Source organism: Anguilla rostrata, chromosome 1 (assembly GCF_018555375.3).
Source record: "Anguilla rostrata isolate EN2019 chromosome 1, ASM1855537v3, whole genome shotgun sequence".
Lineage (NCBI taxonomy): Eukaryota > Metazoa > Chordata > Actinopteri > Anguilliformes > Anguillidae > Anguilla > Anguilla rostrata.
The window spans coordinates 57,191,144-57,244,966 of NC_057933.1; the positions used below are offsets into that span (position 1 = coordinate 57,191,144).

General features: G+C 40.6%; 1 protein-coding gene across 1 annotated transcript; it reads right to left on the reverse strand.

Moving 5' to 3' along the window:
• Positions 1–3,373: 3,373 nt before the first annotated feature.
• On the reverse strand, positions 3,374–51,171 carry LOC135260667 (uncharacterized). Its single transcript, XM_064346501.1, is given in 40 exon segments — positions 3,374–4,331; positions 5,642–5,671; positions 6,134–6,305; positions 6,791–6,956; positions 10,371–10,498; positions 10,774–10,907; positions 11,993–12,001; positions 13,022–13,058; positions 14,837–14,872; positions 15,037–15,102; positions 15,908–15,970; positions 16,964–16,999; positions 17,916–17,966; positions 18,700–18,720; positions 18,723–18,762; positions 19,455–19,507; positions 19,822–19,929; positions 20,600–20,725; positions 22,805–22,858; positions 23,727–24,026; positions 24,784–24,846; positions 25,579–25,632; positions 27,286–27,330; positions 27,433–27,459; positions 27,735–27,779; positions 28,155–28,208; positions 29,993–30,037; positions 30,707–30,727; positions 30,920–30,940; positions 31,239–31,352; positions 31,803–31,962; positions 39,325–39,514; positions 40,271–41,059; positions 41,702–42,491; positions 43,978–44,108; positions 44,413–44,818; positions 45,012–45,200; positions 47,048–47,084; positions 49,894–50,023; positions 51,093–51,171. Coding segments are annotated over 40 exon segments (5,625 nt in total). The 3' UTR covers positions 3,374–3,726.
• Between the last annotated feature and the right edge of the window lie 2,652 nt (positions 51,172–53,823).

Genomic DNA, 53,823 nt, shown 5'->3' on the forward strand with positions numbered 1-53,823 from the left:
CTTAAATCTTGTTTTTTGTTTTGTTTTTTTTTCATTGAATGTGGGACGATATAAATACAATACATATTAAATGATGCAATTAAAACATTTGCTGAAAGATTGTCACATAAATATAAAAAATCTGATAATGTAGGCTGTCCAATTTCTACTACCACATTCAAGTCAGGAGCGGCTGTTGTAAGAGAACACAATGAATGCATTTTACATTTAATGTATGAGTATTAGAATGTGTACGGCTGTACTTGTCATTTTGACTCATGGTTACTTTTGGCAGTGCTTCAAAGCTTCTGAAACAAGTTCCAGTAATGTTTTTAATCAAAATTTCATTCAAAACAGATGCACTGTATTCACACACAGATGTGCTTGTTTATTTGCCAGAAGTTATGTGGGGACTCCAGTGGTTAAAGTTACAATCTCGAAGATTTCCGTTTGGTAATTGCAGGTGTGTTTTTGGACCTCACTTCCCATAGATCCAACCGGATCCTACCAGTGTCGCCTGTGTGACGTCAGTCAGTTGGCACCTGGGACACGCCAACTATAACACTTAGCCTACTATTTACTGAATAAAAAATGGTTGTTATAAAAGTAACGTTATGTACATACTCATTCATTGTCTAACATTAGGCTAACTTAAGCTGCCTTTACACTGCTGAGCCGGGTTAAAATGCTGTAGCAGACCTGGGGTAGAATTAGTGATGATCAATTTCCACAAACGTTCTTTATCCACCTTTTGCCCGGTATGAACGTCTTTACACTGCAGAGAAGAATTCGCGGGATTCGCTGCGGTTCGTGCAATGAATTATCTCGTGCACAATAAACAGTCTTTTTCGTGAATGATTGTTGCGTGATATTTTTGAAACAACCGCCTTGCAAAATGTTACCCCTGGTGTTTCTGGTTTTGCTAGCTAAACTGTTCGAGGATAAAGCTGAGCTGGGTGTTAAAATAGCAATCAGAACAAGAAGAATGAAACAAAAACAAGGAGATTTCATCAAAAAAAGGGCATCAAGGCTGAAGGAACATATGAGGAAGCGTAATAAAATAATAATGCTAATCCCTACTGCCGTATTCTTTTATTTAGTTTTCTCCGGCTTGACATCTTTACACATTACATTACATTACATTACAGGCATTTAGCAGACGCTCTTATCCAGAGCGACTTACACAACTTTTTTACATAGCACTTTACATTGTATCCATTTATACAGCTGGATAGATACTGAAGCAATGCAGGTTAAGTACCTTGCTCAAGGGTACAACGGCAGTGTCCTTACCCGGGATTCGAGCCTACAACCTTTCGGTTACAAGCGCAGTTCCTTACCCACTGTGCCACACTCCGTCCTCCCTACACAGAAATCAGACCAGGATTTATTCCGATCATTATGAACTTGATGGCAATGTAAATAACAGTAACGTTAAGGCCAGTTCAGATCAATGATTCGCAACGAGACGAAACGGTTTCAGAATGTTGCAGAGAAAATTGCAGCGGTGTGAACTGGTTAGTTGCAGAGCGTCTGAAGCCATTGCCTGGGGTCTCAAAAGACCCACCTTGTCAAATCGCCAAGTGCAGTTTTAGAACGTTTACAATCAGACGTCTTGGAATTTTGCAAGTTGCATTCAATCTCGTTGCGAATCATTGATCTGAACTGGCCTTTAGTTAGCTACACTGCAACGTTGCAACAAAGTAGCATTGCATTCGAGAGACGGTTTGAGAGGTCGGTACCGGTCGGTAGCGTTAGCTAACGTTTTTTTAATAATTGTTAGCTGACATTAGATTGTGTTACATTAGCTAGCTAGCTAACGCAACGTTACCTGATATGAGAGTTGGATACTGTGCGCAACGTTGTCTAAACTAATGTTGCCTTTCTTGACATGGTCCGGTAGCTAGCGTTAGCTGTGCAAATAGCTATGTAATTTAGTAACGTTACATCATCATCAAATGTAATACGAAATCTACATCAACAAATAATATGACCTCTCATGTTACACAAAAACTTTTTAGGGTTCCATAACCTCCCCCCCCCCCTTTTCTGTTATTGTAACGCTGGCAGACACCGGAAAAAACAGTACGCCGCTCACACACAAGTGAGTTGAAGAGCGAGCCTGTTGCGTTAGCTCCGCCTACCCTCTCTGGCGGACCAACCACTGATGGGTGATGGAAAACGCGTCACTAATTATGCGCCGCTTGTGATTTTTTCCCGGGAATGTCGCCACAGACACCCAGTTCTTTAATCATAAATTATAATGATAATATTAATATAAATTAATATAATAATACGCTTAATCACCATTGTTTTACCTAATCTGGCGATAGATAGTGACTTAACAGACATTTATTTAAATGAAAATCTTCGAGATTATTACTTTAAAGTTCGCAACGAGACTGGATGCAACCTGCAAAATTCAAAGACCTCTGATTGTAAACGTTCTAAAACTGCACTTAGCGATTTGACAAGGTGGGTCTTTTGAGACCCCAGGCAACGGCTTCAGACGCTCTGCAACTAACCAGTTCACACCGCTGCAATTTTCTCTGCAACATTCTGAAACCGTTTTGTCTCGTTGCGAATCATTGATCTGAACTGGCCTTAACGTTATCGTTATTTACATTGTAATCAAGTTCATCAATATATTGATCGGAATAAAGCCGGGGTATAGGTGGAGCAGAGCCGGGTCTGATTTCTGTGTAAAGATGTCAAGACTGAGAAAACTAAATAAAAGAATATGGCAGTATGGATTACCGTTGTTATTATTTTATCACGCTTACTCATGTTCCTTAAGCCTTGATGCCCTTTTTTGATGAAATCTCCTTTGTTTTTGTTTTATTCTTCTTGTTCTGATTGCCAATTTAACATCCAGCTCAGCTTTATTCTCGAACAGTTTAGCTAGCAAAACCAGGAACAACAAGGCAGTTATTTCAAAAATATCACACAACAATCATTCACAAAAGACAGTTTATTGTGCACGATACATAATTGCACGAACCACAGCGAATCCCGCGAATTCTTCTCTGCAGTGTAAAGATGTTCATACCGAGCAAAAGGTGGATAAAGAACGTGTGTGGAAATTGATCATCACTAATTTTACCCCAGGTCTGCTACAGCATTTTAACCCGGCTCAGCAGTGTAAAGGCAGCTTAAGTTAGCCTAATGTTAGACAATGAATGAGTATGTACATAACGTTACTTGTATAACAACCATTTTGTAATTCAGTAAATAATAAATGAAATAGTTGGTGTGGCCCAGGTGCCAACTGACTGACGTCACACAGGCGACACTGGTAGGATCCGGTTGGATCTATGGGAAGTGAGGTCCAAAAACACACCTGCAATTACCGCTTCTCGCCATTGGTACCGCCAAAGAGAACGAAACGAAAATCTTCGAGATTGTAACTTTAAATGAATATTACATTGATAACTGCTAAAGAAACAACCATGTGCTTCATTGTACACAAATGGATCCTGATGCTAAGATAAAGTCCTCATGTTACAAAACTCCAGAACACATAGGAAATCATGCTTTTCCATGTGTCATGTTTAGTACAGGTAGAACAACAAACAGAAAAGAAAAATACATAAACCATTAGTATACACAAGATTGCTAAAGGATGAAAGCAAAAACAAATATTTTTCTTAGGAAAGGCCTCCTGAAGAAATGCCTTTCTTTTATAAGAAAAATCCTTGCTTATATTGTAGATGCAAGTCTGTTACACGTGGGGGTATGGGAAATACCCTAGGCCTTAGACAGTTTTCTTATTAAGCTCCGCATAGCCACTGTCTGGGCCAGGTCAGTATAATGTATCACCCGGTGAACAAGGCTGTCCACAATGCTATAGTCAAAGTTGTCTGCTTGTCCAGTCAACAGCTCGCAAACTCCCATCTCATCAAAACTGTCCCCCACAGTTAAGGCCAGCAGGACCATCTCCTGGCTTAGTGCAGTGGCTGCTGCTCTAGAGAGCTGGGCACGGGCAGAGGGCTTGGACCGTCCATCTGTGAAGACAACCACCTTCCTACGGACATTGGGCTGTCCATCCCACTGCATATCACTGTTCAGGAAGGCCAGGGCAGCTGGTAGGTCGGTGGCCTTGTCCATGTAGCTTATGGCTGGAAGGCGGGCTAGCACATCCCTCACTTGGCTGGTGAAGGGGACCTCCACTCTCTGCTGTCTGGTGTCACTGTACTGCACAATGGACAGGCGCAGGTCCCCTTCTGGGTTTGAGGAGAGCAGCATGCCAGCCACATTAGCCGTATAGTCTCTGGTCCTCTCAACATTCTTCCTGCCCACACTGGAAGACCCATCAAGCATGAAGACGATATCTGTGCGCCCCTGGAATGTAGCTGGAAGAAATGGACACTCAGTGAAGACACTCTGAGGGCAGTGCTATTTTTATCCCCAATATTCTTCAAAGGTCCATTTTATTTTCAGGCCTATGCCATTATTGCCACCTCCTCCATCTATTTCAGACTTAAGATTAGCACACATCCTAAATAACATGTTCCTTCCTATTCCCACTCCTAGCACCCTGTTCTTTTGTAATTACTTTAAGATTATTATAGTATACTGTATGGTTTAATATGGATGTCAGCTGTATGAATCTATGATTTGTACAAAGGTTTAAGGTTGGCTTAAAGGAGTACCATGGTGGTTGAACGTGACACTTCCCAGTTGTCTTCAGGCAACAACAAAACAAATGTGCATAATTTTTTTATTCTTCAGTCATTTCAATGTACTTTAAAACGTATTTTTCTAAGCCTAAATTTCCCACTATAAAAATTCACCCGAACCGTCTGGGCGTGGTAATGAGAACTGTCAGTTAGCTATGATTGACAGACCGTGCCCCGTTACCATAGCTACCCCCATGATACGCGCTCTCTTTGGGAGACTGAATTTTCACAAGCTAGCTAGCTTAGTAGTATATCAAGTATCGATAGATAGCTAAGGTAAGGACGTTGACTTATATCCAATTATAATTTTTGCTATCTAGCTAGCCAAGTTAAGATAAAAGCACAACTATAACGTCCTCATAAAAGCAAACTAGCAAGCTAACGTTATCGATAACATTGCCTTATGAAAGCAAACCTCCTAGCTAGCTAACGTTAGCTAGCTAGCTAAATGAATATAACCAGAAATAATCTAAAGGCACTCTAATTTAAGTGAACCTAACGTTAGTCAAATATTTGCATTGTCTGAACAGCAGGACGGTGTGTCCTGTCAGATTTCTTTACGGGGCATGGAAATGGGAGGGGTTACTGTATTCGTGATGTAGCAAAATGACAACTTTCTCAACCGGTTGAAAATAGGACGATGAATTTAAAACGCATATTTCTCCAAAAATACAGAACGGACACATTTAATACTTTGCTCATTGTGTTTCTTCAATGCCTCTTGTGCAAATAGCACATAAAACCGTGCGAAAATCACCATGGTACTCCTTTAAGAATGTTGTAAGCCAGGTCTTGCACTGTTGCTTACGTAACTCAGGTGTATGCATGTACAGTATGTTCTCTTTTTTGTAAGTAGCTCTGGATAAGAGCATCTGCTCCATTAAATTAATGTAATCACTTAATGTAGCAGAAATGAGGTGCTTTGTTCTGGAATGCATTGAGAGAAAAACTGCTGTTGGTATGAAAATGAAGAAAAGACTCACCAGGACAGGAATAATCAGGACACTTCTTATCTGAAAACAGAAGGCAGGAGAATCAGGTGGGAGGAAAAGAGGAGCTCTACAGACACTGGCTTTGCATTTAGGCCAGTCTTTTTCTTTTATGTGGAAAGTTTGAAAAACCTCTGGGACTTTAAACTACACCTTTCATATCCATTTGCTTGCTCATCTAAACAATTAAAATTACATCTGAAATGTTAAATAAATTAATCTGTCATTTAAAATGTCCATCCACAGTATTCACCTTTCAGTGGTTTTTTAAATAGGGAAAGGGATAATGATTAATTGGAGTACTATTTTTTCCCTTTACTTATATTGCTTTGCTCACAGTGTTAGACAGGGTGACTTTCTTTTTTATAAGATTTTGACCGAAGCAATCAGATTAGGTGCCTTATTTAAGTGTATAATGATAGTGTCCCATCTGGTATTCAAACCCCCAAGCTTCTAGTTACAGCCCTATTCTGTAACCAGTGGTACCTTGGCATATGTAACCAGTGACGTTGTTGAGGAAGGCCTCTTCCAGAAGCTGGGAATGGTCAGTGATCTTCCGGTAGAGGCCAGGCCGGGCCATCCCCAGGCAAGTGATTTCCTGCAGCATGGTGGCATACGGGGCTCTGCGGAAGATATCCCCAATGCCAATGCCAACAACCTGGATGGGCAAAGGTGGATGGGCATGCTTGTGTTGTATGGGTTTGTATTTCTAAAAATATGTTTATGATCACTTAAGTTAGCTGTGGAATTAAATAATGCCCAAGCCTGTGGCAGACCTTGTTCTGATTTCTATGCCCAGATTCAAGGAAAGATTTATCATCTACTCACAGCTAATTTCCAAAATATGAACATGCTGTTCTGTGGATAGACAGCAGATAGCTTACTGAAAAAGAGCTGCCACGGTTTTTGTCAGGTCTTGCTCAAACATTCACTAAAGAGTTAAGATAATTGAATAGGAAAGCATACTTGGATCAAATAGATCAAAAGAAAAATGGGTGGCTTTCACGGGTGGTATGATACATAAAACCACTTGAAACAACAAATCAGACTGTGGCTCCATGCTTTGTCTCATGAACAAATAAGTCATCTGCTCCCCCACCCTCACCTGTCTTTTTTCTTCCCTCAGCCACACCCCTTGCTTACCCTGATACTGGGCACACTGCAGAGAGAGGACAGGGGCTTGGAGTCCCGGGTGTCTGACCTGCCGTCTGTCAGCACAATGGCCGCCTTACTGGACAGCTGGGAGGTGCCGAAGGCCCGTAGTGCAAAGTCTAGGGCTTCCCCTGTGTATGTGCCTCCTGCAATCCAACTAATTGGTATAGAATCATGTGCTGCAGTCTATTTATACTTTGTAACTTTAACCTCTTAAGGCACAAGCCAAATTTTGCCAATCCTTGCCAATTTAGGGGGTACCCTATTTAAAGCTTTATAACTCCAGACGTGAACACCACAGAGACTTGAAACATGGCGTAAATGAAGCAAGACATTTGTACAATTTACAATACTAACAGATTAGTTTATATTCATAATTTTGGAAGAAATAAAGTGCCACAAATGCAATTGTTTTGACAAAAAATCCAAAATAAATTTGCACTTTTTAAGTTTGCAATGAAATACTGAGAGATTGCATATATGCAGGAGGTTAAACTATACATTACATTCATTTAGCAGACGCTTTTATCCAAAGCGACGTACAAAAAGTGCATTTTCATGATCGTAGACAACTGCTGAACACGGGTTATATACATACATACATGTGCTAGGTCAAAAACTTATTGACCACAAATTCATAAAATCTAAGGGTGGATATGTAGAACTACTACAGATGTATGAAGCAAAAACTAAGCAGTGTACCCAGCATCTCCAAATCTATCCAAAATGTCTAAATTATGCATTGCTGTAAATCATAACATATCCACGTATTTCACTACAAATCAACTGTTTTGACTCATGAAAATCACTGTTGCATAATTTTCAAATGGGAATTACAAGCTTTCAGTCTTTTGGTCTAAAATAGCTAGGTGTCCAGAAACATATCCAGAATCTCTCCAAAATTGAAAAAAATGCTTTTTGTCTATTATAAAGCATATAAATGAGCCCCTTATGAGGGTTTAAGATGAAACATTGCTATCAGATTAAAAAAATAATGCAAAAATATTGTCACACAATGCGGTACAGTACCTAAATGTGTAATAATGAACTCGTGTGTATTTCTATACTCTGTACTCTCGTATGTTTTCTTGTATGGGGATGAGACAACATGAAAACAATTTTCACCCGTCCACCACGTTTTGGCAATGTTCCAGCTCTGACGTCATCACTGTTGCATGCTTCACAAAAACTATTACACTTCCATCTACCGCTTACATTACAGTGTGAAATATTTACATTATATAACACCAATAACCTATTTAAAGATACTCAATTTCAAAAATAACGTATATAACCGAAATATTTTGAACGGTAATACTTACATAGCAATGATGAAATCTCCTCTATGTTCAGTAGATGGAGACAGAGACAGTATCAATTATATTGTTCTATTCGCTTCTGTTTTGCTCCAGAAAACGATGTCAGCTAGGTCTATCAGCAAACATATGGCTTAGCTATGTTCAGAATTCCTCAATAATAATAGTATTTTCCAAGAAATTACGAAATATCCTTGAACACGTTTCGTTAGGTGCATCGTATTTGTCTGCTAACAGAGCGATTGCGTAAGTGAATGCTATGCTAAGAATATTTTCTGTTACGCTGACCTATAAAACGCTATTCCAAAAGCAGATGTGGGAAATAAATTTAGATGTACTAAAAAAACACAAGCCCATTGTATGAGGAAAGATATGTAGTTAGAGAGCACAGGCCCAGTGTATATGGGAAAGGAGTGTATCAATGAGCACCAGCTGTCTCCCCCCTAACGTATCATCCGGCTAGCAAAGGAAGAAAGATACAGGTGGACCAAGGTCGACCTAGGCAACCAAAATGTGGGAAATAAATACAAATGTACTCAAAAAACACAAGCCCATTGTATGGGGAACCGGCAGCAGGGGAACGCTTCATACTAAATAGATACAATAAGAACAAACACGTAATACACACATAATTTCTGCCCTGCTGACTAAGCTGTATAAAGGCGCCTTTGTGAAACTAACGGAAGCTTCTGCCTTTTTTGGAAAATGTGTTATATGATAGAAGGGGGAGGGTGAGACAGGCGGGAGACGAGCACTAGGGAGGGGCTGATAAACAATGGTGTCCGAGAATTGGGTGTCAGATAAAAATAATGATGTCAACAACATTACGTAATTAACAAAATTAAATGGGAAGTACTAGATTTAAGCTACACAACAGGAGGAGTTAGAAAAATGGATATAAGAGGCAGTTGGCCCGAGAGGGTGTGTGTGTGTGCGCGCACATGGTGTGTGTTTTGGGAATGCTTGGAGAATGATCTGATGTATTGTCTTTACTTATGAGTGATTGATAATTGTACTGAACTGCGCAGATCAGCCCGGGTTATTTTATGTAATCTTTGATTTACTAACAATAAACCCAGTTGCATCAGACTCTGAGAAGTGTGCATCTTTTGAAGAAGCATTCAACAGTGTGGAGGAGAGCGACCTCGGCGTTTCTGGCCCAGGCCGGGGCCCGCTTTCTCCCTCCCACACAGAATTAGACATGTTATACATCGTTAGAAAGCTTATACTCTCGCCTACCGAATAAATGAATTGTAAATCAAGTCAGACTGTACTAAAAAGGGCGACGACGCCGTAAACAACAGGTGTGGTGTTACGCACAGCTATTTTGGAAGATACCCAGGCGTCACAGATGCGCCTATATTTCCCAAACGGATTGTCCAAGACAATATATGACCACGCAGTCTCAAAAGGGACATCTCTACACGTAAAACCAACAGTAAGGTTTTATATTTATTCAATATTTAGTCCCAGATATTGACAGTAGAATGACATGGTATCATTTTTAAAAACGTTTTCTTGTTTATTTCGTTATTCAGTGAGCAGCGTTTTCACTGCTGTACAGGCATATCTTAGGGCTATTGTCGTGTTTATCTTGTTGCTATGACGGAATACGATTTTTTAGTGGTGAAAGAATATTTTTATGAATGCCAAGATAGACAATATTGTCCATTATGTCAAGGGTGGGGGGTGTTTTTTTAGATGAGACTGCAGGGAGGGGGTGTGTGTTAAATGAACGACGGAAGCGACAATGGTGGGGCTGCGAAACTCCGTTTTCGGCATAGTTGTCATGTATCGTCTACTAATGAAACTGAAACAACGCGTTTCTGTTTTCATCTCACACTTTGGTTGCAGTAGTACCGAATGTTTGAGTTTAGTAATTTAGGCACGCCGGCGTGCCCACCACTAGGGGTTGTGCGCTAAGAGGTTTTAACCCAATTACATTACATTACATTACATTACAGGCGACTTACACAACTTTTTTTTTTTTTTTTACATAGCATTTTTACATTGTATCCATTTATACAGCTGGATATATACTGAAGCAATGCAGGTTAAGTACCTTGCTCAAGGGTACAACGGCAGTGTTCTTACCCGGGAATCGAACCTGCGACCTTTCGGTTACAAGCGCAGTTCCTTACCCACTGTGCCACACTCCGTCCTCCAATTGCAGTGGGCACACTAGTGGCTTGTTTTGGTTATGTGAAAAATGTTCATCTCCAGATGCAAATTATAAGCAGTTTAACAATAAACACGTCAGCAGTGACAGACCTGACCTTTTAAGATGAGACAGTGAGGTGATTTTGGGGTCATCCATGGATACCAGCTCCTGGGTTCCCTCATGGCTATACTGCACCACACCCACTCGAGACCCAGGCTCATTCTGAACACACAAGTTCACTTTCAGTTTAGTTTATTGTACTAGTGATTTGTTTTGTTCCTTATAGTACATCAACACAGGCAAACATAAACTTGCTTTGATAACCCTGCCATCTAATGGCACTAAGTATGAATACACAGATTTTTGAAAATTAGCTACTGATTGGCTGTCCCGATAGGACTGCTGCCAAGACAAGGCAGGATTTAAAGGGCAGAATATCCCACAAATGCCCAACATAAATCCTGCTGAGGTATGTAATCTTTTATTGGGAGACCCACCTTATTCTTGCTGAACTTGGTGATCTTGTTGATGATGCGAATGATGAACTCCTTCTCCAGAGTGAAGTTCTGCAGACCCACACTCTCCGAGCTGTCCAACACGAACAGCAGCTTCACCGGTCCACACTCGCACTCTGGGACAGCAGGGATTACACTGAATCAATCACCCCCAGGGCCGTGAATGGACTGAGGTGAATTTGAGCCCTTGTCAGGACGTCTGCCTGAGTTTCTGTGTTTTCCTTTTTTATTTTTTGTATGTATGCATGAGTGTGTGTGTGCGCGCATGGTGTTTGCTTTTGTTTCAGGTTCCTGGTTCCCACCCACGCTCCGCCCCCCATTCCTGCCTGTCTGCCTCAGCTGAATTATTCAATCAAGCCTCAGCCGAATCATTCAATCAAGCCTCTGCCGCCGTCTCCACCTGCAACTCATCTTTTACTCATTTTCCCTAGCTATATATTCTGTTAGCTCTGTTAGTCTGTGCCAGATCGTGCCTTTGTGTTTCTTAGTGCCGTTCAAGCCTTTCTTTATGCCTAGTAATACTTCCCGGTTTTTGACTTTTGCCCGTGTTCGCCGTTTATGCATTTAGCCTGACTCCTCTGATTACTGTTGCTTCGGTTTTTTGAATCCTGTCTTGCTGTTCTTGCCTCTGTACCAGTTGTGTGCCTTTGCCTGCCTGGAAATTTTGACTGTTTTTGGATTTTTGACCCTCGCCTGGATTGTGGTTTACGAGACTGTTCGCTGTTTCTGTTGCTTCTTTGTTTGATAATAAACTGCCAAATTTTCCCCTGATTTTTCGGGTCTGTCTTTGAGTCCTACCCCAGAGCCTGACAGCCCTAATCTTAATTTTTGTAAGAAATGTAAACTTATCAGGGATTAATGCTTTCAGGCTGAATCTATTGAGCTCATTGTGTCTTTCATATGTATCTTTAATTAATATGAGAATAAATAAACAGAAGACGATTGTGACTGGACAATATGTGGCAAAAGGTGTCCATGTTATTAATGAAACTTGATCCTTGAACTCCTGTCTGGAAGCCTGCACAGTCCTTTAAAATCCCTGTAAAACTCTCACTAGTAGCAAAATCCTGGGGAAGATCTCACAAAATCCTACAGGCTCTCAGATATTATTTGTACAATGTGGACATTCTTTAGGGAGTCTTCAGTGTCCATACGCAGATTGTCAGCATGTACCTTTCTGGACCTCATAGGGCTTACTTACCACAGCAAGGTGAAAAGATAACAGAACAGTATGTAATAATTAAAGCCCAACTCTGCTTCATATTGAAATGATCACACAATGATCGAGCTCTTGCTTTCAGAGTGCTTTTGTGGAACAGAGCCCATCAATAGTACTTTAAGGGACTCCATAGAAGAAAGGCAACAAACAATTTGTAAAAAAAAAAAAAAAAAAAAGGACTGCAAATCAACAGGTTAGACAGAGAAAACTGTAACTTTTCTTTCCTGTCAAAGTCTGGTTATTGAAACTTCAATTATTGTACTGTATGTATTAGTTGCTGAATAATAAGCACTTTGAGTTCATTTCTGGTAAGCTGAAAATGAAAGCCCAAAAGACTGACAGTAAATACAAATAATGAAATCATATTCTAAATATATTAATCAGTCTTTCTCCATACCAGGCATAAAAAAATATTGTTCTGTGCTTTAAGGAAAATTATACTGTGAACCACACAAATCATTAAAATATCAGTTTCAAATGAGATTGTAGTTTTGATAAGGTGGAAGCGATACAGCAAGTGAGTCAGGAATATGAAACCGCTCAAAAGATCCAAGATTGGGATGTTATCTCTGTTTTTAAAGCTTTGGACCTTCAAGATTTTCACTCCCATCTGGTGGAAATAAATCACTGCTTGAGTGTTGTTTGGAGTCCCGTAAACTATGAGCTCAAAGATGGAAAATAAAGTCTGCTGACAACCAGCTAACTAAAATTGAGTGCTGTAGTTAAGAATTGACAAGAAAGCTGCCATATGTCACAACAGTACAAATATTTAAACCATACCAATTCAGGATTAGTTAGAGTAGCATGCTCGTCCACACGAGTAAGACCCATTTTGAAATTCTATTTCTTCAGGTGTTTGACCTATCAAATAAATACTTATAAAATAATCTACCAGGTCACCATTAAACAGAGACCACAACACCACAAAACAGGGAGCAAAAAAAACTTCAGCATAAGTGCTTAATTTATAGATTTTAATACTAGCCCAGGTGCTCACAAGCTGTACTTACAAGCAGAGTTTCTGAATCACTCCCAGTATTTCACATTTCTGTAAGAATAAATCTGTTAGAAGTAGAAGATTTACAGAGGGATAAAACATTTAATCATCATGTTAAAAAAATAAAGGAAATTCACACACTGCCAAAAAGGGAAGTACCCACGTTTGCTTTACTGATGCAAATACATTTGAAGAATTTTTTTTTTCCATAGTCATAGGCTGATCCATTTTAGGATTCTGCTCTCAATGATTTAATTTGTATAAGCACAAGCTCCATCCGTAGACTGCAAGTGTATCCTAAAAATTTAATCGGGCTCATGTTCAGGAATGAACCAGTATAGTTTATAGAACATAAAGCTAAGAATGAATGAAGGTACGCACACCTGTTAAATATCACAGGCATTCAACATTGATACACACCAACAAAAGTCAACAAATGCCAATTGAATAATACAGAGAGCGGCAGGGCTGGCCCTGATCTTTCAGGGGCTCTAAGAACAAATAAATTTTGGGTCGCCCTCCTCCTTGTCCTTCGAATTGGGGTAAATGGGTGCACAGCACATTGCAGACCAGGAAAGTGGATGTTGTGTCGGAACAAAAGATTTCAGGTGTGACCTGGTGTTTAAATTAGACCAGTATCTTTAATCAGTCCAATCACAATTCTAAGTTAATTTGCTTTCAACAGATATAAAAAACGCTCATGTTCCATTTGTCCCCATTAAAACTCACTAGCAGTATCTTTATTTCACCAGAAGGTGGTGATATACTTTTACTGACATATCAGACTTGCACACCCCCCCCCCCCCCCCCCCCCCCTTAGAAGTAAAGGGAACAAAAATCCTCCAAAATAAAACCGACAGAGAAGAGACAAGGTGACCAGCTTCAGTAAAACAATGAAATTGTGTGGCAATTCAGTCCGGTAGGTAACATTGCCGATCATACGGGAACCGGCAAAAGATAATGCCAGCCAATTTCACTGCTCAAGGCCATTAGTATGTGTTTCTAACTTTATTTCCTTATGCAATAAAATTCAAAATAAACTCAGATTATATCACAATGTTCAATACATTAATTTAGAAAAAGTCACAAAGGAAAAGCCATAGGCTATGGACTTCTTTACAGCAGGTTTACAGATTAGAACAGCGAGAATGGTCAAATTGACTGCAGTGCTGTTTCTACTCTTAACTACTTTTTAAATAGACTACTGTAAACCCTGCAAACACCATGTTTCTAAATGAATGTTAGCTAGCCCTACAGATCCTCTACCGACAGACAAACAATTAGTAGGTCACACTTACATTTAAAAATAACAGCTGGAATTTATTTGTCATTCCAGCTCAACAAGATCTATAGCTGTTGAATGAAGTGCGCTTTGATAGGGTTGGAATGAAAACCTATATTACAGTAGATATCCAGGAACAGGATTGGGCATCCCTGGTCAAAAGTGACCAAAAAACTTTTATTTATGCCCTTTTTATCCCTATGGAGTACAAGTGATTAAGATGTATTTGCATAGGTACATAAAGTGTATATATTTCCCATTTTGACCAGTGTGTAAGTTTCCATTGTTTTTTGTATTGTTAAATCTTTTTGAATCCCCTGCACCTGAGGAACTAATTTGTTTGAAGACAGGAGAGCATAGACAGTTCTTGAGTTTTTTTTAATCATTAATGAAAAATGTATCAGGAAAAAACTGCACACCTGATAGGAAGTCAGAGTCAGAGACACACAAGAGCAAAATCAATTTGTCGACTTTAATTTTCTTCTTGTCACTGATAAAGGAACTGAAAACTGAAAAGTTTGCCCCATGTCTCACTCTGAGTACTCACATCTGGCTTGGGGTGTCCTACAGGTCCAGGTGCCCACTAGGAGAAGAGCCAAACCCATATGATCACCATCATGTCAATTAAACTCAGATGGTTCACAGTACTGTGCAAACAATGCATTTTTGTCAATTAAGAAAACGGTCAGTTCCACAGACAAATTGCAGGTGAAGGGGGTGTTAAAAAGCAGTGTATAAAACACCTACATTTTCCCCAGGCAAACCAGGATATCCCTTGGGTCCTCTGGCTCCATTGTTACCGGGCACATCATTCTATAAAAAATGAGGAGTTTCATTAACAACACTGGACAAGATAAGAGTGCAGCAAGAGTGAAACTCATGAGCTTGTTCGCCCATCAGCAGAGCCTAGCTGCACTCAGAAAATGTATATTTATATTTATAGCACACTACATGTTCAGGTTCATATTTTAACTTTCAGACAAATGTATGAAAAGTGCTATATAAATAAATAAATAAATAAATAAGTGAGATAAATTGCTTCAAGGTGCAACTTATTCAGATTAATTACATTTCATATATTAATAAAACTGCGATAATAATTCCACATGTATCTGCTATAAATATTTAATGCTAATCTTATTTGTAGGAAATGATGGGACAGATGCTTTGTTTATGGGCACGATTGGCGGCATGTGTGGATGGTTGAGGTGATGGCTGGAAGTTCACAAATTGGTGATTAATGGTGAACATTAAACAACAAACATAATTAGTTCAGAAATTGGTGTCAAAGAGCTGAAATGTTTGTATGCTTATTTTATTCCTGTGTTTTCCATCCATCTATCTACTATCTAATCCACTTATTACAAGGATGTTCAAAAACTGGCTGGAGTTTAACTCCACACAGAAAGGCCCCAGCCAAAATCTGAGCCCATGACCTTCTTGCTACTATCCACCGCACCACTGTGCCATCCCAGTGTTTAGTACATAGATTAAAGCAAATCATTTCCGAGTATCATAATAGGGTCAGTCAGTATGGTGATTGTCACAACAGCTCTGCCCCCCACACGTTGTGACTGGAAATAGACAGAGAATGAAAAAATATGGGAAAAGGCCTCACGTCATTGCCTCTGTCGCCAGGCAGTCCCTCATCTCCCTTCAATCCAGGGAAACCCTGGATGCCCTGTCAGAGGAAGAGGAAACACAGGCATTGGGCACAAATCACACACCACAGAAACATAACACACAGCAGATGAAGATTTGTAGTGGTACCAGTGTATAAGCGGGATTAATCAATTTTCATGAAATGGATCACAAAAGATATGCGTGGTCTAAAATCAGTGTTAAACTAGATAAACAAATGTAACTGGGTTCAGTTCAAAATGCCAATTCAAGGTTTGATATCATTCTTGGCTCATAATTTATTATAATGCAGTGACGGGGACACTGTGCTGTAGGAGATGCTGTCTTTCGGATGAGAGTTTAAACTGAGGTCCTGACTCACTGTGGTCATTAAAGATCCCAGGACACTGGTCGCAAAGAGTAGAGCGTTCCCAGGTTTCCAGGCTAAATTCTCAACCTGGCTCTCTCAAACTGGCCAACTAATCATCCCCTAATTTAAATGGCTGAAAAAATTTCTCTCCCTCTCCACCTTAGCTATTGTGTGGTGAGCGTTCTGGTGCAAAATGGCTGCCGCTCTTCACCCAGGTGGGTGCTACACTTTGATGGTTGGTGAGCTGAGTTCCCCCTCATCACTGGAAAGCACATTGAGCGTTCGGAAAAATGCTATATAAATGCTATGATTCATTCATGAATTCAGTAAATATTTGAGTGAGTGAATGTGTCTGTATCTGTATGTTTTACTTATTATGGCAGCAGTAATTTAGAACAGAACCTGTCAATCTAGAGTTGCCTTGCTCATTCTGTATCTTCCTGTTAGCTTGTTGTGAAGTGGACTAAACATTACGTGCACTCCTTTAATTACTTAAGTGTGTGCACACTATGTTCAGGGTTCGCCTGAATATAGTGATCTCAGATGATTTGTTTGTGTGTTTTTCATTTTGTAAAAATGTTCTAAAAAAACAGTTTGAGGAAAAAAAAATGCACAAAGAAAAAGGTGATCATTGGTGTAATATAGAGATGAGCCATCAAGGCTAATTACGGTTAAAATACTTACCTTAAGACCTGGAGTGCCTTGTACACCAGGAAATCCCTGTAAAATGTTATACATCTATTGTTTAAATTGTGTGTCAGGCATCAACTCTGGCAAAAGAAACTGAAAATAAAACCTTAAGCAATGTCCCACGACCTTATATTCTTCTCAAAAATATACAGTGCAAGTGATAATATACAGGAAAATCAGCCATCATGTTACAGACACCAATCACTGAACATCTAGAACAAAACACTGAAGGATGTTATTAGCAGACTAAGAATTTGAAGGAATTTCCTCATATTGGTCTCTTTACCAAAAAGTCTGGTTTCAATGTACGGTTATGGATGTCTCAAGAGGGAGAGGAAAGGCATGTTCAGGGCAGGTTTGTTTGCCAGAAACCTCTAACAGAGTCGACTCTTAATGGCACCCTTTCTTATGTAAACCACAGACACAGCTGTGCTCTCCAGCTTCAAATCTCAAGACTACGGTTATGCGCTTCTATCCAAAGTGCCTCCAGACTCACTCAGCGCTTTAATGATGAAGTGAAAACATCTGGGCCTTGAGCCAAGACACAATCCGACCTACTCACTTATCATTGACCCTGATCCTAAAAAATTCACTCCAGCATAAACAAGCAGTCGCTAATATGCAATTTGTCATCATTAGCAATAATCAGACATGAGCTTGTTTTATGCCGAGCCCCCATTATAATTCCTGTTTGCATCAGAGTTCCACTTCCTTGCACCATTCAGCAAAGCTGCATCATTCAGCAAAACTGATCGATAGTCAGTGTATTTTTGCATGTGATATTCCAGGAAGGGCTGAGCATGGATCAACGGTTCTTGTCAGTGAGAGGAGAAGGCAGAGATACAGAATTTGGCCCATTCTTTTAAGATGGTGGCAATTATGATGATGATGATGACAATGATGCTATTCATACAACTAAAGGATGTCTACTGATGGAAATGGAGACCTGGAAACCCGCATATCCAGTTTGTCCTTGCCCTTTTGCTCCATTGTCCCCCTGTGGATTGACCAAGGAAAGGAAGAAAAATCAGTCTCCTGCTACTTGCTGGTGACAAATTGTACATCCAACGAATGGACAAAGTTGTAATGGACAAAAACCTATTTCTAATTTTCTTCCTCCAGATGTGAAATGTAAAATAGTATTTCTAGGCTTCTCTTATTGTAGCAATATTCTTTGTCAAAACAAAATCAGTCAGCTGTGTTGGATTTTCATGTGCAGTTGATACAGGTGTATTGCACACATCTGTTTGAGTTGCTGAATTGTAATAAGTACAATATCCCTCCTCCCCTGTGGTGGCAGGTTAGCAATGAGAGAATTTGACACTAGACCATGAGGTGGATTCACACACTGTAACAGTAGCTAGTAACCCAGTAACCGATTACTTTTGTATTGTTATAAAATTTCATTTTTTAATGAGAAAAATACATATGAACAAGCCCTCAAAGCAAGAACGAGACTTTGTTTTCAGAGAGGGAAGTCATTCCACTACCAAATTAACCTGAGACACAGAACAGGCCTACTATCCCACTGTTGTGACTGTTGCAGAGATCTTGTAAAACTTTTACTGGATTCCATGGTGTGTTTCTTAAAAGGCCAGACCATCAAGATGAATTTGTCATGGTTTTTACAGTTTTCACCTCTTTTACCTCAACCCACCCCACCGTGGAATTGACTACCCATGGAAACAGAACCTGTAGTTCAAATGAAGAACCTTCTTAAGAACACTCACTCTCTCACCCATAGGACCTGCATCTCCAGTAGGGCCTTTCTGTCTGCAAGGACCCTTGGTTCCCTGCAGCATGAGAACAGACAGTAGAAGGTGTCACTGACTAGTGCAGAAAAATGCTGTTGCCTCGGACTGTAATCACTGAGAATGAAGCATTTTTTTCTGACGGGGCCAAATTTTTCTGTAACCCAACAGACATTATTGTTTGAATAATTGCCACATGTGTAAGCATTTTACATGTGTTGGGGTGATTTGCACAGAAAACAGATCTCAGAAATAAAGCATGGTAATTTAAAACAGAGCAATTCCAACTGTCATTAAATAAACATGATCATTATCCATATTCAACATGTAAAAGTCAGAGAAAAAAGCAATTTGAAGGCCAAATAATACATTGCATAATTCTGCAAAAGCATAATAAACAATTTCATATAAGCAATGCCATGCTCAATAATAACAATTACTTATTGCTTAGCATATGCTCCTGTCTAGTCCTTGCACAGTGTAGCATGGTGAATGGTGCATTGGGCATTGGGCTTGTAACTCAACAGTTTGATTCACCCTTGGGCAAAGTATTAAAACTGAATTGATTGAGCAACCCATCTAGCTCCATGAATGGAGTACAAAGATTTTTTTCTGTGTACTCCTCCAGATAAGAGTGTCTGCAATGAGTATCCCTTGCAATATTAAGATTATGAGGTCAGCTACTCAACCATTGCACAATGAGGTTTGGTGAATAATTTCCGCATCATCCTTACCTCAGGACCCGGAGAGCCTTGTAACCATTCAGTCCAGAAACACCAGGAAGACCCTGCAGGAGCCATCCAGAGACAGAGATAAATTGTCTATACATGAAAAACATTTATTTTCATTCCTTTTATTTACTCTGATTTACACAGTTTACACTATTTTTACATTTGGCCAATGAATGACAAAGATATTTGGCCAAGTTTGTATTTTTTCAACAGGATGACTCAAAAAGAAGCCAGGATTCCTATCTGGTATTAGAAACCACAGGCCCTCATGTCACTAGGCCAGAGCTCTCAGCAGCTGCCTCCCAAATTCCATACTGTGTCACCTTTTCCCACTGCAGTTGTTTAATGCAAAATGCCTGGATGGACTCACAGGAGAGCCCACGGCTCCAGATGGCCCCTCATGCCCCTGAGGTCCAGTGGGACCTGGGTCACCCTGGGGGAGGAAAGGGAGCAGTGGGTGAGTACTTGGGAGGAAGAAATGCATTCAGTTTAACAAGCCCCCTCCCTTGCATTACTGTGGAACAAAGGTGACCAAAGGTCTCAGAGAAATCTCCAATGAGAACTGTGATGTAATGATTGGTGATTAGAGACATGTAGATCTTACCCAATAACAATGTGGAGGCGGGGACAATATAAGGGTGCCTGTACAAATATGGGTGCCTGTACAAATAAGCCTGTAAACATTATACAAAGGGCATTTTGAGACATGCAGACAGCCCTCATAAGACAGAATGCTAAATGCTTGTTTCAGTGTATTAAAGTACTACATGCACACTAAAGCCACAGCTGTTCCCACAGTTTAAAATGTGACTAAGGTACTGTATTTCTAGGAAGTACTGCTAAATTGAATTACATTTTTAAAGCACATAATGTCACTGGGATTAACATAGACACAAGAACCCTTCCTTCAGTGGCCAGATATTCATTCAGACTAATTACACAAGACTTTATACATCTGGACCAACCATAAAGCTGAATCAGCCCAAACATCTGTGTGTGCAAGATAGTTACTCTATCAAGTTCATGTTTAACAGACATCCTGGGAAAAAAACAAAAAAACTTTGTTCTTTGGTACTCATTGCGGCCGGGGTGTGGCCTCAGCCTCTGTTTTAGTGGAGGATCAGTGGAGGACACAAGCTGATATTCACCTTATCCCCCCGGACTCCTCTGTTTCCAGGGGGCCCTCTAATACCTTTCTCCCCTTTCTCTCCCTGTGGCGGAAAAAACAAACAAACCAACACCAGATGTGACTGTGCATTTGTAGATTTCCAAAGAAATCAGCCATGTAGCAGTTAAGGTCATTCACATTCAGATTTAACACAAAGATCAGCCCCTTAAATAAACAAGATTATAATTTTATTTTAATATACGACCAGATAATGATAACATTCTGAATGAAGATGTATTTCAGCAAGATTTTAGCCAAATGTTTTTGGCAAAAATGATTGGAAGACAATATAATGTCATCAGCTTTGTTATTAATCTCACTTTCTGATGCTAATGGAAAGTCTCATACTATTTTACCAGGCTTGCCAGGCATACCACAGTCCCCCTGGGAAACAATAAAGGAGACATTTTCAGTAGAAATCACAAATATGACATTTCATATTTTCCTACCTTTCTATACTTTATGCACAGCGATATATCTTTTGTATGTCCCATTTAGTGAAAATGGAGGAATTGCCTATAATATATAATATTTCACATGCTTAAAATCATGAATACACCTCTGTAAATCATAAGTGAAAGGAAAGCTCCATTTGAATATTAAGGCTGGCAGGATGGGCGCATTCTTGAACAACGTGTATTTTTGCTGATTTTAAATTTTATTTATAACGTCGACACATACTGTACAGTGTGCCTGGTTCTCATTTTCTGAGAAATATGGCGCACATAGAGATGTGAAATTAAGCTCCAGGTTGGAGGAGGCAGTAACACTGATGTGAAAAACCCATCACAAGAGATTCTTAAATTCTGTGCAAAGATGGTGTGTGTCTGAACATGTTTTCATACAGCAAATTCTTTGCCATCTTGCACAGGCCTAAATCGTTACATAGCCAAGTCTGCCAATCAGCCTAGAATGGTTCTATTAGCCAGTCTAACCCAGACTCCTCCAAACTATCCTACAAGCCAGATGACACATTAATAACATCCCATAGGGTTTACCAGTTGAGAAAGTAGGCAGAGACTGTTTATCCTTTAGCCTGATGTATGTGCTTCATAGATACATTGTAAATGCATGTGAAAATATCTTCCTGATCATACTGCCATGGATGTGTGTTTATGTGTAGCTTTGCATAGGGTTTCTGTATGTACTGACAGCATGTGTGTTTACTATGTTCATAATTGTACTACAGTGCTTATATGGGTCATCTCCTAATCCTCATTCAACCTCCTTTTGCTGCAGTCTGCTGGCTAACCACTGAATGTCTCCAGCAAGATCACAAAATATGTTTTATGAAAGAGATGATGAGTGCAGTAAATGGCATAAATAGGTCATATAATTATTCAGACTTCATTACTGTACCTTTTTAGCAACCAGTAAAATGTGGAAACACATAGATCTATGAGAATTTTCCAAAAAACATGCAACCAAATCTCACGATGATATCAAATGAGAATTTGTACAACATTGGTGGATTCGTGAAATGCTTTCTTTTAAAATCCTCAGTAATCTGCAGAGATTTACCTGGCGTATAAAGGGTTTAAGCATTCCAAATATAATAATATAATTTAAAGATAAACTTACAAAGCAACAATGTGTCACACCAGGATATGCTACATGAAATGACATAAATGTAATACTTATTCAGAAAGTGCAAGTATGTATTTAGGCAATCACCTTTTGAGAGCCAGTATAGAAAATAATGAGGCAAGCTAAATGAAAGAGATGTACTTCAGATTAAACTCACAGACTTTCTAAATTCTACTCGGTGAGGGATGTCATGTCAATGAGTTCATGTTCTAAAAATGTGTCACATGTGGAAACAAGCATTTCTTCAGTGAGACAAGGTCTGAATTCGACAGCTGCAACACTGAAATTGCTCTGCAACCTACACACACATATTTACCTCTCATGTCTTGTCATGTCAGGCATGTTGGTGTTGATGCAAGAGTGAGGTTTTGTAAACTGTACAATGTAAAGGAATCATGGATTACAAAGAACTCGATAAACTGAACAAATAATTGCGGCAAGCTACCACCTTACTGTCTGGTTTGATTCGTTGATATATAAGCATGTGGTCCACTTGTTATAAGCCAAGAGGATAAGAGCATCTGTCAAATGCTAGTAAAGGCTCATGAAGCCCCAATGGCCCACCACAAGTTTAGGGCAATACATGCAGAATACTCACATCATCACCTCTGTGCCCCTTATTACCTTGAACCCCCACAGGCCCACTGTCTCCCTGCAAAGCGATCAAAGAGATGTTCCAGAATTAAGTGACTATCAGTCATATATTTCGCTATTCCCTGGGTCACAGGTCAATTCCCCCTCTATCATCAAGATTCCAGAAGCTTCTTAGTCCCCTGGTTGCAGATATGGGGACAACATAGCATACAACGGCAGTTTTCCAATACCTGATTGTCTGCAGTCCCTAAATATGGTTAAGGTGTAATGGAATTAATGAGGGCAACACAGGAATTTTCTGATGGTCTTAGTTTCAGATTGATTGTTTGATTGACTGGTTGTTTAATTACCTTAGCTCCAGTGGAACCAGATAGTAAATGGACTGCATTTATATAGCGCTTTTATCCAAAGTGCTTTACAATTGATACCTCTCATTCACCAGAGCAGTTAGGGGTTAGGTGTCTTGCTCAGGGACACTTCGACACGCCGAGGGCTGGGATCGAACCGGCAACCCTCCGACTGCCAGATAACTGCTCTTACCTCCTGAGCTATGTCGCCCCTATACACCAGATACCAGATACACCAGATTAGAGACATGTAGATCTTACCCAATAACAATGTGGAGGCAGGGACAATATAAGGGTGCCTGTACAAATATGGGTGCCTGTACAAATAAGCCTGTACAAATTATACAAAGGGCATTCTGAGACATGCAGAGCCGGCACAAAGTAGACAGCCCTCATAAGACAGAATGCTAAATGCTTGTTTCAGTGTATTAAATTACTACATGCATACTAAAGCCGCAGCTGTTCCCACAGTTTAAAATGTGACTAAGGTACTATATTTCTAGGAAGTACTGCTAAATTGAATAACATTTTTAAAGCACATAATGTCACTGGGATTAACATAGACACAAGAACCCTTTATTCAGTGGCCAGATATTCATTCAGACTAATTACACAAGACTTTATACATCTGGACCAACCATAAAGCTGAATCAGCCCAAACATCTGTGTGTGCAAGATAGTTACTCTATCAAGTTCATGTTTAACAGACATCCTGGGAAAAAAAAACAAAAAAACTTTGTTGTTCTTTGGTACCCATTGCGGCCCGGGGTGTGGCCTCAGCCTCTGTTTTAGTGGAGGGCACAAGCTGATATTCACCTTATCCCCCTGAACTCCTTTGATTCCGGGGGGCCCTCTAATACCTTTCTCCCCTTTCTGGCCCTGTGGCGGAAAAAACAAACAAACCACCACCAGATGTGATTGTGCATTTGTAGATTTCCAAAGAAATCAGCCATGCAGCAGTTAAGGTCATTCACATTCAGATTTAACACAAAGATCAGCCCCTTAAAGTAATAAGGGGCACCAGATACACCAGATTCACCTGCTATTCCAGGAGATCCCCTTTCACCCTGCATAGCAAACAAATCACAGCAAACTAAACTAACCACACCAACTTAACCCAAAGAAGTAAGGATGGTCTGACTAAGGTTAGATTAATGCTGTGTCCACATGCTTGTCTCTGCTGCATAAACAAATGCGTGTGAACTTGTATGCATAATTTCATTCTTTCTCTGAATTTGGAATGCACAGCAATATCCTCCACCAGTTTAGAAGAATAAAGACACATGCCCTCGTGTGTACCACTAATTCATTTCACTGTGCAGTCCAGCAGCTGAGCTGTCCAGTCAATCCACTAGGGGAGTCTATTTCATGCACCTCTGGTGCAGGCTGACTCCAGGTGCTGGACTGAGCAAAGGGGTCATTCTTGCAGAGATAAGCCCATCAACAGAAGCCCTCACTCCCTGGACAACTCAGGCAACAATGCTTTGCCCTGTGAGGCTGCTAGCGACAGTGCTTTACAGCACTGACCCGCAGTGTTTTAACAGGACAAGTAATTTGACAGCCCCTAAAACACAGCATTGTGCATATGTATATTCTGTATTGGCATCAAACAGTGACTGGGAAGGTGAACACTTACCTTTTGTCCTGGTTCTCCAAAAGAGCCTGGGTCTCCTTTCTCTCCTGGAGGACCTGGCTCCCCCTTTCAAAAGAAACCATATTTTTTTTCTCATAATAAAAATTATGCTTTTGACAAGCCATTTACCCACAATAGTGAGAAAATGTCACATTTCACTTTAGACAAACATAGTTTTGCTTAATTTGGCTAAACCAGAGAGGAGAGAAGTATATGATCAAAGGTTTGGAGTGCTCCCTAACATTCTTCGATCTGCCAAAATTATTGACTGTGTTTTCATCCATTTTTGGAAATGCATTCTAAATGACCATTAATTATTTGGTATGGCAATAATATGATAAGTACAATTTTCATAATATGGTCCTTCTCGGTAACATAATATAGTATTCCTGGACAAAAGAAAAACAGTTTTTGGATTATTGCAACATCTCAGCAAGCAGCCTCCTTTGGAGAGCAACCAAGCCAAGAGTTTCTGGCATTACATTGGTGCCAAATAGAACTGGACCATGACAGTAGACTACTTTCACAGGCAATAGCAAGGTTAGAGAGGATTAGATATGTGTGTACTTCTTAAATCCTTACTGAACAAAGGAAGTGAGGAAATACAGCCATCAGTGAGGAGAACCAGTGGAACCTTCACAACTAGTGAAGGATGGAGGAAGGAGGGATTAGAGCATTCAGAACAAGGTGTGGAAGGAGATTGGAGTTGCAGTAGTGTTAAGATGGGAGGCTGGGGCAGAAGGAATGAAGAACAAGAGCAGCAGGAAGGTTTGTAGTTGGACCCTCTTATAAACTCACCTCCATCCCATCATTTCCTTTACAACCTTGAAGACCTGCTGAACCAGGCTCTCCCTGCTCAGATGAGAGAACAAGACATTAGGATTGTTATTCCTCACAATCTTCATAATAGCATTCATGTTTTGTGTGAGGAGGCACAAGCCTGTTATTTCCCATTGTAATTTGTCTTGTCTGGATGGTAACAGTTGCAATTCTCTCTTCCGTTCCTACTCGACATAGCCCTCAGATGACCGTAATGATGTAACCCAAAAGGATCAGTTCTGCTGTTTCCTCCCCAAATAGTCTGAATTGAAAAAAAACTGCTTTAAATCATGCATTTGAGACTAATGGCACATTTTAAGGGAGTCAAATGTATGATATTTATCTACTTATGATTATACAAAGAGGAAAAAATGTCTACAAGTGTTTTAAACTCTCAAGTCCCTCCAACTCCATTCTATATAATACCATCAGAAGGATCAATTTGTCCACAGTGTGATCTTAAAGCTAAAGACATGAGCAAATGTGAGGCAAGTCCTTCACAATTTCAGTGAAAGTGCAACCACATGGAAAATATAGAGAACTTATGCTATTCTGAAACTCTAGCTCCCATGGGTACGCAAGTGCAACATATTTATATGAGTTTGCACCATAGGGTGAGGCTATTAAATGAATGACAGTTTTTTAAAATAGCTTTAAGGACTACATTTCTTATTTTCATTACATTCAAATTTCGACATTTAGCAGGCACCCTTATCCAGAGTGACTTACACTACAGAAAAGCATATATGGTATCAATCTGATAGAAAATCATCTGTGTCACAACCAACAGCAGAAGTTAATACATGAATCAACAATAAGTTAAGGACCAATTAGATGCAAAAGAGGGTTTACAATGTACAGTAGTACTTTTAGCAGCAAATGGGTTTGAGGGAGTAGTGTTAGATGTAGAATAGGTAGGGCAAATGGGTATGAGGGAATAGTCCACTGTTACTGTATACTAGTATACTTCACAGTTAAACAGCAAGACTGTCTTTAGCTACACTGGCTTGTATGCAAATGTGCCTGCGGTGTGGTTACTTCAGAGTCAGTTCCAGAGAAAGGGAGAAAGATGGCAAAAACATTCAGGGGAAAAAAAGACCACATTGACCTTATTAATTTTTCACTGTTGCAGTAACCAAGACAGACCAAGATTTCCAAACAATTTTCAGCAGAAATTCCTGGGAATTTCCGCTTTCTCCCTAATAAGCAAAAAATCCCCCCTGCCACAGTCCAATGGGAAAACTATGTACTTTGCTTTGGATAAGAGCGTCTGTCAAATGCCTGTAATGTAACTAGTACACTGGAATGAAAATCAAAGCACAATTCCATGTAATTCACATTTGGGTCAGTTCTTACCACCTAGATTGCAGATAAATAGCATTAAAGTGCATTTATGCCTGCAATGAATCATTAGAACTATGTTTATTTTGAGAATGTTCTCTTTATCATCTGTAAGAAGTATAACTGTCATACAATTACACAAATGTGTATATTGAAGAGTCGATAGCAAAAAAATGTGATGTAAACCTGAATTTGAGTTCTCTGATTGCATGTGTAAGATGGTCATTCATAAATATATTCTCTCTCTCTCTCTCTCTCACTCACTCACGCACACACACACACACAGGGTCACTGATTGTGCCACAGATTGCTTTGCCAAAGAGACCAAAGAGAGGCACAACAAACCATTGGGCCATCTTTTCCATCAATGCCATTATGTCCCTTTTCACCCTGTTATTTAAAAAATGGGTAAAATATAATGATGATTGAGTTATTCATTAAATTAACAGACACATGAAATGATAAAAATTAATAATTCATCAGTTAACTAACCTTTTGTCCAGAAGCTCCTCTGGGTCCCTTTTGGAGACACAAAACATGAAAATGTATCTCAGAAATTAAACTGTCCAGAACAATCATGTGAAATTAAATTATATTTCCTTGTTAAAACTCATCTGTAATAAAATAATATAAAGTTTTACTTTGTGAATAGTATGAGAAAAGTCCCCACCTTCTCTCCCATGGAACCCTGGAACTACCATGTATTGTTAATTATATCCTTGATTTAACCTTTGGAACAATATAGAAATGCCAACAATTTTGCAGAAATGCTCTGAGGAGGAAATGAGCTGAACCTTCTCTCCTCTGTGCCCTGGAGGTCCTTGGTCCCCGGTGACACCCTGTGACAGGAACACATCTTGGTTAAAATGTAATAAATGAGAATCTTCACTCATGCAGTCTTTCCTGTTCAGCTACAGCATACAGAAGTAAGGAATAGAGGGAGATTCTTCCCAAAACCTGAAAATAACCCATAAATGTAATCGCTGTTCATTTCCACAATCCAATTTGATTACTTCCTTTCCATGAATGTTTCAAGCTGTGTCATGCTCACTGAACATAATATGGTGTATTCGTAACATTCCGAAACTAATAGTGATTACTGTGACATGCATTATTTTGCAAGTTATAGTTTTACTCAGATGCCATCTGTCCATCACTAATTCATTCCCTGTTTCCCCTTGAAAGATCATTCACGTGCCATGATTAAGACTCACCTTTGACCCCATGTCACCAGGTTTCCCAGCAACTCCCTGTCTTCCTGGTGTTCCCTAAAAACATCATTTTCATGACTGATTCAGAACTTGTCTTAAATCATTTATTGCTCATATATTTTTAATCATTGAATTAATGTAACTCTTGAAAGGACAATTATAAGCATTTTTGGGTTTCAGGAGCTCATCAAATGAACTCAGGGTTCCGGCATTGAGGCAGAAACTTGAATTACTGAAGACAACTAAAAAGGAAGGAAACTATTTTTTAAAAAGTGCAAACAACACTTCCACTGGGATTAAATGAGTGAGGTACACCAGAATATAAATTTTGTTGAATAGGGACAACAAAGGGACAACATCTGCAGGACACATTCACATCACACAGATGCTTTAAATCGTTAGTCCAAACAAGTTGGAATCTGAACAGACAGTGCTCATGATTATGCCCTTTGGCTTTCTGCTCTCCACTCTTGAATAAAAAATCACAGGAAGCACAACTCACACACAAGCATGCACACAGCACATGAGCACACAAACAGTCTTCCAGTGTCAGTTCCTTTCTAAGATAAATGGTTTCATGTTCTAGGGGAAATATGTTCATGGGCTCACGGAAATGATGGGACTAAACAGCAAAGTGTGACTTTTTACAAACACAGTCATCACCTCACCCTGGCCTCTATATACTCTCTAACTGAAAGTTACTTTTCTTTGTCTTTGAGTAACAAGGTAAAGGTTGAGTTCTTTTGATATATATTTGGGGTGCTCAGCACTCTCTGAAATCAAATAATTGAGGGGTTTCTTACATATTCATTTCAATGTATTATAGATCAACAGGTACATCATTGTGTACTCACAAACAGACAAACACCACTTCAATATACTACTACTATCACTATATTTACTATTATTATTATTTTGAATTCTGGTTTTTGCATGAGGAAGGAAAGTTCATCTTTTAACTGGCAATGCTATCTGTGTAGTCATAAAAATCAAATGTACAGTACATTAAATGTACATTTTAACATGCTAGATAGATCAGGTTTGCGTTAAGTATAAACCAGTCAAAGCCAAACTCCAAGCATCTGTATATATTTGCGTGTTGGACTAATTTACCCTTTCCCTATAAGTGGCTATATCAAATGTTTGTTTGTAACATGCTTGAGGAAAACACTGCCTATTCAACGAGGGTGGTAAAGGTTGCATCAAGAAACTGTACAAACATCCGGATTGTAAAGATTGTTAGGTCAGACATTACACCTATATGAGCATTTTCTTTAGCTCACTGCTACAGTTTTGCTTATGTTTCCTATATTTATCTATGAATCAATTTATCCACATGACTGGACAGGACAGGACACAGCAGTAGTGCGTGTATATAAAGTACCATTTTATAGAATTACTGGCATAAGAACTTCAGAGATAATTCAGTTATAGTTTCATGATTACTTGTAAAATTCTGTGTTATGCTGTGTTAGCTAACAGTGTAACGTTCCCCGCTCTTTCCATTCGAGACAATGCAGTTAATCTTTTAAACTGAAAATGAAAAAGAAGACCTTACGTGTTTATAGGATGAATCACACTGGGAATTCCTTTGAAGGACTCTGTCAAACAAATCTTTCAGCACCTGCATCTATTTGATTAACTATGCTCAGACATTTGTGGAGGTTGCTCCTGTTCTTTCCCAAGCACATTGTCATTTAATCTACTTCCCAGTGGTCATCCAATGGCAAACACACTGTGTTCAAAATTAAAAGGTTCACACTGTGATTTTTAACCCTGATGCCGCATGTATAAGTAGGAAGACGTGTGTTAGTGATTCTATTTGGCTGAATGTTCATTACCGTTTCCCCCTCTTCGCCCGGTGGCCCGGGTGGTCCTCTAGCAGCCTGTGAATTTCAGAAGCAGGTAATAAATCTGTGTCTGAGAGCCAGAGCCAGATGTATCAGCAAATCCAAAAGCCAAAGAGAAAACATGTGTCAGTGAATCTAAAAAGCAAAGGGAAAACCTGTGTTTGTGTATCAAAGAAGCAGAAGGAAAACCTGCGTTAGGCAATCAAAGAACAAGAAGGAAAACCTGTTTGTGAATCAAACCTGTGTCAACCTATGTTACTCATTCAAAAAAGCAGGGAGTAAACCTGTGTTACTCAATCAAAAAAGCAGGGAGTAAACCTGTCTTACTCAATCAACGAGGCAAGGAGTAAACCTGTGTTACTCAATCACAGAAGCAGAAAGTAAACCTGTGTTACTCTGTCAAAGAAACAGAGAGTAAACCTGTGTAACTCTGTCAAAGAAGCAGAGAGCAAACCTGTGTTACTCTGTCAAAGAAGCAGAGAGCAAACCTGTGTTACTCAGTCAAATAAGCAGAAAGTTCACTTGTGTTACTCTGTCAAAAAAGCAGGGAGTAAACTGGTGTTATACTGTCAAGAAAGCAAGAGTAAACAAGTGTTAGTCAATCAAAAAAGTAGAGCAAAGCTGCGTCAACAGGCCAAATGTGCCAATAAATCAACATCTCTTAGACTGATTAGTAAACATACATGTGGAGATCAATGTTATTACCTTGCATTCATATGAGCAGCACTGAAAAATAATGATTAGATAGTTATACCATCTGAATTATCATGACAATTCACATCATTTAACCATCTTTCCCCTCAGTCGGTTTAAAATGATTATTACAATATTCCAATGTCTAATTTAAATGTCCATTGGGGTTAAATTCAAGAAAATCAATGCAAGATTTTCGTGAAAGGGTCTATGGTTACTACTCACCAAAGTCTCTGAATCCTTGTACTATGTGAGAAACATGGGGGAACACAAATAAGATTTTATCAGTCACTGTAGATAAAATTACAAGAGGTGCATCATTTGTTAGCAGGCATTAGTTCAGAGCAGGTGATGTGCTGATCCCCTGATTTGTAAATCATTTGAATGGGGTGATACTGGACATCAGTAAAAAGATTTTGATTAATGGACCTGTGAAATTCCTTTTCCAAAATGATGCCTGGCGGACACAGATAGCTACAGTCATTGGTGCTTAAAACCGGATCCAGGGGGAATAGAAAACTGATCGCTTGGGACTTTAACTCACAATGGTGGAGAGAATGGTTTTGATGGTCCCTCTGACAATTGACGGGTTGTCACTTGTTGCTGACAGGTTGTATCTGTACTGAACATCTGTTGTGATGGTACCCAGTCTGTTGTCCTGAAATCACAAAAAGATGGCACAACACTGATTGTTACTGAGCGCTGAGATATCAGACATCCTGAGGTATTTTGGAACAAGTGGGAAGCTAAAGGTCTTCACAGAATGTCCAGATGAAATAGCCTTATGTGTCTCATGTAATAAGTGTTAAAATTGGCAGTGATCACACAAACTTAAACAAAAGTGGTGAACATCTCTGGTAAACTGCAACAAAGGCAACATCATTTGAATGTTGCCTCTGCTCACTGCAGTTCGCGACAGCTCATAATGCGTGTCATAAAAGGTGCATCAGTCATTTCCATTAATGCCAGTGCAATGACTGGCAATGACATTAAATCTATCTGAAAAGCAACAGTTAGTGAATTAGTGAAATCATATGAATTGAACCTGATGAATTAACTATTGAGAAAGAAACATCCAAGTGGTAGTGAACATGAAATCCCTGTGTACCAGATGGTCAGGCGTGATGGTGACGCCAAAGATTTGTATGTCCATTCCTCTGGCTTCAGTCACGACGTGGTTGATCCCGCCACAGGGCTCCTTGTAGCCATCAAATGGGTGGCCATCAGTCACAACAACCATGTATTTATTTCCATAGAAAGGAGAGGTCCTGTAAGAAGGTATCAGAACCCAGATTTAATGCAGTTATGGGTTTACAAAAGGGGCGACATAGCTCAGGAGGTAAGAGCGGTTGTCTGGCAGTCGGAGGGTTGCCGGTTCGATCCCCGCTCTGGGTGTGTTGAAGTGTCCCTGAGCTAGACACCTAACCCCTAACTGCTCTGGTGAATGAGAGGCCTCAATTGTAAAGTGCTTTGGATAAAAGCGCTATATAAATGCAGTCCATTTACCATTTACAAATCCATCAGATTATCGAAAACATGTTACTTTCAAATGAATGATGGTCAATCCATGTAACACCCCACACTAAAACTCCACTCACTTAAAAGTCAGTAAAATGTAGTTTTATGTTGAAAAAATAAACCCCAAACCCCAAATGATTTATGTTCATTACCATTATTAATGAATTAATGAATTCAAGAATGTATAAAGCATATATTTATATACTGAGACAACACATATCCTGCATTGTTCACCATTCCTTCATTATTAAATTACTATATATTACTTACAGTTCCAACTCCAAGTAAATATTCAGTTTTTTCTTTCATGAGAAAGGCTTTACCACAATTCTACTATGGATGAACAAAGCTGGATCCATCCATCATCTTAAGACATGTTTAAGAACAAAATTAGCTCCAATCTTGACAGTTGATTCCAGCACTATTTTACATAGTGTTCAAATAAGACAACCACATAAGAGAAGCAGAGATAATGTATTTTTTCTAAATATAAATAAATAATAACTGCTGGTTGGCCACATCATGCTCCGTCTCTACTATTCACCAGGTGTTTCCATCCAGACTGGTTGAGGAGCTGAATCCGTCCTCATGGTTTCATGCCACTAAATACCTAACCCAAGGGAATGTATGTCGTTTCTCTTGTGCACCATGCATCTTGCAGCAAACTCAACAAACATATACCAACACTGGCAGACACACATGCATTCTGTCTTGACAACCACGGAGGTCAAAACACATTTGGAAACATTGAAGATATCTACTTTTACAAAACTGATGTTGTATGATGTTTTACAAATAATTGAAGGTTACTTTGCCAAAGAAAAAAATTTGTGATAGCTTATTTGAGGCAGCTGAAGAATAATAAAACTGAGTTTGTCAAAACTGGTATGTCATAAAAGTAACACCTCAGTTAAATCTGTCCTTAAATCTGAGATTAAGTATAATTTATAGTTCTGTAAAACTGTATGTTGTTGAAAACATTATGTTGCATTATGAATGGAAACATACAGAAATATTTAGGCAATTTGTGCCTTGTTATTAACTGCACAAAACTTGAGTCAAGTTTTAAAATTATACAATTTGGTTCCTATTGCTAATACTTGAAAGTCTTCTAATGATTCATCATCAAAATAATTTATTGTGTGTAGTACATTTCTTCTTTTGCCAGATCTCCATGTGATTTACAAAAAGAGGCAACATTGCCTCAAGCACGACTAATTTGTAGAACCCTCACCTGATGTATCTCAATATTAAAAAATGAAACACATTGGGCCTCATTCACAAAACTATTTTTAAATTACTCTTACTTTTGTTCTTAAAAATGTTCAAAAGAAAAACCAATATAGGATTAATACACATGCAGACCTTTGTTTTTGTGCATATCTCAGGTGTATGAGATGATGAACGCTGGCTATTTGTAAATTTCATGCACAATCCTGTTCATGTGATTATCACAAGGACACCTCCATTACAAATACAGATAAGAAAAAAATGATGAATGCCAAAATGTTCTTGAAAACATTCTTACACACAGTTTATGAACAAATGTGATCGTACACAGTTGGTGAATGAGGCCAATTCATTGCAAATCAGTTCTGGTAAGAAGATAAATTAAATATTTTAGAAAAATTAGAATATTTCAGGAAACAAAATGAGATGCCATTCATACTCATAAAATGTCTTATAGCATTGCCTACTATGCTCTAATCAATTATTGAAGGAACATTATCTGAACAGCTGAAATTCAAATTTAATTATATGGTTGTATTCTATGATATATAACACTATACATGTGGCACTCTAGATTGTAACATAAAATTACTAGCACATGTTCAATAAATGAGTATCCAGTAATGAGACTGGTCTGGCATTGTTAGACTCAGTGGCCTAAGGGGGATACATTTGAAGATAAATGGTATGGCTGTAAAAAAAAGAAAAGAAAATTGGCTCCAAACCACAAGAATCTTCATGTTTTTCTTGTCGATTACTGCTAGGAGGGTGGGGATGGATTGTTCCAGATGCATAGAGAAGAAAGCATTTGTCAATTTCACACTTTCATGTTACAGGAGGAGTCCACTGGAATAGCAGGGATGGCATTTAAAGAGGGGGAGATAAGCTTTCTTTTCCAGCTTCTGTTGTGGAATAATTCAGGAATGATATCACCAGAGCCCTCTGGAAGATGTGGAATGCTCTGTGTGACTGATGAGGGCAATTAAGTTGTGTACACTCAGAGGCTGCTTGCCTGCACAGGCACAGTAAAACAGCCAAGTTCTGTTTTAATACGGCTTGACTGTGAGACATGCTAATATCCATACAGAGAAGTGCTTTTTCCCCCAACAGGACCACATAAGAGAACTGTATTTACAACTCAATAACAAACTTAAGGTTCAAACTTTCTTTCTTTGAGAGCCTAAGACAAGCTCATATGCAAACTAATTAGTGTCTTTTCATGAACAATTTACCACATTCACATCTCATCAAAGAAAAGAAATTCCAAAATTATGTATTTTTTTTGGCTGGATCTTGTTCTAACTGACAATGTTTTGTATGACCTGTGTAACAGTGTGGAACACAGACTCTTCTGACACACCCTAGTAGTTGCGTATGTCACGGTTCCTGCTGTTCGCCATCAGATGGCTCCCTAGTGTTTCTGTGTCCTGTGTTATTCCTTGTGATGGCTTCATTGATTCAATGGTTTTCCTAGTTCACCTGGTCTAGTTAGTCTTGTGATCACACCATTGTGTTTCAGTCTATAGTCCCTGTGTTTCCCAGTTTACTTGTTTGGTCTTAGCTTTTGGTTGTGTTTGCCTTGCCTGCCTCTCTTTGTACAAACCTTTTAAGTTACTCATGTTCCTGCCTCTCATTGTATCAGTCTCTCATGTTCCTGCCTTGTTACCAGTGTTTATGCCCTGTGTTAGTTTATTTTCTAGTGTGTTACGTTTAGTCTTCTTGTATTTGTATGCCTCCCAGTTTATTGTTTTCCCATGTGATTTCCCATTAAATTTATTTTTGTTTACTTAACGCCTGCCTCCGGAGTCTGACTCTGCGTTTGGGTCCACCAGTTCACTGAGACAGCAAGACCAAGCCAGAACATGAACCCAACTGAGAAAATCCAGTTTCGAATTGCAATTACCACCCAGGGTTTGGCAATTGACTGTCATGAACAACAAATACGGACTTTAACTGAAAACCTGCAGACCCTTGCTGTCTTAGTGAAAAACCTGTATTCATATTCATATTCATTGTTTAATTTCAAATCCAATGTACTGAAATACAGAGCCAACACAATAAAAATGGTATCACTGTCCACATACAAACTGCATTGTAGATTCGTCAAAACATGATATAACCGCAATATGTTAATTACATTTCAGTTGTCATGTTATATTAGCAAAAATTAGGAGAAAGTAAAAAACTTAATTTTCTGTCCCAAAACAATCAATTCTTTAATTGTTTCAATAAAGTCCTTCGAGTCACAATAAGCAGGCAAGGTACTATATTTCATATGGATAAAGCAATTACTGTTGCAACATAATGGGGAGGAGCAGCCAGTTCAAGCAAATCTCCAAGGTATTCTGGGTGTATGGTGACATAAGACCAAGCAATTCTATAAATGTGACAGACTGTTTGCTTTCTATATATACATGAAATTTATACTGTTCATCAAGATGTTTCATTTAAACTCAGAGAATCAGGTAAACATTTAGAAACTTAGTAGCATGATATGTTTAATAGGTTTGCCTGTCTTCTAATGATTCATTGTCAAAAGAATTTATTGTGTGTAGTACATTTCTTCTTTTGCCAGATCTCCATGTGATATATTTAAATGAAGCTCATGCACCCGCGAATGTATTGTGCCATGTATTCATTTGTCAGCTTTGAGCTGTGTGTTGTGAAATTTAGAAAATTATACAAACTATTGACTTGTCTTTCAGATGTTTGGGTTGTTTGGGTGGAACACTAAAGGCATACAATGCATTCTTTCCTTGCTTCACTCTGGTGTTTACAATTAAAAACATCTCTGTTCTCAACCCTGCCTATTCCCTCAAGATGACAAAGCTCATGTGCCAGCAAAGCAACATGATATTTGCTTCGGCTAGCTATTTTTCAGATTATTGGAATCACATCTCTTTCAAAAATATTAACCAGAGAACTGTGTAAGAACTATGGCATGAGCCCAACTGAAAAGACACCACTGTAGTAGTCAATCCTTGCATGTTGACCTTCTTCCCCTTCTTTTTCTATTGGCTAGATACAACCTACAAAGAAAAAAGGACCAGGAACATCCCAATAACTTTTTATTTTTCTGTACTACATTTGTGCCTTCCAACCAGATCCCATACTTTCCCAACTGAATTTTGATATCCTAAGGCCAATACTTGGAGACATTTCCTGTGGTTAGTTATGATTGGTTGAGAGACAGTCCATATGTCCACCATTCAGTGTGCATGTGTGATTTGTGTGGGTGTACATTTGACTATGTGACTATGCAAAAATAACTTTTAGGTGACACCTCCTGCAGTGTGATTCAGCACCATGAAAGGAATCAGATGTCCTAATGGTTCAAGGCCTCTGATTCACCAGCAAGTTAGAAGTTCAAAGACAGGTCAAAGTGGTAGTCCTTCCAAATTAATAGTTATATGTATATCTACAGCGACAAAGCCGCAGACGTGAGTTGCAATCGCATATTTATCATTAAAATTGGTGATGCTGAGGGAAATGTCCCTGTTCAGCTTTAATTATAAATAGCATTTCCCTCGTTGATTATTCAGCTATAAAATAATGATTAATTGATTATTAACTATTCATGTGCTTTGTGTATTACACTTCAGCCAAATTTACTCTGTCTATTTTACTATGTTGATGAAATGCGTTTATAACAATGTCTGGTGTGATGAATGGCCATGCTTACCTGGCCTGAGAAAGCAAATAATACGCAATGTGAAGAGCCAGATTATCACCTAGAACAAAAGATCTCAATTACCTTGCCTGCCATAAAAACACTTTTTCATCTTTAAAGTAGGCTGGGGAATAAGGAAGATCAAGAGATCAAAGGGACCCAAGACGACTCCTTGACCCCGAGAGACTTAAAACATTTAATCATCTAGACAAGCATGAAGGAGCAAGATTCTTGTTTTTGAAATGAATGATGAAACTTAATGGCATAGTGTTGAGCATTGACATTCCATGTGCTATGCTCAACACTCACAATGTGTATTGAGCATAGTGTTTAGCATGGCAGTCCCTGTGCTATGCCCAACACTTACAATGTGCTATTGAGCATAGTGTTGGACATAGGCATTCCCTATGCTATATGCAACACTAACAATGTGCTATTGAGCATAGTGTTGGACATTGACATTCCCTATGCTATATGCAACACTAACAATGTGCTGTTGAGCATAGTGTTGGGCATATACATTCCCTGGGCTATGCTCAACACCAACAATATGTTATAGAGCATAGTGTTGAGCATAGACAGTCCCAGTGCTATGCCCAACACTTACAATGTGCTATTGATCATGTCGTGTCTAGGAAACGACAGAGTTCCACGCCAATCGCCAATCTGTAGAAAACAATTTCAGGAGGGAAAAGACACAACAGCAGCAAGCTCTTCAGAAAGTTCAGACTTTATTGCACAGGTGCACAAAGCCGGATCAATTCAGCAGAATTGAACCTCGATTGTCAGTTTTGCATACATTTTATACACAATTTGTGCCCACAACCCCCTTTTAACACATTTCTAAAAATATCAGCCATCTGGTCTTTTCTGGCACAGCAAGGAGTTTCACTTTCCTGTTCGTGGGTCAACTTGACCTTTTTGGCATAAAGATGATTTTCGGTCCTTATGATGTTCCTAATGTATCAGTAAGTATTCTTATCATAGTGGACAGGTGCCCCAAAACCGATTTTTAGTTCTATTGATGTCTTTAATTAGTCTATTGATGTTCTTAATTAATCTTCATCAGTGGACAGGTACCCCAATTTTCCCTTACTTTGTACTTTCCCACTTACGCATACACCACGTCATTGCTGTCTGTATTTTTCCAATTTTCCCTTACTCTGTACTTTTTCACTATGCATACACGTCATTGCTTTCTGTATTTTTCCATACAAGTTCATAGAGTTTATAGCCTCCTGTACTTTTTCTTTTTATTCAGGTTACACAGGGGTCACTGTAAAGTATTAGTTTTCTAAGTTTTCTAGCATATTTCTATTGGGTAATAACGCTTTGTTAGTTTTTTTGGATTATATTTTTAGTAATATATGATTAGTTTTTGGTTAGTGTTATCTGCTGGAATTATTATTTGATTAGGTTTTCTGCTTAGTGAGTAAGTATGATTTTTCTTAAGCCTTCTGCATTTGCCTTTTTTCTACAGTGAATACTGTGGTTTCTTGCATTTCCATAAGCTTTGCTTGCAACTATTGATATAGAATCATTAGATTATATATTGGTTATATGAGTTTCTTAAGCTTTCTGCATTTGCCCTTTTCCTACAGTGGATACTGTGGTTTCTTGCGTTACCATAAGCTTTGCTGCAACTACTGATATAGAGTTATTGGATTACATATTGATTATATTAGTATATAGTTACACATGTGATATATGAGTGTATATAATTTTTATCATGAAGCATTGAGAGTTTGGAGGAAACAGTCTGATCAACATTGACAGGAATACCCTTTAACAAAAAAACTTTAACATGTGACGTCATCACACTCATGGGGAGTCTCAAAATTCTCCTACATTCCCCCCTTTCGGGGTCAAACCTCATGGCCCCGAAAAACACCCCTCGCTGTATTCTTATTCTCAGCGTCAGTCAGTGTCGGGTGTGCACCACCCCTGTATATTATGTTGGGTGCCTGCGCATCCCCTGCTGCCATAGCAGCATCCAAATGTATCGGATTCCTTAATGTAACGTTGTTCCCATGGTTCCTCCAACACTCTTTCTAGTCGCAAAAAATTGATTATAAATATCAAAGCTATTAACAAAGTTATTATACACAATTTCTTAACACGTTGATTCGTAGCACGATGTGTTGCTGCAGTCCTCGTAGTTGGTGGGCTCCTGGTATATCTTCCAATCCAGAGTACGCGGTCTGCGCGTCACTCCACTGGAAAGCCGGCCTGTGATTCTCGCACTGGACCCGCAGGGGCACTGTTGGTGCTGTTGCTCCCTGGGCTGGTGTCAGCGCCCGCAGTCCCTCCGCTCTCCCCGTCTTCTGAGAGCAGAGCTGCAGCTTCTTCCTGGACACCTTGTGTCCCCCCTTTTGCCCCCCTTATGTACTGTTCTTTTGTATCTGCACATAGTAATAAGTCATCAACATATTGCAACACCACACTTTTGAGATTTCTCTTCCCACGGTACCACACTTGGTCTTTCACTTGTGTCTTAATATCCCCTATTACGGCCTCTAATTTTGCTTCTTTTGCGCCTATTTTAATTAATGCCGGTTTTGTGGTCGGGCTTAACATTGTTTTCCCAGAGAACCCTACTGTTTCAATAACTTCTCCCGACAGTGGCAGATGTAAAGCATATTCTTTCTTAATGCATGTACATGTTGCTCCAGTATCTATCATCATAGCAACAATTTTTCCTCCGATTTGTACGTTTATTATAGGCTCTTGTTCTGGCCCGTTTGTTATCATTACATGCTGCCCTACTCTGCCTGGGTTCTCTGGGCACCCCTATTGGGCACCTTGATAATTCACAGGTCCCCCACTCTGACATGGGGGCTTAGCCTGGGGAGGTGGGGCCAAGTTGGGGTAACCCTGCGATTGCTGAGGCTGATTAGATACCCAGGTCCCCTGGTTACCTGGGTACATCCTTTGGGTGTTTGGACACCATCTTTTTATGTGCCCCTCCTGACCACATCCATAGCAAACTATGGGGCCCTGTCTCTGTTGATTAGGAAAACTCTGTTGATTCCAATTTCTATTCTGCATGTTGTTATTCTGATTCAGCTGCCCTTTCCACTGATTATTTTGACCACCATTCCCTGGCCCTCCCCCCCTTTGATACCCACCCGGTTGGGTGCCCCCCCCTTTCATATTACCTTGCATGGCCACTGGGTGAGGGATGCCGGAGAAGTCGTAGACCACCGTCGGCCGGGGCACCATCCGGCTGCTCCATGGTTCAGGCGGGGGGGTGGCTTCGAAGTTAAAGAATTCATTGTCCATATACTGTATTTTCACAGATGCCACTTTTTCCGCCTCTTTTTCTTTGGCTCTCAGCTCCGTTATTTCTCTCGCCTTTTTTTCTTTGGCTCTCAGCTCCTCCAGCTGCAACTGCAGTAGCTTCCTTTGAATGTCTTTTGTTTGATCTTCCAGCTTTTTCCCTTCTTTCCGCTGCCTGTCCACAGCGTGCACCACGTGATCCACAAACTCTCTGTGTGTCATGGTGTTCAGTCCCACCACCTCATCGAGGCGGCGCCCCACTTCCGGTGACATCCCCTCCTGGATGGCTTTGCGGAAGAGGGTGGTCATTATGGGATCTGCCCGTACGTCCCTTTTAGTTAACAATCTCCACCTGCGCAACTGCATGTGGATGTATGTCGCCGGTGGTTCATTGTCTTTTAACGGCGGTCCCGTTAAGGCCGCCATGTCCAGTCGTGCGGGATACAGGGCTCGCAGAGCAGTCCAAACAACCCCACGCACGTTATCAAACGGCCCACCGTCCACTGCTGGAGACTGCGCATGGTTTCTGTCAAAGCCAGCCTGCTCAAATATGTCCAGCATTGTTTCCATCCCCACAACCTTTCCCAGGAGAGCCTTCAGGTCCCCCACAGCCAGGATCCGGCCTGTCGTCTCCTCCCCAGCACCCTGATCCAGTGGCTTGCTCCATTCTGCAAATCAGGGAGATTGGTTATTACATTATGCATATCTTGGGTGGACCAGGGAATGTATCGGGGTACACCCCCTTCCCTAATCAATAATGGTGCTATAGTATTGGGTTTACTAGCATTATGGCTATATCCTTCTGCTGCTGGGTTACGCCGGGTTGGCGGCCTTTCTCTTGTGTTTTGATATCGCCCAGCTAAATCTCCTCCCACCTGTGCAGGCCCCTCTCCCCCGTCTGACTCTTCTGCCTCGCTATTACTTGCTTGGCATACCTCATTGTCGCTCGCCTCACTTTTTTCTGCTGGGGAGAACTCCTCCCCTTCATTGTTTTCTAATTCATACTCTGCTTGGGGGATTTGCTTTTTACTTGTAGTGCCTTTTGTTAAACTTGTCTTATGTTTATCTCGGGAATCTGTTCTGTTGGGTGTTTGGACACCATCTTTTTATGTGCCCCTCCTGACCACATCCATAGCAAACTATGGGGCCCTGTCTCTGTTGATTAGGAAAACTCTGTTGATTCCAATTTCTATTCTGCATGTTGTTATTCTGATTCAGCTGCCCTTTCCACTGATTATTTTGACCACCATTCCCTGGCCCTCCCCCCCTTTGATACCCACCCGGTTGGGTGCCCCCCCCTTTCATATTACCTTGCATGGCCACTGGGTGAGGGATGCCGGAGAAGTCGTAGACCACCGTCGGCCGGGGCACCATCCGGCTGCTCCATGGTTCAGGCGGGGGGGTGGCTTCGAAGTTAAAGAATTCATTGTCCATATACTGTATTTTCACAGATGCCACTTTTTCCGCCTCTTTTTCTTTGGCTCTCAGCTCCGTTATTTCTCTCGCCTTTTTTTCTTTGGCTCTCAGCTCCTCCAGCTGCAACTGCAGTAGCTTCCTTTGAATGTCTTTTGTTTGATCTTCCAGCTTTTTCCCTTCTTTCCGCTGCCTGTCCACAGCGTGCACCACGTGATCCACAAACTCTCTGTGTGTCATGGTGTTCAGTCCCACCACCTCATCGAGGCGGCGCCCCACTTCCGGTGACATCCCCTCCTGGATGGCTTTGCGGAAGAGGGTGGTCATTATGGGATCTGCCCGTACGTCCCTTTTAGTTAACAATCTCCACCTGCGCAACTGCATGTGGATGTATGTCGCCGGTGGTTCATTGTCTTTTAACGGCGGTCCCGTTAAGGCCGCCATGTCCAGTCGTGCGGGATACAGGGCTCGCAGAGCAGTCCAAACAACCCCACGCACGTTATCAAACGGCCCACCGTCCACTGCTGGAGACTGCGCATGGTTTCTGTCAAAGCCAGCCTGCTCAAATATGTCCAGCATTGTTTCCATCCCCACAACCTTTCCCAGGAGAGCCTTCAGGTCCCCCACAGCCAGGATCCGGCCTGTCGTCTCCTCCTCCAGCACCCTGATCCAGTGGCTTGCTCCATTCTGCAAATCAGGGAGATTGGTTATTACATTATGCATATCTTGGGTGGACCAGGGAATGTATCGGGGTACACCCCCTTCCCTAATCAATAATGGTGCTATAGTATTGGGTTTACTAGCATTATGGCTATATCCTTCTGCTGCTGGGTTACGCCGGGTTGGCGGCCTTTCTCTTGTGTTTTGATATCGGAGTTCCCCAGGGCTCAGTCCTTGGTCCCCTTCTCTTCTCCATGTACACCAGATCCCTTGGCCCTGTAATATCTGCCAATGGCTTGTCCTATCATTCCTATGCCGACGACACGCAACTCTTTCTCTCCTTCTCCCCATCGGACACACAGGTTCCTGCCCGCATCTCCGCTTGCCTGAGGGACATACAGAGCTGGATGGACAATCACCACCTGAAGCTCAACCCAGGAAAGACGGAGCTAATCTTTATTTCTGCTCTATCCTCTCCCCTCCTCGACTTTTCTATTTCCTTAGGGGACACCGTAGTGACATCATCACCCTGCGCCAAGAATCTCGGAGTGATGATGGACAACAGGCTGTCCCTCTCCAACAACATTGCAGCAGTAACCCGGGCATGCAGATTTTTCCTATACAACATCCGCAGAATCCGCCCCTTTCTCACCACCTACTCAACCCAGCTCCTGGTCCAAGCAATGGTTCTATCCCGCCTGGACTACTGCAACTCTCTTCTGGCTGGACTACCAGCATCTGCCACCAGACCCCTGCAGCTCATTCAGAATGCTGCGGCTCGTCTGGTCTTCAACCTCCCCAGACACTCCCACGTAACTCCCCTGCTCACTACCCTCCACTGGCTGCCTGTTATAGCTCGCATCAAATTCAAAACATTGGTCCTAGCATACCAGGCAGTCAAGGGATCAGCCCCAGCATACCTTCACAAGATATTCAAACCCTACATGCCAGCCAGATCCCTCCGTTCTGCTACCTCAGGACGCCTAGCACCTCCCCCTCTTCGCACCTGCACTTCCAGAACACGTCTCCTGTCTGTTCTGGTCCCACGATGGTGGAATGACCTCCCTGTGGAGGTCAGAACAGCTGAGACTGTGAACAATTTCAAACGACGACTGAAGACCCACCTCTTCAGGCTGCACCTCTCTCCATCCCTCCCTTCCCCCCTGTAAATGACTAAACTTAGGGTTGTAACTAGGCAGCTGTTTCATAGGTTAGTTAGTTGATGCGCCTGTCTTAACGACTACTTGTACTTTTATTTATTTTTATTTTTCCATAGATTGCGTTGTTGCCGTTCTCGTTGTTAGTGTTAATCAGTTTAACCATCAGGGTCCAAGTTGAACTATGCGGTTGTTCCCTGTACTTGGACCGGTACTTCTCTCTAGGGGTTTCGTCATACTTGTTCCTGGTTATGGTTATACACTTTGTTGTACGTCGCTCTGGATAAGAGCGTCTGCCAAATGCCTGTAATGTAATGTAATGTAATGTAATATCGCCCAGCTAAATCTCCTCCCACCTGTGCAGGCCCCTCTCCCCCGTCTGACTCTTCTGCCTCGCTATTACTTGCTTGGCATACCTCATTGTCGCTCGCCTCACTTTTTTCTGCTGGGGAGAACTCCTCCCCTTCATTGTTTTCTAATTCATACTCTGCTTGGGGGATTTGCTTTTTACTTGTAGTGCCTTTTGTTAAACTTGTCTTATGTTTATCTCGGGAATCTGTTCTGTTGGGTGTTTGGACACCATCTTTTTATGTGCCCCTCCTGACCACATCCATAGCAAACTATGGGGCCCTGTCTCTGTTGATTAGGAAAACTCTGTTGATTCCAATTTCTATTCTGCATGTTGTTATTCTGATTCAGCTGCCCTTTCCACTGATTATTTTGACCACCATTCCCTGGCCCTCCCCCCCTTTGATACCCACCCGGTTGGGTGCCCCCCCCTTTCATATTACCTTGCATGGCCACTGGGTGAGGGATGCCGGAGAAGTCGTAGACCACCGTCGGCCGGGGCACCATCCGGCTGCTCCATGGTTCAGGCGGGGGGGTGGCTTCGAAGTTAAAGAATTCATTGTCCATATACTGTATTTTCACAGATGCCACTTTTTCCGCCTCTTTTTCTTTGGCTCTCAGCTCCGTTATTTCTCTCGCCTTTTTTTCTTTGGCTCTCAGCTCCTCCAGCTGCAACTGCAGTAGCTTCCTTTGAATGTCTTTTGTTTGATCTTCCAGCTTTTTCCCTTCTTTCCGCTGCCTGTCCACAGCGTGCACCACGTGATCCACAAACTCTCTGTGTGTCATGGTGTTCAGTCCCACCACCTCATCGAGGCGGCGCCCACTTCCGGTGACATCCCTCCTGGATGGCTTTGCGGAAGAGGGTGGTCATTATGGGATCTGCCCGTACGTCCCTTTTAGTTAACAATCTCCACCTGCGCAACTGCATGTGGATGTATGTCGCCGGTGGTTCATTGTCTTTTAACGGCGGTCCCGTTAAGGCCGCCATGTCCAGTCGTGCGGGATACAGGGCTCGCAGAGCAGTCCAAACAACCCCACGCACGTTATCAAACGGCCCACCGTCCACTGCTGGAGACTGCGCATGGTTTCTGTCAAAGCCAGCCTGCTCAAATATGTCCAGCATTGTTTCCATCCCCACAACCTTTCCCAGGAGAGCCTTCAGGTCCCCCACAGCCAGGATCCGGCCTGTCGTCTCCTCCCCCAGCACCCTGATCCAGTGGCTTGCTCCATTCTGCAAATCAGGGAGATTGGTTATTACATTATGCATATCTTGGGTGGACCAGGGAATGTATCGGGGTACACCCCCTTCCCTAATCAATAATGGTGCTATAGTATTGGGTTTACTAGCATTATGGCTATATCCTTCTGCTGCTGGGTTACGCCGGGTTGGCGGCCTTTCTCTTGTGTTTTGATATCGCCCAGCTAAATCTCCTCCCACCTGTGCAGGCCCCTCTCCCCCGTCTGACTCTTCTGCCTCGCTATTACTTGCTTGGCATACCTCATTGTCGCTCGCCTCACTTTTTTCTGCTGGGGAGAACTCCTCCCCTTCATTGTTTTCTAATTCATACTCTGCTTGGGGGATTTGCTTTTTACTTGTAGTGCCTTTTGTTAAACTTGTCTTATGTTTATCTCGGGAATCTGTTCTCTTGGTAATTTTTTTCTTCAGCTGTTCCCATTTGTTATACGGGAGCTTTTCCCATTTAAAATTTCCCCACCCCGCAGTTTTGCATTTTTTATGTGTTTCCCCGTCCCTTTTTGGCCCCACCTGTTCAGGCTTTTGGCATATTTTAGACGTTTGCTGTTTTTTCTCAGTGTCTCTTATCTCCTTTGCCTTTTTTATTAACCGGCTATGGTATTCATCATACTCGTTATATTTTTCTTTTAACAGCTCTTCTAACTCCTCCACTTCCTTGTATTCTCTCCTTAGCTCTGTTACCCTTTTTTCTATTTTTCCCTTTTCTTCCTCGAGCCGCGCTCTCTCTATCCCGAGCTGTTCCTCACTTTCCTCATGTTCTACCCACCCTTGTATCTGAACCTGTACTTTTACTACTGGACACACTGTTACTGCAGATGTTACCGGGCCTATTGGATACACGCTTTTCTCTTTTATTTCCGTATGTCCCGATGACTGTGGGGCATACGGAGGAGGAATTATTTCTTCACTGCGATCCCCACTAATTCCTACATATTTTTCTAGGGAAGCGGACCTAAACCACCCTAAAATTCTTTTTTCCTGTTCTCTTTTTCGCTTTCTTTTTTCTGACTTGTCTCCTGTTCTGTAATTTGCTATTACCCCTCCCATCTGATCACATATTTCTCTATCAAACGTACCCTCTTTAGGCCATTTTGTCACCATTCTTTTAGTTCTTTTTTTCCATTTTCCTGATATATGTTCTATCTCTTTTTTACAATTAGGATATTTTCCCGTGATTATTTCAACCGGCGTTTTCTCTCCTTTTTCCATTATTTTATGTTTACTTTATACTTTTATTTTATTCTCCTACACACTTCACGTTTTTTTACTTATTTCCCCCCTTTTTCCTTTATAGTTGCACATACAAATAAATCACAATTTTTACCTCAATACAACGTTAGTTCCGCGCAAACACAAGCATCTAATCTAAGCATAAACACAGTTGAACAATATTTTACCTTACCAACAATAATTTTTCTCTTACTTTATACCTCAGAGGACAGTGTTTTTCCCAAACACGCTTTTACCACGGCTCTTGCAGGTGGCCTTTCTTGGGTTTCTCTCCTCCCAAGTCGCTGGCACCTCTTTTTTAAAAACAACAGCCACAGTGTAAACCTTCAGCAGCAAAAATGCATTTAAACACTATTCCAGCACACTTTGCAACAAAACAACAGCAACAGTGAAAACCTTCAGCAGCCACAATGCATTTAAACACTTATGCTAGTTTCAGCACATTTTGCAACACAAAAACATATATTGTCCTGTTCTTATACCACACTCAATTCACTCACGGTTCGTAGCGCACGTTTCTGAAGAGCTCGCTGCTTTTCTTTCACTCAATTTTCGGTGTTAGTATCCGGGTTGGTTTTACGAAAGGATGGTACCTTTTTCGTATCCCGGACGAGCCCCCAAATGTCGTGTCTAGGAAACGACAGAGTTCCACGCCAATCTGTAGAAAACAATTTCAGGAGGGAAAAGACACAACAGCAGCAAGCTCTTCAGAAAGTTCAGACTTTATTGCACAGGTGCACAAAGCCGGATCAATTCAGCAGAATTGAACCTCGATTGTCAGTTTTGCATACATTTTATACACAATTTGTGCCCACAACCCCCCTTTAACACATTTCTAAAAATATCAGCCATCTGGTCTTTTCTGGCACAGCAAGGAGTTTCACTTTCCTGTTCGTGGGTCAACTTGACCTTTTTGGCATAAAGATGATTTTCGGTCCTTATGATGTTCCTAATGTATCAGTAAGTATTCTTATCATAGTGGACAGGTGCCCCAAAACTGATTTTTAGTTCTATTGATGTCTTTAATTAGTCTATTGATGTTCTTAATTAATCTTCATCAGTGGACAGGTACCCCAATTTTCCCTTACTTTGTACTTTCCCACTTACGCATACACCACGTCATTGCTGTCTGTATTTTTCCAATTTTCCCTTACTCTGTACTTTTTCACTATGCATACACGTCATTGCTTTCTGTATTTTTCCATACAAGTTCATAGAGTTTATAGCCTCCTGTACTTTTTCTTTTTATTCAGGTTACACAGGGGTCACTGTAAAGTATTAGTTTTCTAAGTTTTCTAGCATATTTCTATTGGGTAATAACGCTTTGTTAGTTTTTTTGGATTATATTTTTAGTAATATATGATTAGTTTTTAGTTTCTGCTTAGTGAGTAAGTATGATTTTTCTTAAGCCTTCTGCATTTGCCTTTTTTCTACAGTGAATACTGTGGTTTCTTGCATTTCCATAAGCTTTGCTTGCAACTATTGATATAGAATCATTAGATTATGTATTGGTTATATGAGTTTCTTAAGCTTTCTGCATTTGCCCTTTTTCTACAGTGGATACTGTGGTTTCTTGCGTTACCATAAGCTTTGCTGCAACTACTGATATAGAGTTATTGGATTACATATTGATTATATTAGTATTTCGTTACACATGTGATATATGAGTGTATATAATTTTTATCATGAAGCATTGAGAGTTTGGAGGAAACAGTCTGATCAACATTGACAGGAATACCCTTTAACAAAAAAACTTTAACATGTGACGTCATCACACTCATGGGGAGTCTCAAAATTCTCCTACAATCATAGTGTTGGACACAGACATTCTCTATGCTATATGCAACGCTAACAATGTGGTATTGAGCATAGTGTTGGACATACAGTGGGTTTACATGATGTTTGAAAAAGTCAATTTATTGTATTAGTCCGGCTAAAACTGGACTTTTAAAAATCATGTAAACATCGTAGTCTGACTAAAATCGTACAAAGTCGAATTTTTCAAAGTCGGACTAACATACCTAGATAATGTGGGTTGGGTCGATTTACTACAGCATGTATACGCTTCAATCGGACTACAATTGGCCTAGGCGTTCTGCGCATTTTCCGTAATTTACATAGCAACTTTACGCTCACAGTGGCCAAGCGGAATCGATAACGTTTCAAAAAATATATAATTTAAAAGATTTAATTCAATCTTCTACTGGGACTTTTGCCGTTTATTGAGGGTGTGGCTGAAAACTTTGGTGCCGCTGACTATAATCGAATGTTTTTCACATTTACTGTTCGATTGAGCCAAGTAGCCTGCCATTCAAAGTACATTTTTATGGGTTAGTGCTGTCCGATTGTACTTCACATTCACCTTGTACGGCAATCAATAAAGGCTAACAGCACAGTACCACTTAATTATTGTCACTTCTATCACAATGAACTAAAAAAAGGAGACAAACATCCTTTTCTGTGAGAAATGCATTGTCGAGCTCACGTGCATACACTGCTGGCAACATTCTAAAGCTCCGTTTTGCCCTCCCTAGTGGCATGGCGAAAAAAACACATTTCTGGACGGACAAGGAGACCAACTTCATGCCATCGCAACTAAAGGAGTTAAATATCCTAAAATACATGGATGAGAGAAAAACGCGGAATGACGAACTATTCAAAAAAGTTGTGACAAAATTGGAGGAAGCAGGATTTATAAGAAGCTTTAGTCAGACTCACCTCGGTCATTAATTAGATTCTTTCCGAGTCATGTATATTGGGACAACGACAATAATCCAATTAAATCTAATCTTTGGCCAAATCGAGCTATTAGTATAGCTTGATTTCAACTGTTCATGTAAAAGTACTGATATACATTCCCAGTGTTATGCTCAACACTCACATTGTGCTACAAGCATAGCAAAGAATGCATTGCACACAAGTAGGTTCTAGTTTAGCCTGACAAAATGCCCACTTATTGCTTTCCTCAAGAGAAGGCCACACTACATTAGAATCATGTTTTGAAATGTGCATTGCACTTGATAGTTGTGTCTCTTCTGAGATTGCAAACATAAATTATATCACATGCTAAAGCAAACTAACTTTTTCATTTACACATAAAAGATAGTAAAAGCAGTCAATAAAGTGATGGCACACGTTTCGGATGTTCCTTAGTCATAGACAGACATCAGATGTCATGTAAAAAAGCAGGGTCTCAGTTCTATTTCTCAACGGCTAAGGAAACTTTGTTTAATAGGTGCCATAATATATGACCAAAACAGAGCTTTGGGCCAGTGCCTAATTACAAAACTGGAACCATTTATAGCAAAGGAAGTAGTTTTTTTTATCAGAAACACACCTAATATTGAAGAGATTCGTTTCAAAAGCCCTGTATGATGTCAGCTTCTGTCATTGCTTTTCCAACTATCAAGACCAGAAGGGCAAGGGTGTATTTACAAACCTGTTGTTGATCTGGTCCACAAAATCCAGAGCAAACTTTTTAATCTTTTCCACCAAAGATCCATATGGCTTGGCTCTGAGGGCCACACTCTCTGAGGTATCCAAAACGATGTAGACATCCACAGGGCAGTCTGGGGGAGGAGAGCAAAATGGCCGGTCATGTAATTGTTCAGTAAACAATAGGGGGCATCCTTGGAGTTCTACTAGTTCTCCTTGGAGCAGAGACACTGTCCCAAGAGCAAAGGCTGTTTTCAGGCTGTCATCATATCCTTAGAAACTAGCCTACAGTATTATCTCTAAGCATCCACAAGTTTGCTCTGGAGATGCATTTGTTATTAATGCCGAATGTATAGAACCAGCAGATACAGGGAGCATCATAATGTTTGGCACAAAGACATATTTTTTTCTTGATTTGGCTGTGTACTCCACAATTTTAGATTTGTAATCAAATAATGTAATTAAAGTGCAGATTCTCAGCTTCTATTAAAGGGTATTGTTTATGCATTATGGTTTCACCACGTAGAAACTACAGCACTTTTGATACATGGTACACCCCACTTCAGGGCACCATAATATTTGACAATTGTTTTCTGATTAGTCAGGTGTGTTCAATTGCTTCTTAATGCAGGTTTAGGAGAGCTTTCAGTATCTAGTCTTGATTCTAGGCTATCGATTGCCTTTGCAGTCTGTTATTGGTGTTTGTCAACATGAGGACCAGAGTTGTGCCAATGAAATTCACGAAACCTATTATCAAGCTGAGGCATAAGAAAAAAAAAACAGTCAGATACATAGGCCAAACCAAACCTATGGCTTGTTTGGAATAAGTCAACTTTATTATCTCACAATGATGAAATTTATTAGCCTCCAACACGCAATACACAATGAATTTAAAAACATTAACAAGAACAAAAACAACATCACCATACAAGTGAGGAAGTACATTAAAACATGGGAAATAAAGTTTTACTGGCCTATAATTACTTCCGCTCTGCGGAGAGCTCATAGTACAGATGGATCCCGGCTGAGATAAAGGAGTCTGCATAGTGATTTGTCCTTATCCTGTGCTTCAGAAGCTGCCTACTATAATAATTAAGAACAAAGGGAGCACTGGTGAGCTCAGAAAGCCCTAATAGGTTAAGGAAGCCCTCTACAGTGGATGACTGAAGAATGCTCAGCATATTGAAGAAAAAAAACCCTTACACCTGTCCAACAGATCATAAAATCTCTTCAGGAGGCACACGTGGAGGTGGCAGTCACTCCCGTCTGCAGAAGACTTCATGATCAGACTGACAGAGGCTACACTGCAAGATGGCCAGGTTACAGTTTTCCAAGAATGATCGAAAAGAGCCTGCAGCCTGCAACTGTGATGTTCTGTGTAAGGACCCACACGCAGACCAGGGAAATCCAAAAAACGTTGTCTTTATTCAGTCCGAGGTTCGAAGCCAGGTGATCAGAGAGAGGACGGTGCCGAATCGAGTTTCCAAAAGAATAGTAAAAAGACAGGCAAAAAGTCAAAAAACCAGGAGATCAGAAATAGCGAAGGTACAAAGGGGCAGGCAAAAGAGAAGTCAAAGAAAAGCGAAGGTCGAACCAGAAGCAAACAAAACCAAAAGGGGCAGGCAAACTCGAAGTCGGGCAAAGGGGTGTCGCAGGAATCTCAATAAACAAAGGCTTACAAATAATCGGCACAATGAATATGATCAACGTTCTGACATTGAACAGGTGGAAAAGACTGACATTTATACACTGGGGAAGGTAACAATCAAGGAGGGGTTAAGTGAGTGAGGGAGGAGTAACAAACAACATCCAGGTGAAGAACATTAGGAAAACTAATTCAATGACGGGACTGACAAAACGCGGACTGGAATCACATAGACAACAATGATAATAGACGGCCTGGGTGAAGCAGGTAAACACGTGCAGAGAGAGAGAGGTGCAGTTAGAGCAAGAGACAGGTGCAGGCAATTGCAGAACTCAGCGTTAGAGCAGGCTAGAAAGAGAAGGGGCGGAGCTACAGCGCAGCATGGAAAAGGGGAGACTGGTTAATGTATTAGTATAGTGATCTAAACTATCAAAAACCCAAAACTAGTGTGTGTTAGTCCATTAGTAATATTCACATGTTAGTATATTAGCGAGGTTAGTACTTTACAATCTATAAGTTAGTAGGGATTAGTAGAAATTAGTAAAACTAGAAATAAGCAGGAAGTAAGGCGAGAATGGAAAGAAGGGGGGAAACCACGAAAACCCGGAACCACCCGAATAGTGAAATCACACAAGTACAGGGGAGTGAAGCAGCTCAGGGAACACAGACACAGAGACAGTACTGGGGAGACAAGTGACCGGAAATACAGACTACAACAGCAACATTAACTGGTGACGAGGTTCTAACCTTGTATAAGCTGCAAAGAAAACAATAGTCGCAGGGGCTTTTAAATAGTGAAGGCAACCAGGCAAGAAACACTTTTAAAAGAACATTGCATGCAGAAGACAGGCTAACAGGGCGGCACTATTTGGACAGATCACGTGTTTGCAGAAAGTAATGAACAGTGGGCTACTTACATTGATAGACTTAGTCACCACTAATCATATCAAAGATGATAAGAGGGTGGCAGTACTTCTGAGTGTGATGGGTAGTGAAACATACTGACTATTATGGAGCCTAATTGCATCGAGAAAGCCAGGTGAAATAAAGTATGTGTGCACCATGGCAATGCTGCAAGAACATTTCGCTCCCAAGGCCCTGGTGATTGGTGAAAGCTTTCAATTTCACAAGAGGAAGACAAGACTGTGGCACACTATGTAGCAGTTTTAAAGAGGCTAGCAGAGCACTGTGAATGTGGATGATGCTATGAGGGATAGTTTTGTGTGTGGTTTGAGGTGCGAGGCCTTACAGGAATGCCTGAATGCAGAGAAAAGTCTTAACTTTCGGAAGCCTTTGGTGGAAGCTGTTTCAACGGAGACCGTCACGAGGGAGTCGGAGCAGCTGAATAGCTCGTTCAAGGTAAATGCCCGTGGCTGCTGGGCCGAAATGCACAGTAAACACTGTGGCTGAAAGAATCATATGTAGCTATAAAGACTGTCGATGCAGGGATTGAAACTGCTTCGATTGTGGAATGACAGGTCACCTAGCCATGTGTGCACATGCAAAATACGAGATAGGAGAAGGGATATCTGTAAGAGAATGAGAAAGGGGGAAAACAATATAAACAGAAAGTGTATCATGTTGAAAAGAATGACAATGACTCTCTAGCGATGAATGTGACAAGCGTGTTAAAAGGACAGGATGCTATGTGCAGCATCCAGTGACAGAGAGAGCAACAAATTCAAACAGATATTGACACTTTAGGGAAACAGCACAACAATATGTGAAACCAGAAATTGACAGGAAAACATGGTCTACGGTGCTGCCATTTCAGTGATTTTAAAGGACAAATATGAAGCAATCTTGTGCCTCTTAAGAACTCAGACCCTGTTTACACTTGGTTTTAAAATGCATTTTGGTGATCCGAACACAAGTGGACAGCCGAGACACATCGCCGTTCACACCTGTGTCTATCATGCATCTCCAAGGTGTCCAGCTGACCACTTTTGTTCAGATTTAATTACTGCCTACGTCACTTTCACTAGAAGGCCAAAGAGCCCTGTGCACAGCCTAAGTTAGTCTGCTGCCAGACAAGCGCCAGATTTGTTTTGCACGGGCTAGCTAAGAAAACAAAAATGTTTCAAGAACTAATATACATATACAGGCTATTTTGTTGAGATTGGCAGGACAAAGTCATTTGCAACTTGCAAAAGAACACAGGACAAGACGAAAAATTGCATCGATGACGTATTTTCCTGTTACGTCCTTGTCGGGGACGCATCAGGACGCGTTAGCGCTTACACTACAAAAGATATGTGGTCAAATGAGTCCCAGACCACCTCGGCAAGT